This window comes from Danio rerio, chromosome 14 (genome assembly GCF_049306965.1).
Source record: "Danio rerio strain Tuebingen ecotype United States chromosome 14, GRCz12tu, whole genome shotgun sequence".
Classification (NCBI taxonomy): domain Eukaryota; kingdom Metazoa; phylum Chordata; class Actinopteri; order Cypriniformes; family Danionidae; genus Danio; species Danio rerio.
This window is the reverse complement of record NC_133189.1, coordinates 51,515,030-51,587,118: the sequence shown is the minus strand read 5'-3', so window position 1 is coordinate 51,587,118 and position 72,089 is coordinate 51,515,030. Positions and strand designations below refer to the sequence as shown.

At 35.5% G+C, this 72,089-nt stretch overlaps 1 protein-coding gene and 1 long non-coding RNA gene across 2 annotated transcripts; both read left to right on the top strand.

Annotated features, from left to right (window-relative positions):
* Positions 1–2,448: 2,448 nt before the first annotated feature.
* Positions 2,449–24,383, top strand: LOC137487503 (uncharacterized). The gene is made up of 3 exons (XR_011006105.2): positions 2,449–2,595; positions 24,017–24,181; positions 24,276–24,383. It is a non-coding gene; the product is annotated as an uncharacterized lncRNA (long non-coding RNA).
* A 21,091-nt stretch (positions 24,384–45,474) lies between these two features.
* On the top strand, positions 45,475–66,163 carry qdpra (quinoid dihydropteridine reductase a). The gene is made up of 7 exons (NM_001110469.1): positions 45,475–45,599; positions 45,748–45,840; positions 48,182–48,278; positions 50,036–50,176; positions 60,727–60,835; positions 64,359–64,442; positions 65,311–66,163. Exons 1-7 carry the CDS (start codon positions 45,513–45,515, stop codon positions 65,411–65,413), a joined length of 714 nt encoding a protein of 237 aa, NP_001103939.1. The 5' UTR covers positions 45,475–45,512; the 3' UTR covers positions 65,414–66,163.
* Positions 66,164–72,089: the final 5,926 nt, after the last annotated feature.

Sequence of the window (72,089 nt, the reverse complement as noted above, 5' to 3'; positions counted from 1 at the left end):
TCTCAGGAGCGCTAATAATTTTGACTTCAACTGATAATCGTTTTGAATAATCATGATTACAATTATGACCAAAATAATCGTGATTATGATTTTTTCCAAAATCGAGCAGCCCTAACCTGAAATGCCCACATTGTATATATTGGCGCTATATTGTATATCAGCACCGCCAACCTGATTTCAGCAAGTAGGACATGTTACTGGATTAACATTGATGCTGGAACATCATTCCAATAGGAATTAAGAGATATGTTTACTGTTTATGTTTAGTCTTACGGTTAGGTTTATACACTTCTACATGATTGTTATTCAACTATTATACCAAAAATAATGTTTCAGGATCAACATGATGTTAATCTAGGATCGCATCTTACTTGGCAAAGTCATGACATACATATCAGCACTATATATTGGCGCTACATACTGTGGCATGAACTGCCCTGTGTTGTTGATTTGTGTTTATAATAAAAATGCAATGATTACCTCTTTTTATAGAGATTTATAGTTAAATCTAAATATCTATAATTTATCTAGAAAGTGTATTTTATCAAATAAAAAAGCACATAATAAAAAAACAGCTATTATTGATTAGTAGAGCAAATAAAATTGGCTTTCATAAAAACGTATTTGATTTTATTTAATAAGATTTTAGTTTGGTAAAGTGTTTCCATTTGTTCTTTAGTTGTCACAACTCACAACAATTCATTATATTAATTAATGCACACTTGTTTGTACTTGAGATCATTGAGTTTGTGTGATTAAGTCCCGCAATTAGATCAATTTATTGTTTGTACAATGCACATAAACATTTTGTTCAGTTTAACTCCTTTGTAAAGCTGCGCGGTTAATTGAAAAAAAGATCACAATCTTGATGCAACTTTACACTCGATCTTCAATTATATTTTCACGGTCAGTAGAGAAGCGTAAAGGGGGTCACACAAGTCTTCACATTGTTTTATATATGTTGCTCAGCAACATGGACACCTGCAAATGGTGTTAAAAGTGTCACCTATATTTATAAGGTATAATTCACCCAAAAGAGTATTTTTTGTCATCATGTAATGAAGTATTCTCGGCCGCGAAATCACACATGAGCTGACGCACTGTTTGTTTACTATCAAATGGACGTGCATGTGCCTGCAAATAATGTCTACTTTAGTTGACAGAAACTGCGCAGACTGTGAATAACAGGTAATTAAGTTGTAAATAACGTTCAGTGACATGAACCACACTCAGCAGTAAAAAGTGAATCCGAAAGCGCACACATCATTTTAATGATCATTTCCCATTTTAGAAGTATATTTACATGTTTTTTTTTCCTTCATAGTGTTGAGCATGAAAATAAATGTTTACTGGGTGAGTATAACCACTCTAGATTATATAATGTTGAATTTAATGCAAGAGGGAATCTGATTATGACAAATGTTTCATTTTACCAGAAAAAAATGGTCTAATAATGTTGTCAATGACAAGTGAAAAAATTATATTTTGATGTCGTCACTTTACTGTGAATTAACAACCAGGAAATATTTAAAGTCATTCCATGTTTATACACAATGTATTATTTTAACCAACAGTAGACCCACACATAAGCCGAATAGTATTTTAGCTGTTTTACCATACGTTTGAGATACAGAATCCTGAGAAAATCGTGATCTTGATTTTAAGCAAAAAAAATTGTGATTCTCAATTTAAGCCAGAATTGTGCAGCTCTACTCTTTTGGATATCTTTATTATTTTAGTTTATTAACTAAACCAAGTTGTTATTGAAACACATTTTCCCAAATTTTAGATTTTACATATAACAGTATTTTTACCAATGTTTTTATACATTTAATGTGTAAATTAATGGGTAAATTACAATTAATAGATAGTTTCATAAATAACATGAGTAATACTGTATATAATTTACATTACTGTGAGGGTTGGGGTAGGGCTAGATGTTAATAAAAAACAATTCATGGATATTTTAATAAATAACTCTCATTAACTTCCGGCCGCAGCTGTGTCTTCTAGTAACCATCGTCTATAGTAGTTTAATTTCACCCAGGCTCATTCTGATTACATACCTCTAAATAAATTTCTGGAGAACACCAAATAAGCCCCAGGAGGTTTTTGTTTTTGCGAATTCACCAGAGGCCGCTGTGTATGCTTTTTCAGATCTCAAATTTCTCTTGGGAGTGCCATTTGTGCCTGCTGTTCTTGCGTAAATCCACCAGAGGTTGCTGTCAACTGACAGACTAACCGACCGATCCCCCACCCTCTCCCTTTCCTAAACCCAACCAATATTGTTTTAAAAAGCACAGATTGACCCACCCACCCACTTTCCTAAACCCAACCGCAGTGTTTTCTAAAGCAATCCAGAAAAAGAAAAGCCGCCTGATTTTTACCACATTTTAAGATTTTACCACATTTTCACTCTGTTATTTACTTGTTTATTTTATTTTCCAGCTTTTGTCTTACCTGCTTTCTGGAACGGATCTTTGCCAGACTTGAACGCTGTTGTCGCAGTCATCTTCGCTCTGCGTCTCAAGTCCGCCAACGTATGCGTCGAGCTACCGGACAAACTGGTAATAGCGGGCCGTTTTCTACATGGAGGTAAGTGGTCAGCTGATAAGCGAGAAAAGAAAATGATCCTACCGCCTCATAGCATTCGTTTTGAAGGCAAAATGCAGCCATACATAGCTCTGGTAACATAATTTGCGATCTCCAGAAACGTCTGGGCCACGTTTTCAGATTTCATGTTGGTTTAATTGTGTGAAATGCATTGTCTTCTTAATATGAAACATCCGACACCATTTAATGCAATTAGCACAAATCCACACTGAGGATTGGCCATCTGAGAGGGACATCAGCTAAAGCCAAGAGCCAGAAGAAGCTCTGACCAATGGCAAAAATCCCAGGGTCTGAGCTCTGTTTAGACGATGGGAAAAAGCCAGACAGAAGAGTGGCGAGGAAGAAGAGATTTACTGAACAGATGGTGGTGTGAAGAGCGTTTAGCCCTCAGTGTCTAATCACAGAAACAGCCAGTGCTCGGCGAGAGCTTGTGTTTGAAAAGTTAAAATGTTCAAGATGCCTTCTCAACGCTTGTCACATCTAATAATGAGGGCAGTGTTGATTTAGACAGGGAAATATTGATGGAAATATTTGTTGATTAGGGGTTTTGTTTACTTGTTTTCCCAATGCTTGCCAGTGGATTAAGCTTACTCAAACACGTCCTATTTACATGATATTAATTGCATATATCCACAAAGTTTAATGTTTGATATGCTCATGTTAATTCAAAACTTTAAATATTCATAATCGTAAATCAATTTATAGGTGCTATATAATTAAATCTGGATATACCTAGACATACCTGAATAATACAATGCAAAAATGAATCAAGATGCATGTTCTAGACAAGCAAAACAGTCAAAATGATTGTCTTGATTTGAGAAAAAATAAATATTTAAGCAAAATAATGCCTTGTCAAAGGGAAAAACAAGATTATTCTGTTTACCCCATTGGCAGATTATTTTGCTTGTTTTAAGGGAAAAAATATGCCATTCTTTTTTTAAGAAATATTCCAAAACAAAGTGTGTGTGTGTGTGTGTGTATATATTTTTCCCTTAAAACAATAGTATATATAAATATATCAATTTATATATATATATATATATATATATATATATATATATATATATATATATATATATATATATATTATACCTGTCAACCCTCCCATTTTTATCGGGATTCTCCCGTATTTTACAGTTCTATCCCACTATCATCCTGTAAAGATATATTTCCGTATTTCTCCCGTATTTTCAGTCTTTCTCTGAAGGGTGGCAATAAATATTAAAGAGCCAGTCCTCCCTATACACAACTCATACCGCCGAACCACCAGGGGACGCCCCTTGCTCTTAAATGTGAGTCTGTTCTGTGTTTTTGTTTTATCGATGCATGAAAACACATTGAAATAAATTTAAAACGGCGCAATTCCCTTTCCTTTTCATTACAGGTGCCATAGCCCCTCCTATGCAATCCTCAAATCAATCACTGTCAGCTGACGTGCTCCATAATAAATAGACGCTGAGCAGAGCGAAAGTCTGGTTTTTGGGTTCGTGTCTGAACTGACATAATAAATAATAATAATGTCTAAAGATGTCGATTTTGGTGTTTTTTTTTTTTTTTTTCAAACAACTCATTTCGTCATAAATGAGCATAAACAGTTTGGAAAGCAGTCGAATGCTTTCATTATAATGTTAGATGTGTGCATTTTTAAAATGATGAATTATTTAATGTAATTAAACGAAAAAATCTAAATAAATGAGATTCATCCGTTGCTCTTAATCAGAATGTGTAAGTTATACAGTGAAGAAAAGGTTGATGAGATTTAGTAACTAGATTCTATTTCTTTTTAATAGCTATTAATTTTAATAAGCTGAACTGTTTGCTAATTTATTTGCTGCTGCTATCTATTTTTTATTTTGTAAATAGTAATAATAAAACATATTACAGTTTAACTGTTTATTTACAATGAGGAACAGCTCCAGAGGAACATATTTAGTAATTTGGGGATTTTTTTTAGGGGTTTGGGGTTCGGAGTAGTCCCTTATTATGATAGGCATATCCCTTATTTTCACATCCTAATGTTGATGGATATATATATATATATATATATATATATATATATATATATATATATATATATATATATATATATATATATATATATATTTTTTTTTTTTTTTTTTTTTTATTTATTTTTTTTTTTATCATTATTATTTTTATTTTATTTTTTTTTTGAGGGGAGTCTATTCTTCCTTCTTTTTTGTCCCCAGCTGATCACATACCATTCGGCTTTTACTCATTTGTCAGCAAAAAGTTTGTATTCAATTAAAGGGAAGTGAAGCACTGTCAAGTTTACCTTATTTTGTACACTAGATTCCACTTTAATGACAATATATTTAAACAAACTCGATTAATGGAACCATTTAGAAGAAAACGGCACTAATATCACCGCGGCTTTTCTCATGGCAGGTTTTTACATCCTTCATAACATGTTGAGAGATCGACTTGAAGAGGGAATATGTCACAGACGTGACTTAATAAAGTGTGAAGTCATGTATGATTTTAATCGTTGCATTAGTTTGAATGTAAATCCCCTCGTCAGGCAGTGCTGGAGCAGTGTAAGAGATTGGATCAAAGCGCATCAAACGAAAGGTATTAACAAAGACAAATACGCAACTGAAGGCTCTTAAATGCTTATATTTGTTGTATTTGCAGCAGCTCTGTAATGCTCGTCCACAACTTTATGCATTGAGTTCAATTGGGCTGTCCAGTCTCTGTGTTCACTCTGTTACAATCATGGTTGAAACCTAAACAGGCAGCGTAAAACAGAGAGTGAATCCAAGCTCATCAAATGATTGGTAATAAAAAAAAGAGAAAATATATATATATATACTTTTATATTAGACACACATCTGATGCTTGTATTTGCAACAGCTTCACGTCTACAACTTCACGAATGGAGGTGAATTAGGCAATAAAGACTCCTTTACTTCCATTGTTTCTGTTCAGCGGAGGGAACGAAACCATCCCCGTGACGTCAGACACAGCGACATACCAAGATGGCAGCACCCTAGGTCTAAAATCTATTATAAAGCACAGCGTTTTCTTCTAATTGGTTACATTAATCGAGTTTGTTTAATATATTTTCATTAAAGTGGAGTCCAATGTACAAAATGAGGTAAACTTGACTGAGTGCTTAATTTCCCCTTTAAATTGTTACAAAATCTACTACGATAAATTCATATTTTAATATATTTAAATATAAACATATCAGAATAATGGTTTAATTTTTACATTAATAAATCAAATTTCTTCTGCTTAATGTTTGTATTTGATCGTTACAATGTAAATTTAATCTCACCTGGACATCAAATATATCTAAATATATGATTTAAAATGACAAAACAAATATAGAGGGCGATGTAGTGGCGCAGGATGTAGTGCTGTCGCCTCTCAGCAAGAAGGTCGCTGGTTCGAGTCTCAGCTGGGTCAATTGGTGTTTCTGTATGAAGTTTGCATGTTCTCCGGTTTTTCCCCCACAGTCCAAAGACATGCGGTATAGGTGAGTTGGGTAGGCTAAATTGTCAGTAGTGTATGAGTGTGAGTGAGTGTGTAGAGATCGGTTGTGACTGAAAGGGCATCCGCTGCGTAAAACATGTGTTGGATAAGTTGGCGGTTCATTCAGCTGTGGCGACCCCCGGATCAATAAAGGGACTAAGCTGAAAAGAAAGTGAAAGAATAAATGAAAAAAAATATAGAGAACTTCTCAGCAAACATTTTATATGCAGACTAAATAAGATCATTTGCCTAAATGCAAAGTTTTTGGTTTTTTTGTAGGGCGTGGGTGTCTTAATTGTCATGACCCACTTCACTAGGCTACAGTGTATATAACATAATGATATTGTGTTGTCCTATAATGTGTCGAAGCTGCAAAATTTTTGCTTAAAATTACAAAATAACAAATATAGAGAACGTTCTCAGCAAACATTTTATATGAACACTAAGAGTGCTTTCACACCTGTCAATCGATTCAGTTGTTCCGAAACAGGGATTAAAATTGTTACAATGTTGCTCTTTGATCTTAGTGCGGCTCGCTTTCACACGGCAAAGTTTCTAATCGGACGAAAATAGCTATAACAAGTCATGTGCGAGTAAACTCTCCTCACATTGGTCAGTTTTATTTTACAGAGTCCTGCTCAGCTGTCAGGGGGTGGTGGTGGTTTGGTGGTGTTTGACAGGGTGCGCTCGACATGTCTGAAGAGTGAGGAGGGATGCTGTGGGGAGGGGTGAGAAGGGTACGCAACGTATTTGAGGACCGGGAGGGACACGAGCAATTTTAGCAGCCTGATCTCACGAGAAAACGTAAGTATTTTACGTTTTGCCAGTTTAGTGGCTAATTTGTGCAAATTTGTACAAGTTCAGTCGTACGAAATTGTAAGATTTTTTTAAAAGGAGGCGTGGCACCTAACCCCACCCCTATCGTACGAAATCATACGAATTAGCCACTAAATCAAAAAGTTACGGACTGCTGTGAGATTTCGTTGGATTTTCGGGAAATTATCACTCGTTTGTGGGTGCCCGGGAGTCTCTGTGCATTTGCGGGAGACTAACGAAACTTCCGGGAAACTTGAGATGTCTGGAATGACATGCCCTGCTCATAATTTTCTCTTCATATAGCCATATGCCTTTTACATATCCATAATACACTGTGACATAACCGGGCTCGGATCGTATCGCTTTCTCACTACAATCGATCCGCTCCAGAGTTCGTTTCAATCGAGCCGAGACCACCTCATTCAAGCGATCTTATAGCGATTGTTTTGCTGCGGATCCGAGCGCGATTGGTGGTTTCACATATGCCAAACGAACCGCGCTAACTGGACAAACGAGACAGGTTCCGAAACAAAAGTCCAGGTGTGAAAGAACCCTTAATAAGACGTGCAGAACAAAAGGTTTTTCACTTTTATATTGTTCTCACCTCAGAGATGCCTTTGAAAACAGGCACAAGAAGCTTTTTTTTATAATTTTTTTTTATACACGTGCTGTGATAGTCATTGTTGGACTATCACGAAGGAACATCAGGGAGCTGTTATTTATGGTGTAATAAGCGCACACTGTGTGTGGAGACACAAGGAGTACACAGTGTGTCTTGTAAACATCAGAACATCAAAAATATGTCATTAACATTTTATTCCTTACAACCCCGAACACAGGGAGAAAAGTACAAGTCCCTTTTTATTCGAAATGCAATATGGCAGATGGAACATCGTATTTGGATAATGGTGTGCATTACTGACATTGAGTGCTTCTATAAAGACTTTTTATTTCTGGAGACCTTTTCGCGGTTGTCTTTATCCGATTCTCCTGTCATATAAAGGTAACACATGCTGTAGATTAGCGCTGAACAGGCCTGCAGGAAGCATATGTCGGCTCTCATCTAAACAGCAATACCTAGAGACAATGGGCAAACCCTCTGGTCACAGCACTGATAATTACTGCACTGGAGTCAGTAATGCATCTGGACAGTGCTGCACGATGGACACTTCCATAAACATACTGATGAGATCAAGCAGACCCTTATCAGATCTCATTATCTCTGCATTGATCAATAATGCATTTAAAGTTGCTTTGAGAAGATATACAGTGCAAATTCAGTTGTGGGATTTTGAACAACTCAGGGTGGCACAGTGGCTCAGTGGTTTGCACTGTCGCCTCAAAGTGCGAAGATCGCTGGTTCAAGTCCTGGCTGGGCCAATTGGGGTTTCTGTTTGGAGTCTGCATGCTCTCCCCATGTTCGCATGGATTTCCTCTGGGTGCTCCGGTTTCCCCCACAGTCCAAAGACATGCACTAAAGGTGAACTGACTGAATGAATGAAATTGATCGTAGTGTATGAGTGTGTGTGAATAAGTGTGCATGGGTGTTTCCCAATACTGGGTTGCAGCTGGAAGTGCATCTGCTGGGTAAAACATATGCTGGAATCGTTGGTGGTTCCTTCTGCTGGGGCAACCTCTGAAAAAGAGAATAATAATTGAAAAAGAGAATATTAAAGGGATGAACAACTCTGGAAAACATGATATCTTTGAAAAATCTGATTTCATTGGTAATTCATTGGTAATGTTTGAACTGACATTGTTGCAAGTCTTGCATAACCATATCAATGTACATTAAATAATCCAATACTGTTCTTTTTGTATATCTATTATCAATTCATTTATCTATAATTTGTTTATTCTGTTCATTCATCCATTCATACATCATACATCCATCCATCTGTTCATTAGTTATTTTAGTCATTTTTCCATCCATCCATCCAATTATTTTTTGTTAATTATCCATTTATTTATCCGTCAACCAATATTCAACTATTAAATTTTTTATTCCATCCCTTGTTTGTTCACTTGTTCTATTCATCCATCTGTCTGTCCATTAATTATTTTAGTAATTTGTCCATTTATCCATCCATTTATCTACTCTGTTAAAACAGCTGGGTTGAAAATACCGAACACAATCTCACAGCAATCCGTAGATTTTTGATTTAGGGGCTAATTCGTATGATTTCGTACTATCTAATTTGTACAATTTAGTACGACTTGCTCATCGCCCAATGACGGTTGGGTTTAGGTGCCATGCCTCTTTTTTAAAATCGTACAATTTTGTACGACTGAACTCAACTGTACGACTGAACTGACGAATTAGCCACTAAACTGGCAAAACGTAACATACTTGCGTTTCCTCGTGAGATCAGGCTGAAATACTCCAATATGCAACCCAACCATAGGTTATTATAGCACCTTTCCAACTATGGGTTATTTTAACCCAATGCATTGGGTTATTTTGATTTAACGTTATTTTTTCAATTCTGGTATTACTATTGAAGTACTTTTATTTTGGAATTATGGCTGTGTAAATTAATAAATGTCTTCGCTGGGTCCTAGAGGCGAGAATGAGAGCCTTATATCCCAAATATGTGTATCACCCCCCACCCCCCGGAAGAGAAAGCATTTTATCGGCTATTAAGTGCACGTTTGTATCATCAATATTTAAGAGTGCTGATGAAATTATCCATCCATCCATCGTTCGTTTATTTGTTCTTTTCATTTCATTCATTCATTCATCCATCCATCAACCATTATTCAATTATTTGATTCTGTCTATCTATCCCTTGTTTGTTCATTTGTCTCTTCATTCATCCATCTGTCCATCATTTATTTTAGTAATTTGTCCCTCCATTCATCCATCCATCCATGTTTTGTTCATTTTATTCATGCATCCATCCATTTATCAGTTATTTGATTAATCTGACCTTCCTTTCATCCATCCATTGTTTTATTCATCTTTTTTCCATCTACCACCCCATCCATCCATTCATTTGCCCATCAAATATTTTAGTTGTTTGTCCATCCATCAGTCATTTCATTCATCTGACCTTCCATCCATCCGTCTATTGTTTTATTCATCTGTTTTTCCATCAACCACCTCATCCATCCATTCATCTGCCCGTTAAATATTTTAGCCATTTATTCATCCATTCATCCATCTATCTATTAAGCATTATGCAAGTCTGTTATCTATTCATTGTTTGTTTGTTTTTTCTCTTCATTCCATTCATCCATGCCTCTGTCCATTAGTTATTTTAGTCATTTGTTTTTCTATCTATCCATTCATGACTTGTTAATTCTGTTTATCCATTCATCCATCCATCCATCAACCATTATTCAGTTATTTGATTCTGTCCATCCATCCCTTGTTTGTTCATTTGTTTTCTTCATCCATCCATCCATCCATCAGTAACTTTAGTAATTTATCCATTTATCCATCTATTCATGTTCATTTTATTCATCCATCAATCCCTCCATCCATTCATCAGTTATTTTTTTCATCTGACCTTCCATCCATTATTTTATTCATCTGTCTTTCCATCTACCACCCCATCCATCCATTCATTTGCCCATCAAATATTTTAGTTGTTTGTCCATCCATCAGTCATTTCATTCATCTGACCTTCCATCCATCCGTCCATTGTTTTATTTATCTGTTTTTCCATCAACCACCTCATCCATCCATTCATCTGCCCGTTAAATATTTTAGCCATTTATTTATCCATTCATCCATCTATCTATTAAGCATTATGCAAGTCTGTTATCTATTCATTGTTTGTTTGTTTTTTCTCTTCATTCCATTCATCCATCCCTCTGTCCATTAGTTATTTTAGTCATTTGTTTTTCTATCTATCTATCCATTCATGATTTGTTTATCCATTCATCCATCCATCCATCAACCATTATTCAGTTATATGATTCTGTCCATCCATCCCTTGTTTGTTCATTTGTTTTCTTCATCCAACCATCCATCCATCCATCCATCCATCCATCCATCCATCAAAAGTTTTAGCAATTTATCCATTTATCCATCTATTCATGTTCATTTTATTCATCCATCAATCCCTCCATCCATTAATCCATTATTTTATTCATCTGTCTTTCCATCTACCACCCCATTCATCTGCCCATCAAATATTTTAATCATTTGTCCAACCAACCATCCATTCATCCATCTATCAGCCCTAACTCAAGTCTTGCCATCCATCCATTGCTTGTTCATTTGTTTTCTTCATTTCTTTCATCCATCCATCTGTCCATTAGTTATTTTAGTCAGTTGTCTAACTATCTATCCATGACTTATTATTTCTGTTCATCCATCCATCCATCATCAGCCATTATTTAATCAGTCAGTTCTGTTCATCCATCTATTGTTTGTTCATTTGTTCACTTCATCCATCCATCTATCCATAATTTGTTCATTCTGTTCCTCTAGCTATTGTTCATTTGTTCTATCAATCCATCTACTATTCATTTATTTCATCATTCGTTCTATTAATCCATACATAATTATACTTCATTTGTTCACTTTATTCATCCATGCATCAATTTATCAATTATTTTTTATCTGTCCATCCATTCATCCATCCATCCATCCATCTAGCCATGACTTGTTAATTCTGTTCCTACATCCATCATTCATTTGTTTTATTGTTCTAGTTATTTCATTCATCCATCTATTGTTTGTTTATTATATATTATATATTATTGTTTCACGCCCCAGTTTTTTGTTCTTTCATTTTATTTCATGTTTATTCCATCCATCCATTTATACCTGCATCATTCATTGTTCATTTGCTGTCAATCCATGCATCAATTATTGATTGTTTATTCTTTATTTTCATTCATCATCCATTTTGTTTGTTCATTAAAGCAGTCAATCCATCATTAGTTTGTTCATCCAGCTCTTTTCTTGCTCCTTCATTCTATTCATCCATCCATCTGTCCATCCATCCATCCATGCACTGTTTCTTCAGTCCATCCGTTAATTCATACCAGCTTCATTCATTCACTCTGTTCTTTCATCTATTCATTGTTTGTTTATTCTGTCCATGCATCAAACATTCATCCATCTTGTTTATCTATCCATCCGTCTATCTATACAGTATATCATTATAAAGTATAGAAATATATAAGCAAAAAATCCAGCCCAGAGAGCCTGGAGTTGAGCCTGGAGCTCTGTTTTTTGAGCAGACTCATTTCTCACTGATCTCCCTGCGTTTCTACACCACACCACATCCTATTGCCAATCGTGAATGCGAATGAACGGATGGTAGCCATTTCTTTCAGAAATGCAATTTTAGCACTGAGAGGCCTTAAAAGGTTCAGGTAAATGAGACAGGGCAGGATGCATATGAAGAATCTGGCTTGGCGGAAATCAATAAAAACACGTGTAGGAAAAGGAATTACATTGCAGAGCTCAAGGTTACCCCGAGCCACATGGATACGGGGAGCAGCGAACATTTATAAGCACTTCTTTGTCTCTCTCTCAGCACTAAACGGAGAGCTGGAAATTTATTGGGAAATAGAGAAAGGATCTTAAAGGCGGTGAATATGACAGCAATGTTGGTTTCAGGGGATGTTTTATAAGGCTGTTATGCCAGAAGTTGTGTGGTAAACAAGTCACTTTCAGACGTCGGTTTCTGCGTAGCATTATTCACTGGTCAGATGATCCACCTTCAAATCATGATATCAGCTTTCATTTGTGTGATTAGATGGTAGCATCATAGTAAAATTTATCAGATCACACAAATATGTCATGAATGATTTCGTTGACGTAGGGTGTCGTGGGGATTTGTAAATGACAAATGGGCGTTGTGACACAAGATTCAATCGTTTCTTCTTGTGTAATGTGGCATAGTTCACGACAACCGATACCATGCCTACGCCACACCATCACAGAAAGTCTCGCATGTTTAATTTTTTTCTCGTTTTTCATGACGAGTTCCATCACTTGGGTGACATTGTGCAATTGGAGCACATACTTTCTCGGTTATCTCAGCTGGTGTCTCAGCTGATATTATGCTGTAAAAAGTAATTTTCCAATTACATGCAGTTTGTGCAGGGATGTGTAAACATAACATTCAGTGGTGCATTTAGTGATCTTCCTATATTTGCTTGTTCCTTCCAACCTTTCTTCCATTGTTTGTTTGTTCTGTCCTTCCTTCATTCCTTCATTTGTTCGTTCCTTCCTTCATTCATTTGGTCCTTCCTTCGTTCCTCATTTTGTTTGCTTATTCATATTCATTTATTCAAATCTTCCTTGAATCCTTACTTTATTCATTTGGTCCTTCGTTTGTTCGTTCGTTTATATTTTTGTTCCTTTCTTTATTAGGTCCTTTGTTCTGTCCTTCCTTTTCATTTGTTCATTCCTTCCTTCATTCCTTTGTTCCTCCCTTCATTTGTTCACTCATTCATTCATTCTTCCATTCATAATTTTTGTTCCTTCCCTCATTAGATTCTTTGTTCATTCATTCATTCGTTTGTTCGTTCCTTCCTTCCTTAGTTTGAACAGTCCTACCTTGAATCCTTCCTTCCTTCGTTCGGCCCTTCCTTCCATTTTTCATTCGTTTCATTTGATTGTTTAAGGCTGTTTGGTGATTTCAGTCATCATACAGTCGACATCCTTTTTTTTTTTTTTTTACAGTCGACATCTATTTTCTCATCAGTGACAGTCTATTAAAAGTCTGTGCGTCGATGTGTGTAAATATTTTGAACATCTTGGACATTGTTAATGCTTCCAAAAGGTTTGCTGCATTTATAAATTTATTTATTAAGTGCACAATTATTAAGTGCCCATGTGTTGATGTTGTTTAGTATCATGTGATTTCTATGTACGATTTGATTGGACGGGTATCACAGGACTGATTTTTCTACTTTTTATCACCGTAGACAATAAAGAAATAAAGTAGTGACTGAAGGTTAAAGGAAAGTAGTGAAGTAAAAGTACAGATACTGCACTTAAAATGTACTCAAGGGAAAGTACAAGTACACATTTTTAAAACAACTTACTAAATTACAATTTTAGTATGCTGTTGTATTTTGCACTGTCGTTGCATTTGCACTGTATGTATGTTGCACTGTCTGTATTTTGCACTGTCATTATATTTGCACTGTCTGTATTTTGCACCAGGGGCGTTGCTATGGTCGAAAGGGATAAAGGGCTTAGCCCAAAGAACCCCTCTTGCCCCCAACCCATAATTGTTTCATTCAACTACAGCAATAGCATCCAGCTATTGCTGTAGTTGAATGAAAATAAGATCTGAATAAAAGGCTTTACCGGATCATTTACACGACTGCAACAATAAATGGTTTCTATGTGTTCTTCCAGACATCTTAGGTATTTTCATAAGAAAGTCGATTTATAATCTGATGCTAACTGACAGCATGTTACTGTAGAATATTGCTGTGAAATAATATGCTAGATGCATCATGAACTCAGTGATTTAACTATTACAAAAACAGATGTGACTGACCATATATATATATATATATATATATATATATATATATATATATATATATATATATATATGTGTGTGTATGTATGTGTGTGTATGTTTAGATATCTATATCATATTTAGAAATTAGGCATGGGCGGGTATACGATTCTGACAGTATGATAACCTTGGATAAAAACATCACGGTTTTATGTTATTATAGTATTGTGATTACTGCTTTAAAATATGTTCTTTTTTGAATGTCTGGGTAAAAAACAAAACCTTTTCCTCTTTGTACACAATATATTTTAATTTTTGAAAGATTTTTAATATTTTGGACAGTAAACATGTCAGGCTAAATAATGAAAAGGAATCATTCACTTTTGCTGTCTTCGTTAGTTACAAAAACACAGATTTTTTACAATTTAAAATGACATCTTTGGAGATATTTTCTGCGGGAGATACTTTTGTCCTAAAAAACAAAAAAAAATTGTTACACATACCTTAGGGACGGTATTACAGAATATTTTGGCGGTTTTAAAACTTTGACTTTTCTAAACCACGATATATCTTAAAAACGGGTTATCGTTCCATGCCTACTAGAAAGCTAATACAATTTACGTTTTTTGACTAATTCGCATGTATTTGCATTGATATGATGCACATTTTATTGATTACAGTTATTTTATTTCACAAAAACTATGCACATTTTATACAGTGAAAACAAATATTAAGCTTCATCAGTAGTTAGAACTATTCAGTTTGGTGAAACAGTTGTGTTATTACCTCAGCAGCTTCAGCTCCTTAAAATAATTACTGAATGAAGACGGGATTTTTTTTAACACCATGTGACAACAGCGCCACTCCCATCTGCCGGTAGAAACGGGTACTGCTGAACAGCTGACCATTTATTCACCTGATACAAATGCTGTTAACTGAAATGTGCGTGATGTATGTGGTAATTTGAAGTACTTAGATAACAAAATAAATTTTATACAACCAATTTTTATTTAAGTGCAACATATTCCAAAAGATCAGGTGCTTTTGATAATACATCAGGGGCTTAAGCCCCCAAAGCCCCCCACCCCCCAAAACAAAATACAGATTGTGTACACAATCTGTATTTTGTACTGTCTGGAACCAGCACCTAAGCTTTTCACTCATCATAGCACTTGTGCTCCTTATGATGTGACAATAAAAGTAACTTGATTGTGACTGCTTTAGGAAATACCGCTCATTGTAGACATCACAGGATGACTGATCATGAAGGAATGTATAGTCTGGCACATTTGTTAGCCACAACAAATCAACATTTGTCAAGAAAAAGATAACAGACAATACAAATCGTTTGATCTTGCCGATGCTTAACTTTATATGTCATTCTTCCAGCCTAGTATCTGCCCATCCATCCAACTGTCCATCCATCCATCATTGTAGATGCGTTCATTAAGTAGCATTCATTCCCCTTGGACTTTAATTCTGAAAGCACATAAATAAAGGCTCTTAAATTCTATGAATAATTTTCACAGGGGCCCGTTTTTCTTTTATTATTCATTAGTTAGTAGTGTCAGAACTGTCACGGTGGTGCCAGCAGCCTGCTTAAAGCTGTCCCGATACTGGCTAATTTACTTATTATTGAATGGCTTTCTCTAATTGTGTGGTTAATCACTTATAATCACATTTCTCTGAGAGCTATAGCGGAATTAATCAGCATGGCTTGTAGAGACTAAAGAGAGGTTGATCAATACAAAAGCATGGAATATACTGGAAATCAACATACTGGCAAATCAATACATTGCAGTAGGACAGCAGATATATTTCCCAGAATATCCAGCGAGTCTTTAATTATGAAAACAATAGCTTATAATCTTCAAGGAGTCGGTTCTTTGAGCTCCAAAATAATTATTTTGATTATCTTTTGTCCTTCTAATCATGTTCGTTTTTTAAGATGATTAATTGCTGACAGGTAATAAGACCAGGAAAAATCCGCCTTTCACTTCTAAACATGTAGGAGCATAAACTCGCCCCAGTGTTGAACAATCACAACCAAACAGGGCTTTCAACTCGTGTCACATCCCACAGTTCTGCATTCAAAAGAGAACGGGCGAGAAGATGAAGGAGGAAGAACAGAGGATTGATTGAGACGTCTCCATTAATTAAAGACGCCCAAACAGTCTTGGTGCGATGGGCCTTTTGAAAAACCTCACAAGTCGGGCTTCAAAGAGCTGTGCTGGGAGGAAGGACGGGGCATCATGCTATATAGATCTGTCTTTAGAGCTCATTCAAAATCATGAGGAGGAAAACATCTTCAAAGTGCAGAGAGAGAGACGCCTAGACGGGACTGCACTCCTCTGGAAAAACAAAGGTTGAATTTCTCAGTCCAAGGGCAATGATGGACACCATCTAGAATCTGCTGTGCCCCAGTAAAAAAAAGAGTGATTTCTATTGTTCATTTGGTTACACTTTACAATAAGGTTTCATTAGGTAATGTATTTACTAACATGCAGTGCATCAGGAAAGTATTCACAGCGCTTCACTTTTTCCACATTTTTTATGTTAGAGCCTTATTCCAAACTGGATTAAATTAATTTTTTTCAAAATTCTACACGCAATACATTTACATTTACATTTAGTCATTTAGCAGACGCTTTTATCCAAAGCGACTTACAAATGAGGACAAGGAAGCAATTTACACAACCAAGAGCAACAATGAATAAGTGCTATAAGCAAGTTTCAGGTCTGTAAAGTCGAAGAAGGGAAGTATTAGTAGTATTAGTATTTTTTTTTTTTTTTTTTTTTGTACAGTTAGTGTGATATTCAGTGAGGCGATTACAGATTAGGAAGTGTAGTGGAGACTAAATAGTTGAGTTTTTAGTCGTTTCTTGAAAGTAGCGAGTGACTCTGCTGTTCTGATGCAGTTAGGGAGTTCATTCCACCAACTGGGCAGATTGAGCATGAGCGTTCGCGAAAGTGATTTCTTCCCCCTTTGGGATGGAACCACGAGGCGACGTTCATTCACAGAACGCAAGTTTCTGGAGGGCACATAGATCTGCAGAAGCGAGAGCAGATAAGAAGGAGCAAGGCCAGAAGTCACTTTATAGGCAAACATCAGAGCTTTGAATTTGATGCGAGCAGCAACTGGCAGCCAGTGCAAACGGAGTAGCAGCGGAGTGACATGTGCTCGTTTAGGTTCATTGAAGACCACTCGTGCTGCTGCATTCTGGAGCAGTTGAAGAGGCTTGATAGAGTTAGCTGGAAGCCCAGCTAGTAGAGAGTTACCCAATAACGATAATGTGAAAAAAGAGTTTTTGAAATTGTTGTAAATTTATTAAATAAAAAAGCTGAAAAGTCACCTGTACATCAGTATTCACAGCCTTTGCTCAATACTTTGTTGATACACCTTTGGCATCAATTACAACCTCAAGTCTTTTTGAATATGATCCCACAAGCTTGGCACTCCTGTCTTTGGCAGTTTTTGCCCATTTAACTTTGCAGTACCTCTCAAGCTCTATCAAGCTGGATGGGAAGCGACGGTGTACAGCCATTTTCAGATCTCTCCAGAGATTTTCAATAGGATTTAAGTCTGGGCTTTGGCTGGGCCACTCAGTAACATTCACTAAGTTGTTGTGAAGCCACTTCATTGATATTTTGGCGGTGTGCTTTGTCATTGTCCTGCTAGAAGATGAACCGTCGCCCCAGTCTGAGGTCAAGAGCACTCTGTAGCAGGTTTTCAATCAGGATGTCTCTGTACATTGCTGCATTCATCTTTCCCTCTATCCTGACTGTTCTTCCAGTTCCTGCTGCTGAAAAACATCCCCACAGCATGATGTTGCCACCACCATGCTTCACTGTAGGGATGGTATTAGCCTGGTGATTAGTGGTGCTTGGGTTTCTCCAAATGTATGCCTGGCATTCACTCCAAAGAGTTCAATTTTAGTCTCATCAGACCAGAGAATTTAGTTTCTTATGGTCTGAGAGTCCTTCAGATGCATTTTGGCAAATTCCAGGCAGGGAGTGGCTTGCGTCTGCCCACTCTACCATACAGGCCTGATTGGTGGATTGCTGCACAGATGGTTGTCCTTCTGTAAGGTTCTCCTCTCTCCACAGAAGAACGCTGGAGTTCAGATGGAGTGACCATCAGGTTATTGATCACCTTCCTGACTAGACCCTGATCACTGAGCTTAGATGGCCGGCCAGCTCTAGGAAGAGTGCTGAGGAAGGAAATTAGGAAAAAAGCCCTTGGTTAATCTTATGTGTTGTATTGAATTATTGAAAACATGTGTCTTTAAATTAATTACATTTACAAAAGTTGACTAATTGTCAGCTCTGATTCTGTATGGATGAAATTCAACCTCAACATTAACCCAACTGTTGTCTCAGAATTCTGTATACACCAATCGTCCTTTCACAAAACCTCTAAAATAAAGCAGCTAAATTGAATTTCAATCCTCAAATCTATTTTGCACGAAGAAACAACCTCATCCTCATCAACAAACTCTGTGAATATAAAGGTTTTTCCTTACCAGTGTGGAGTAGTTCATCAATGTTTAATCAGTGGGCAACACATTTTGACTGAATTAAAGGGTATATTTTCTAATGCTAAAAGTACCGTTTTTAGCAAGACGGTATTTATAAAGGTTAAAATAGTAGATTCTTATTGTGTCTGTGTGTGTTTGGGAGGTTTTGGAGTGTACATATGTGTGCCTGTAAAATTGGCTTTATAGCTGGTGGGTCAAAATGGACAACCATGATACCCTAAATGTGCACATCCTTTATGAAAATAGAAAATGAGTCAGTTTTTTTCTAATGTTGGGGTCATTTTTAGAAAAACTTCAAGGTTTTTTTTTTCTGTTTAAAATGCCGCTTTGTCGTTGATTTGACCCAGATGTCAAAAGGAGGGTTAAAAGCTAACCAGAATAAAGGAAATATAGTTTTAAATATTGTTTATTTGGCAACCCTGGTTTAAAATGTGCACACGTCCTCCCTGAAAACAAAATGCACTACAAAATAAAGCCACCTGAAAAAGCTTTACATAATTTCTGAGTATTAAATGTCGTTGGCTGTCATGTGTGTCATGATTGAGTGCATCATGCTATTGCTCAGATTTATCTTTTGAATGAGACATTATTGTGTTAGCGCAGTGGGAACATGTTGGTTTCAGCTAATTTCACATTCAAATGGAAGCATTTTGGTTATACAATAGCTTTATTTTCAGAAAGGTATGAATAGGCAGACAGATGTGCCAGGATCTCTACGTGGATGGAGGAGTAAATTGGAGGAGGCCTATTAAAATAGAATAAGAGCATATTTCTACGCTTCAGGGGTTACAGAAGAAGTAGCAAATAAATTGCTGGGAACATTTGGGAACAAATAAATTGCTCAGAAAGAGTGTTTTAATCATTATTGAAAGTTTTATTTTGCTGGAACTGCGTGTGCCATAGTGTGCTGAGTAACAGAAGATCAGTCATGCATGTTGGCAACAGATGCTAATTAGAAAATATACAAGATTTGCTTTCACAGACACATTACCAATTTATTATGGGATTAGCTGTAGGAATGGCAAGTACACATTTTATAAAACCAGATACCATGCTACAGCCAAAGTTAATACCAAAAAATAAACTTAATTTGTGTGTGTGCCTTGTATTTGCTTAAATTCAAATGTCCCCACAAGTTAGCTACACCAGCATATTTTGACCTCGCAGGGACCTTTTTTAGGTCCCCATGAGGAACATGTCTTGTAAATCACAGTAAATTAAGTATTTTGAAAATAAATGTGTGTGTGTGTGTGTGTGTGTGTGTGTGTGTGTGTGTGTGTGTGTGTGTGTGTGTGTGTGTGTGTGTGTGTGTGTGTGTGTGTGTGTCTGTCTATCTGTGTCCCTTGTATTCCTTAAATTGTTCACAAATGTCCCCACAAGTTAGCAATACCAGCATATTTTGACCTCACAGGGACTTTTTTTAGGTCCCCATGAGGAACATGTCTTGTAAATCACAGTAAATTGAGTATTTTGAAAATAAACAGTGTGTGTGTGTGTGTGTGTCTGTCTGTCTGTCTGTGTCCCTTGTACACCTTAAATTGTTTACAAATGTCCCCACAAGTTTAGCAATACCTGTCTATATTGACCTTGTAGGGACTTTTTTGGCCCCCATGAGAAACATGTCTCGTAAATCACATTAAATGAAGTATTTTGAAAATAAAAAGTGTGTTGTGTTTATGCGTGTGTGTCTGTTTGTGTGCCTCGCGTTCCTTAAATTGTTCACAAATGTCCCCACAAGTATAGCAATACCAGTATATTTTAACCTCGTGGGCACCTTTTTTTGGTCCCCATGACAAACATGTCTCATAAATCACAGTCAATGAACTATTAAAAAAAAAAAAATTGTGTGTGTGTGTGTCTATATGTGTGCCTTGTATTCCTTAAATTGTTCACAATTGTCCCCACAAGTTTAGCAATACCAGTATATTTTGACCTTGTAGGGACTTTTTTTTGGTCCCCATGAGAAACATGTCTGGTAAATCATAGGTAATGAAGTATTTTGAAAATAAAAAGTCTGTGTGTGTCCGTGCGTGTGTGTGTGCGTCTGTGAGCCTTGTGTTCCTTAAATTGTTCAAAATGTCCCCACAAGTATAGCAATACTAGTAAATTTTGGACATTTAATTTGGTCCCCATGAGGAAAATGACTCATAAATAACACATAAATAAATATTTTGAAATTGTAAAAACCTGTGTGTGTATTTGTGTGTGAACACCTTGTATTCCTTGAAATGTTCACAAATGTCCCCACAAGCATAGCAACACCATTCCATTTTGACCTTGTTGGGACTTTTTTGTGCTCATGAGTAAAATGTCTTATAAATAACACAGGATTAAATATTTTGAAAATGTAAAAATGTGTGCGTGAGTGTATGTGTGTGCGTTTTGAAGAGCAGTGTAAAACTCTGCACTTCATTTTTGGTCCAGGCATCTTGGCATGTTGTCCTCCTGACCTTCACAGATCCGCTTTTAAATGGATTTCCTTCACTGTTTCCTGCTAAATGATATAGGATACGTCTCTAAGCACTGACAGAGGAAATCTAAGTGTAATTAAAGAATAGATCTTCTCAGTATAAGCACTGCTGGATCAGATGTTGGTTTCCACATATTTATTTTGCATAAAAATAGATGTGGAGCATTCAAATTGGAAAAAATGTACCCTGTTAGCAAATAGCTGAGTAGAAGCTGTCACACAGACAGATGTCATTTCTCAGAGCACTTATTTCAATGATATCCATCAGGCCGAAGGGACAATTTATGCAGGGCAGGCTATTCTGGGGAAATATATATGCACCTTTAAAACCGAAAAGGTCAAACGATAGGTTGAAAACATTTTAATGTTGAATATTTTAAAAGATAATTGCCTCTTTTTTGTATTATTACTATTAATTATTATGATCTGTACATTGATAGTTGTTGACTTGGACAATAAAAACAAAAAATAAAAAATAAATAAAATTAAAAATAAAATTCTTCATCATATTTTTCACATCATGATGTAAACAATGGCAGAATTTTCTGAAAGCTTTAATCACTCACTCACTCACTTAGATAGAGATGGGTTTTAAGGATAATTATATAACTATAATCTGGTAAAAGCTGGGATCTCTGGGCATTTACAATGTCCCCTGCAACAGAAAAAAACCCTCTCATTTGGGACTAAGGTTTCTGGGACAGAGATATGACTTGGCCCAGGTTGACAGCAGTGGGTAACGTTGTGCATTGTCTTTCCCCCACTTGAGAGGACAAGCCATGAGTGAGATACAGGTCTCTTTGCGGTACAAGTCAATGTCTGCATCAATCTGAACAGTGTGCTGTGTTCTGCAGTCCCCATGACTGTTATTAGTCGTATTCCCCAACTTGCAGGCAAGTGCACACATAGGGCTCAACCTGTGCAGTGCACATGCCCTTTTTAGTCTTGGATAGAAAGTACCCTTCCAAAATGATCAGAAGTGTCCCCGCGTGGCGACACACCCTCCGTCTTGCCCGACGTGACAACACCGCTATTCAGTACGCGCGCGGCGTCAACAACAACACCCCCAACCGAAATGCTTCCACACATCCGATTTAAAACCCGCTTTAGGTTCGATCATTTCCAGCTCTTTTTCATCCCCGCTACTAGCAGCACACTCCATTTCCGCATTACTGGATCTGTAGCAACAACAGAACGCAAAGGATGATGGCCACGCCTGGGCTGATGGGAATTGTAGTTTCCGCTACCTCCCGTTCGCTTCATTCGCCTGAGCAAATTTTCTCAGAAGACCTATAGTTTTACCGAGTCATGCGACTACGGTAATATTGAAAAAAATTGCTATTGTAACATTTACAATACCGTTACATCCCTATTTAATATTAATCTGTTAACGATTAATATTCCGTTAACAAGCTGCAGTTGTTGTTTGATAAGATTCACTAATAATAGTAATTATAGTAATTACGCACTCTTAGATACATAGCAGCATATTAAGCTAAAAGATAACACATTTCCACATTTTGTATTGTGTTGCTATATATACTACCTGTCCAAAGTTTGGGGTCTTTTTTTTTTTTTTTAAGAAAGTTATTCTGTTCATCAAGGTGGCATTCATTAGATGTAAAGCAAAATTGTTGAATATTTATTCATATTTTAAAAACTGCTTTCTTAGGGCGTACTCATGTACAGTTGCCTGGAATTGTCCCCTCCACCGAGCCAGTGCATCAATGACATAGAAGAGAAGCTCTCGCTCAGCACAGTGGACATTGCATTAGTTATTTATCGTTTTGTGTTATTTTTAGTCTTTTAGGATGCAGTGACACGCAGTCAAATATTTTGCAGAACAGATTTAACACTTTTAGCACTCATAAATTATAAAATTTCTCGTGCCGTATGTATTAGGAGGTTTGCTGAAGATGCAGCAAGGGGTTTGCGTCTTTAATAAACTGACAATTTGCGTTCATTGAAAAGTAAGAATGTTTAATAAATCCATATGAAATGGTCACTTAAAATTGATGTTGCGTCTGCAATTTCGGGCTCATGTGCAATTTGCACTCACACTACAAATGTATCACACCTAAGCCCAAGCGAACAGCGCTCTGGCACAAATGTGCAGAATCAGTGTGTGCGATTACATGAATTAATATCTTTGCATTCAGCTAAAACACGTTACCTGAAAACATGTAATAGATTCAAAACGTCAGGAAAACTGACGTTGGATAAAAAGGAAGATGAATTTAATATCACGTTTACAAATATTGCAAATATAGTGAGAATACATCCAGTGGTGAATCCTTGATGAACGGTCTGACATGCACAGCTCTCTTCTGGGTAGATGACTGGCTGGAGCTCAGACGTGCACATATGCTGCATCACATGCCAGAGACAGAGTGTGTGTGTGTGGTCACATGATGTGCGTTTTCAGCGATGTAGTGTGGACGGAGAGTTGTTCAGAAACGCTAGGTGATACCCCTTGGCTTATTCAATTCACCTATAGTGCATGTCTTTGAACTGTGGGGGAAACTGGAGCACCCGGTGGAAATCCACGCCAAAACACGTTTACCCAGCTATATTTTTCAGAACAAAATTATAAAAACCGCAATGCAATTTTCATCCAACTGTTACTTGCTTTCCAGAAAATACTGAAATCTACAGCTGTGAAATTCAACCACGTGAACAAACAGGCTCACAGTGGTTTTCATCCCATGCTGAATAAAAAAATCCACAGGTGCCGCAAAAAAGTGCTTCTACTGGTTGCAGCTGAATTTTCAAGGCATATAAGAGTCTTTGAGAGAAGTGAGGTTGGTTTCCTTCATCTGTCCATCACAGCCTGTTCAAAGCTCTATATTTAGTTCAGGAGAGAGCTGAAAGAAAGAGATGTTTCTGTCTTTTCAGGATGAAAGAAGTGGAGGGAGTCTGGATTCGAAGCCCTTGATCTGGACAGTGCAGCTTCACAAACCAACAACGGCTCGACGTGTCTGATGAAGAGAAAGATTTGATCCGGTAATTACGCTTGATCAAATATCACTCCGATTGATCCCAATGAAAGGCAATGGAGAAGTAATAAACACTGGCTGAGCTCTCTGACATGTTCATCATCGAGGTCAGCAGCATCCTCCACAGCAAATAATACAGTTGAAGTCAAAATTATTAGAGCAATGAGTTTTTCACAGAATTTCCTATAATATTTTATCTTCTGGAAAAAAGTCTTGTTTGTTTTATTTAGGCTATAAGAAAAGCAGATTTAATTTAATTTTAATTATAATTTTATTTTAAGGGCAATACTATTAGCCTCCTGTTAGCCTATTAGCCTTGATGCCTACTATTAGCATTTTTTGTCTACAAAACAAACAATTAGGCAAGTCTTGCCTAATTACCTTCTCTAATTAACCTAGTTAAGTCATGGACGGTAAAAAACAATCCAGGCTCATTCTAAAAATGTAACGCTATATACATTTCTGGAGAGCATCAAAAAAGTCCCAGGAGCTATGTTTTTTTTGTGTAAATACACTAGAGGTTGCTGTCGACAGACTGACTGATCGACTGACCCACATGTCTCCTTTCCTAAACCCAACCAATAGTGTTTTCAAAAGCTTTGGTTGACCCGATCACCCACTTCCCTAAACCCAACCACCAGTTTAACAAAGCAATCCAGAACAAGAAAAGCCCTCGCCTGATTTTTACCATATTTTCAGATTTTACCACATTCTCACCCTGTTATTTACTTTTTTTGGCTTCTGTTTTTGTCTTTCCTGCTTTCTGGAACCGTTCTTCACCAGACTCGAAACCTGTCATTGTGATCAAATCCTCTCAGCATCTCAAGTCCGCCAAAGTACAAAGAAAGTCCGCCAAAGTCCGCCAAAGCTCTCCAGAAATGTATATAGCGTTACATTTTTAGAATGAGCCTGGATTGTTTTTTACAGTCCATGACTTAACTAGGTTAAACACTAAAAACTGAACTACACTGTTCCAGTTACTATGACCATTTATGTGAAGCTGCTTTGACACAATCTACATTGTAAAAGCGCTATACAAATAAAGCTGAATTGAATTGAAGTACATGGCAAGCTAACCGGACAAATGTAACTGCAGGAAAGCTATCCATATGGAGGTAAGCGATCAGCTGGTAATCACGAAAAGGAACGGCATCAAACCGCCTGGTAGCGTTCACTTTAATGACAAAATGCAGCCATATATACTTCTACATAATTCACGACCTCCAGAAATGTATATAGGTCTACGTTTTCAGAATGAGCCTATGTTAGTAAAAGATATGGATGTAGTATCCATGACGTCACCCATAGGTTTTTGAAGAGCGCAAATTAAACTAAAAGTGGGCGTGGCAAACTGTTGCCATTTTGTTTATGCAAGTAGCCTTGACTGCAGGTAGCCAAAAATGGGCAAAGAGCATTGTCCAAGCGGAGCTACGGATGGCTGCTAGTATTTTGCTTAGATGGGCTTTTCTTTGGGAGAAATGCTTAACACGTCATTACCTACGATTCATTTGTGTTCTGACCACAAGTGCTTAGTTGTATACCATATCAATAAAGGGTTTATTGTGTTTGGTCGTTTAAAACATTGTTATATTACATTGAGCCACTAGGCATTGTTCTTATGACCTTTCTCTATAGCAGGGGTCACCAATCCTGGTCCTGGAGGGCCGGTGTCCCTGCAGGGTTTAGCTCCATCTTGCCTCAACACACCTGCCTGGATGTTTAAAGTATACCCAGTAAGACCTTGATTAGCTTGTTCAGGTGTGTTTGATTAGGGTTGGAGCTAAAATCTGCAGGACACTGGCCCTCCAGGAACAAGTTTGGTGATCACTGCTCTATAGGAAGAAGACGCTAATTACTTCCAAATACTTCAAATATACATTAGTATAGTACGGGACTCCCTTTTGCATTCAGAACTGCGTTAATCCTTCGTGGCATAGATTCAAAAAGGTACTGGAAATACTCCTCAGAGATCTTGGTCTATATTGACAAGATAGCATCACGCAGTTACTGCAGGTTTGTCGGATTCACATCCATGAAGCGAATCTCCCATTCCACCATATCCCGAAGGTGCCCTATTGGAATTAGATCTGGTGACCGTGGAGGCCATTTGAGTACAGTGAGCTCATTGTTATGTTCAGGAAACCAGTCTGAGATGATTCGCGCTTTATGACATGGTGTGTTGTCCTGCTGGAAGTAGCCATCAGATGATGGGGGCACTGTGGTCACAAAGGAATGGACATGGTCAGCAACAATACTCGGGTAGGCTGTGGAGTTGATGCTTAATTAATACTTATGGCTCCAAAGTGTGCCTAGAAAATATCCCCCACACCATTACACCACCACCACCAGCCTGAACCGTTGATACAAGGCAGGATGGATCCATGCTTTTATGTTGTTCATGCTAAATTCTGACACTACCATCTCAATGTCGCAGCAGAAATCGAGACCCATTAGATCAGGCAACGTTTTTTCAATATTCTATTGTCCAGTTTGATGAGCCTGTGTGAATTGTAGCCTCAGTTTCATGTTCTGAGCTAACAAGACTGGCACTCGATGTACTGCTGTAACCCATCTGCCTCAAGGTAGATGTGTTGTGCATTCAGAGTTGATCTTCTGCATATTCTCTATAAACCCTAGATATAGTTGTGCATGAAAATCTCAGTAGATCATCAGTTTCTGAACTGTTTCTGAATACTCAGACTAGCCTGTCTGGCACCAACAACTATGCCACATTCAAAGTCATTAAATCACCTTTCCTCCCTGTTCTAATGCTCGGTTTGAACTGCAGCAGATCATCTTGACGATGTCTACATGCCTTAATGCATTGAGTTGCTGCCATTTGATTGGCTAATTAGAAACTTGTGCTAACGAGCAGTTGGACAGATATACCTAATAAAGTGGTGGTGAGAGTAGTCTAAGTTAGTAATTGCAATTATTTATGAAATACTATTATTTATGAATATACTGATTTATGAATACTATTTATGAAATACAGGCATAACACTGTATGACAACATTTCAGATGACTGTATTTTCAAAAATAATGTTAAGAATTTCAATCACCTGGGAAAAAGGAGGGGATTTGAATGGTTTGTGAGCACAACTAAGTGCACACAGCATGCCATGTTATCTGACAATTGTAAGATATAATCCCAGAATTGACTGTGTAAAGCCACATAAAACAAAAACAATATACGATGTATATGCCGAATTCAGCAGCTAATCAGCCGGAATCAGCTGAGGTGATATGATGGCCAATTTAACATAGCAGTCAATGGACATCTGGAGTTCCTGGAGCCAGCACCCAAAGGCCAGTTGATGAACTGCAGTTTCAGTAACTTCCCTTCTAGCTTCACAAAGAGAGAGCAGGGTGTTGCTGCTTGGTTAAGCCTTTAAACTGCACTTTAAGCTAAATACTAGTATCTTGTTAAATATCAAGTAAATATGCCCTGTCATCATGGCAAAAATAAAATAAATCAGCTATTAGAAATGAATTATTAAAATTATTGTGTTTATAAATGTTCAAATAATCTCTCTGTTAAATAGAAATCGGGGGAAAATATACAGGGGTCTAATAATTCTGACTTTAACTGTGTGTGTAAGAGGTGATGGAGTAAGTTGGAGCTGCTTTCTAACCTTTCTCCAGGGAAGAGCCACCTTCAGAGATGTTCACCAAGCAAACATCAGAGAATGTCATCCATAATTGCCTCCCAGATTCATCGGGCTCAGCGCTGAACTGGCTGGCCGGTGTGGATGGAGCTGCTGAAGGCTAAAGCCAGTTTCAGAGAAATGTCAGAACTGCCTCTTGTTAGAGCTGCATGCTGGAGCCGTCATCAACTGCTCGGCCAAAGTCACATTACTGTGCCTCATGCAGTGTAGAAAGTAGCAGACTCGAGCGTAATTCACACCACATCTATTGTAATGTGAACATGAGTGAGATGAGGCTTATTTTCACCGCCTTTGATACTTTCTACATGTTCAACAGTACATATTCTGAGCAAAAATGGCTTGCTGAGATTTACAGAAGATGCCCATTAAAATGTCATTCAATGCAATAGTAGTACATGTACTGAAAAATCATCTCAGGCATATTTAGAACAAGAATTGTTGGATCACAGATCAAATTGTTTATTAATTGTAAATTGTAAATCTCGAAATATTATCCTTCAAATTCTAGGTGTTACTCATTTGTCAGATTTAAAATATAATTGCACCTTACTAGAACACCAAACTAGTACCGGGTTGGACCCCTTTTGCCTTCAGAACTGCCTTAATCTTTGGAGATTTTGCTCCATATTGACATGATAGCATCACGCAGTTTGCTGCAGATTTGCCGGCTGCACATTCATGAAGCGAATCTCCCATTCCACCTCATCCCAAAGGTGCCTGGTGACTGTGGAGGCCATTTAAGTACGGTGAACTCATTAGCTATGTTTCCATCTAAAAATGCGACTGAACTTTAAGCGCATGCCTTTAAGCTGCACTTTAATAAAATTGAATTATCGCATAGAAGACGTGCGAGTAAAGCAGCGTTTCCATCCAACGAGTTGTAGGGAGTCAACTGATCGTTCCAGAACCGAACAAGTCACAGAACATATTACAGACACCCCAAGTTGGGAAAAGTCATTTCCGGGGGATACAGAATTGATTTGCTGGAGGTACCAACCCCCCCCCCCCCCCCCCCCCCCCAAATTATTAGCACCCCTGTTTATTTTTTCCTTAACTTCTGTTTAATGGAGAGAATATTTCATCAACACATTTCTAAACATAACAGTTTTAATATTTTCTAATAACTGATTTATTTTATCTTTGACAGTAAATAATTTTTGTCTAGATATTTTTTAAGACACTTCTATACAGTTTTAAGTGACATTTAAAGGCTTAACTAGGTTAATTAGGTTAACTAGGCAGGTTAGGGTAATTAGGCAAGTTATTGTATAATGATGATCTGATCTATTGACTATCGGGGGAAACAATAGCTTAAAGGGGCTAATAATTTTGACCTTAAAATGGGGTTTAAAAAATTATAAAACAAATAAGACTTTCTCCAGAAGAAAATAAAATTATCAGATATACTGTGAATACATTCTTGCTCTGTTCAACGATCATGTTTGAAATATTTAAATTGTGTGTGTGTGTGTGTGTGTGTTTAAATGCAGCGTTTTGATTGTATTTAAAACAATTAGTAATTTTGTGGTTAATCATGTGGTTAATGATTTTAAAAGAAAATTACATTTGAAAATGTAACCTATTTATAGTTATCAAATTAACCTATTATTTAAGTAAAAATAACCAATTATTGGGTAGAAAAACAAGCCATTTGTGGGGTTAAAATTATTACCCAATTACTTGGGTTAATTTAACCCCTGATGTGTTCTGTCCTTTACTTACCAAGCAGTTAAGTTAAAAACAACCCAATTTGTGTAGTTTTTAGCCCTGTGTTTTTGGAGTGTACTTCAGGCAACATTTGTCATATTCAAGAAAACTGTGTGCACAGTTATATATAATGTAACTTCATGTCATTTGCATTTGAAATGTATATTTTAAAAAATGTTAGCTTTTTTTTTTTTTTTGTAAATTTTGCTTTTAATAACATTATTATTACCCCTGCCGTGTTTGGCATGCTGCGAGAAGGAGAAAAAGATCATAAATAACAGCTTTCACACTGTGATGCCTATTGTCTGTCAGTCTAATTTAATTTCCCATTAAAATGAGTGACGGTGGGCGCTAAATGAATCGGCTCAGGTTCAGACTCTGTGTAACTCATCTCAGCGTTCGCCAGCAGACTCATTAAATCAGTCAAACCTCCGGCCTCGTCTGACCAACCTCTTCCATGACACTTATGAATTTAATGAACACTCTGCCGGCCTGAGATAAAGGAAGGTGTTCAGCAAGGACAATGGCAGAGAGGGGGATGTAATGTTCTGGCACTTTCAGTCATATGGACCATTTAAAAATCATCAGTTTGGAAATCATCATTGAAAATCGTGAATTTAACCATATGCCATGTTTAATAATTCTTGTCTTTTAATAACTGAGTTATCAGCTATTTTATTATCAGTTATGGTAATCCTTTATTGTACACTTAAGGATCACTAACAGAAAGCTTAGTATATTATATTACTCCATATTAGACCTCCATATGACGCTGTTTAAATTAGATGTAGTTAAGATTTTAATACTAAGGTGCATTCACATCATGTTGAATTTGCTGTAATTAAGAGTTAATGCCCATGCAGAACTTGCAGATAATTATACAACTTGAGATTAATACTACACTTTCAGTGCAAAGCAATTGCTGTGTGGACTTTGGTCAAATAATGAGGCTATGTAATAAAGTTATTTGTAGCATTTTATAATAAGCACTGGTAAAAATAATCTTTTAATTAACTGTTTCCATAATTTGTGATTAACTTTACGTTTGAATACAGGACCCTGTTAATTTATGGATATATTTTTAATCGCTGACTGCATTTGTCATGTAAACATTTGAATTAGAAGTCTTTCTTGTCCACACATGGACATTTATCTTTTTAATAAGCAACCCAGCAACCACATATAAAGGATTGTCACATATAAATCAAATGCTGAGGTAGAGAATCGCAAATATTTTACATTTTGTCAGTTTAGTGGTTAATTTGAACAAATTCAGTCATACAAAAATGACCGCTTTTAAAAGAAGGTGTGGCACCAAATCCAACCTTTAAATCTAATTGCCATTGAGTGGATGAGCATAACATACTGTACACTACCTGACAAAAGTCTTGTCCTATCCAAGTTTTAGGAACAACTACTAATAACTTAATAACTAATAATAAAATAATAACTTGACCTAATTGATCCTTTGGTATCAGAAGTGGCTTTTATGAAAGGCAAAGGCTTGTAGATTACTCTGGTTTTTACCAAAATAAAATATGATCATGTCTTGATTTTTAATTATTTAATTAGGACAGTAAATAACAGAAATAATGTCCAGTGTAGAATATAAATTCGTGCTGAAGTGGAAAAAGAATGAATATTGTGTCTGACTCCATCATGAGCTTGGAGGACTGCATCCATACATCTCTGCAATGACTCAAATAATTATTAATAAAGTCTTCTGGAATGGCAAAGAAAGCGTTCTTGCAGGACTCCCAGAGTTCATCAAGAGTCTTTGGATTCATCTTCAATGCCTCCTCCATCTTACCCAAGACATGCTCAATAATGTTCATATCTGGTGACTGGGCTGGTCAATTCTGGAGCACCTTTACCTTCTCTGCTTTCAGGAACTTTGATGTGGAGCTTAAGTGTTAGGAGGAGCGCTATCCTGCTGAAGAATTTGCCCTTTCCTGTGGTTTGTAATGTAATAGGCAGCACTAATGTCTGGATACCTCAGGCTGTTGATGTTGCCATCTACTCTGCAGATCTCTTGCATGCCCCCATACTGAATGTAACACCAAACCATGATGTTTTTCTTCACCAAACTTGACTGATTTCTGTGAGAATCTTGGGTCCATGCGGGTTCCAATAGGTCTTCTGCAGTATTTGTGACGATCGGGATGCAGCTCAACAGATGATACATCTGAAAAATTGACCTTCTGCCACTTTTCCAAATGATCTTCGCCGGTGTGGCCGTCGAGGAGAGTAGAAATCAAGTCAACTTTATGGTAATAAGCTATGACGCAGTTCAGCAGCAAGCAATCAGAATGAAGAAGTCCACCGCTTGAGAGGAGTTCAGAGAACACAGACCTGTGAACTTTGGTTCTGACCACAGTAGTTCCCAATGGTTTGATTATTGCGGTCGCCGGATTTTTAATTATTTACTATGTTTTCTTACAGGAACATGCTTTAAATAAGTTACTGGCGAGTTACTGATGTGCATTAATGTTATATATATTTATCTTTAAAAAAGCGGGAATCTCACACAACAGTACAAAACAGTATTGCTGCTTCAGGATATTTCAGACATATGGACACATTGGATAATTAAGTGGAGCAAAGCCACACCACATGCAACTTGATCTTCCATTGTTTAATGAATTTGATAAAAAGTGCACAACATTTTCACGCTAGAAAGCATGTTTTATGCAGGAATGTAACTGATATGCTGCAACGGCTCCTTTAAATATGAGATCATTGTAGCGAATATTGACACTCTCGCCGCCGGAGCTGAAGGCAGACAGCATTGTCGCCAGGGCGGCTAGAGCGGCCTTGGATGCTCTCACCGCTTTCAGTGTGAACGCACAGTTAATCTCCTCACTCGGCTGCCTCAGACAACAGACAGACATAAAGCAAGCAGATCTCACGTTGCGTTTATTGGAAATACAACATTAAGAACTTTATCATTGAGTATTGACGCATTTGTTGTGGAGTTGCAACGATGAGTCACACACAAAGTCATTACAAAGTTCACAGACAGCGCACGCGTTTAGCTTTGCACTCTTTTTGCACGCAAATGTGACAGGATACAGGTTAATCTCTACTGCTGTTTGGATATCCGTTTTGTTAATGTAGAAAATAAACCTGATTTAACATCCACAAACCAGGATTGAAGCGTCTTCTTTTATAACTGTTCTGACATGCGGCTGTGCTGATGAAGTAAAGCTGAAGTAAATTACTGTAATTCATTACACACATGCACTGTTTTAAAACATTTTAAACTTGTAAAACTTACTCACTCATCACATTTGATGATGATTGATAATCCTAGCAAACCGAACAGACCTTTTATTCCCGGTTGCTTTGCGCACGTCCTGTCTTGTTGATATGATTATACACATGACTACCGGTACAGCTGTCAATCAATTCGGTGGGGGCGGTGGCGCACTCCTATCTCAAGTTGCGGTCGGTCTCAAAACCGCTCCAATTGGTCCACCGTTTTTATGTTGTTAAATTGAAAAAAAAATAAAAGGATTGGGTGTGTTTCTATCACCCCAATATGACTACCTATAGATTATATCTACAAATATGTCTGTCCAAACAGCTTGAACAGTAGATTTTTTACCATAGATGCATTTTAAAGTACCCTACTGTAGAAAATGACAGTACTGGGCTATTGATTCATTCATTTTCTTTTTAGTCCCTTTATTTATCAGGGGTCCCCACAGCAGGATGAATCGCCAAGTTATCCAGCATGTTTTACAAAGCAGATACCCTTCACCCATCATTGGGAAACACCCATATACTCTAATTCACACACATACACTATGGCCAATTTAGCTTACCAAATTCACCTTTAGCGCATGTCTTTGGACTAGTGGGGGAAACCCACGCCAACACAGGAAGAACATGCCAACTCCACACAGAAATGCTAACTGACCCAGCTGGGGCTCGAACCAATGACTGTAAAAAATATGGACGACGCGACAGCCCCTTTTCCCATTGAACGCCTTGAGGGCAAAACGCCTGCTTGACGGGCACAAACTGTCGCAAAAGACTGCTGAAATTGGAGCCTTGACATGCGCAGAAGGACTGTCTGATGGAGCCAGAGGAGGAGCCGCGAAAATGAGCGGAGTCAAGCTTCCAACCAAACGCTTTATGTAAAATCAACCATGCCCCCCGAACTTCTCAGCATGCGTTTGCTGTCATATCAACACAAATGGATGTAATAACAGTAACAAATATGAGGGTTTTATATATTTAATCGCGCCAGCTCCGGGCCGCAGCGCATAACCTACTCGCGGCGTCGCGGGCTGATTCCGGCTCGCATGCGGCAGCGCCGGCTCGCTCGGCCGCCGCATCTGGCTCGATTGACTCGGGCTGGAATCGGGCAGTTAGTCCAGGCATCCGGAGTAGGTCCAGCAGAGGTAGTCAGTCTGAGCTCTGAGGGGTAAGTCTCCGGCAGGCGAGAATCTAGCCGGAACTGGCCCGAGTGTATTTTGCTATCTGGGTGGTTAGGTGTGTATCAGCAAACTAATAAAGCCTGAAAAAAGCCCTGACCTTAGCGAATAAACAGTGTTCCACCAGGATCATGTATGTCAGAAACTATAGTTTACTGCTGAACTCATTTTGTCATGGTAAAATAACACAGAAATCGAATAATAACACTTCAGTCTTCTGTCGAAGCTCAGACGCGATGCTTTGAGAAACTGTCAATCACAGCTGTCAATCACGATGACACGCCCAGCATTAAATTACTGCTAAAAACAAACTGTTTACAAAAATGAAGATCTGCACCTATTTCAGCACAATAACCAGTGCCTTAATCGACCAGAACCATCTTTCGGGATATTTTATTGCAAGTGTAATAATTTTTTTTATTTGGGCTCAAGTCTCCTTCATTAACACGGAGGAGGCGGGCTTTATGACTTGTACTGCAGCCAGCCCCCAGGGGGCGATCTAACGGCCGAGACCTTCACTCAAACGCAGGCTTGCGGCACACTTGGCTCGAACCAGTGACCTTCTTGCTGTGAGGTGACAGCGCACCACTAGTATTGGGTCAATTGTTTGTATTTTTACCATAGTTGTTGTGCTACCATGGTAACTGTAAAAACACTTCAAGTCCTTCACAACATGGGTCAAAAACACTTTAGTATTTACAGTCGATGAATGACTATAGTCTTTATGTTGGTAAATCTCTGATCTCTGTACAGCAGGTGTGCAGTAGGCCAGTGTTTCTCTTATGATGCTGCAGATGACAAAGAACTTGTTTTTTTTTTTTTTTTTTTAATCAAAACCGTCTATCTTTTCTTTCATGCCCCATTAAGGTTGTGCGCACAGCGAGAGATTTCCGGTCTTCAAGTCAGTGAGTTCATTGTGATCAACTATAGAGCGCTTTTCTCAGATATAGGCTGTCGATTAGACCCGCAGCATGAAAGACTGGAGAAATGTTTTGCTTGTTAAGGTCTGTTTTGCTCCAGTGTCACGGAGTGTCAATTAAAGGTTGGAGGGGAAAGAGAGGAGGAGTAAGATTGTGGCCATGATGTGATTTCTTTCCTGACTTCACTCATTAAAGTTATTTTTGCAAGTGCGCTTCTGAAGAAATCCATTTACTGTAAGTCTGTGGAAGAAAAAACTCTCAGGGCCAGTCTCTTGCTAAACCTCACTCACATATAGAAAAGATAAGAAGATAGGAAAGATAGGAATCACACAACACAATGTGCACTATGAAGTGTTTGACCACTGGCCTGTTTTTTTTCTCCTTCATGGACATCCTTTGTCGCCAAAGAAACTTTCTTTTACAGTTTTCAAGGTCAAATAAAATCTTGATTCTAAAATTAATTTATTTTTATGTGATGTATAATAGTTGTGTATCAAAAAAGAGAAAGTGTTTTCAAGCATCATAACATACTGTACACTCACCGGCCACTTTATTAGGTACACCTTAATAATACCGGGTTGGACCCCCTTTGGCCTTCAGAACTGCCTTAATCCTTCATGACATAGATTTAAAATATTCCACAGAGATTTTGGTCTATATTGACATGATAGCACTGACATGGAAGTAGCCATTAGAAGATGGGTACACTGTGGTCATAAAGGGATGGACATGGTCAGCAACAATACTCAGGTAAGCTGTGGCGTTGACCCGATGCTTAATTGGTACTAATGGGCCCAAAGTGTGCCAAGAAAATATCCCCACACCATTACACCACCACCACCAGCCTGAACTGTTGATACAAGGCAGAATAGATCCATGCTTTCATGTTGTTGATGCCAAATTCTGACCCTACCATCTGAATGTTGCAGCAGAAATCGAGACTCATCAGACCAGGCAATGTTTTTCCAATCTACTGTCCAATTTTGGTGAGCCTGTGCGAATTGTAGCCTCAGTTTCCTGTTCTTAGCTGACAGGTGTGGTCTTCTGCTGCTGTAGCCCATCTGCGTCAAGGTTGGATATGTTGTGTGTTCAGAGATGCTCTCTTCTGCATACCTCAGTAGTAACGAGTGCTTATTTCAGTTACTGCTGCTTTTCTATCAGCTGGAACCAGTCTGGCCATTCTCCTCTGACCTCTGGCAACAACAAGGCATTTGTGCCCACAGAACTGCCTCTCACTAGATATTTTCTCTTTTTGGGACTATTCTCTGGAAACCCTAGAGATGGTTGTGCGTGAAAATTCCAGTAGATCAGCAGTTTCTGAAATACTCAGACCAGCCCGTCTGACACCAACAAACATGACACTTTCAAAGTCACTTTAATCACCTTTCTTCTCCATTTTGACGCTCAGTTTGAACTGCAGATCATCTTGACCATGTCTACATGCCTAAATGCATTGAGTTGCTGCTATGTCACTGACCAATTAGAAACTAGCATTTACGAGCAGTTGGACAGGTGTACCTAATATAGTGGTGGTGAGTGTTGATGTTACATGCTTTTCTTTGACATGCATTAGTACGTGTCCACTTTTTTTCTGCAACTATGTTACAGTTTTGACATGATTTGCTTATTATGTCTTTCAGTTGAACAATAGATCATATACAAAAGCCTTACTTACGACAAAATTTCCATGAACATAATAAAAACACTAAGACGTCATTAAAGTTGTAAAAAAAATGCTGGGTTAAACTCAATTCCATCATGTCCTAACACAAAACATCACATTGGGAAATTATTTTTAAAAATTAAAACACAAAAAAAAAAAGAAATATTAAACAATGTGCATTTCTTAATACTTACTGAATGAATGTCATTCATTCATTTATTTTCTGTCGCTTTTCTTGGGCCGAGTCGCGGGTGCAGCAGTCATAGGAGAGAAGCCCAGACTTCCCTCTCCCCAGACACTTCTTCCAGCTCCTCTGGGGGGGATCCCGAGGCGTTCCCAGGCCAGCCGAGAAACATAGTCCCTTTAGCGTGTCCTGGGTCTTCCCCGAGGCCTCCTCTCGGTGGGACATGCCTGGAACACCTCCCTAGGTAGGCATCCAGGAGGCATCCGAAACAGATTCCAGAGCCACCTCAGCTGACTTCTCTCGATGTGGTGAAGCAGCGGCTCTACTCCGAGCTCCTCCTGGGTGACAGAGCTCCTCACCCTATCCAGAAGAGTGCACCCGGCTACCCTTCAAAGGAAACTTATTTCGGCCGCTTGTATCCGAGATCTTGTCCTTTCAGTCATGACCCAAAGCTCAATGAATGTATGTGTTTTCATAAACACCAGGTGATTTCACACACTGTATAAAATTTGATAAGTAGAATGGCTAAAAATCCATCAGCACTGCCTTTGATTAGCAAACATGGATTTTCGGTGGACATCCAGGCTAGATTGAATTCATCAAATTTCATAATCACGAGGCCCACAGTGGCATGACTGTCAGCCGTGACATCTTATTATCAGCCGTGACAGCAAGCAATGAGCCCGTTAATGCAATAAGACAAATGAAGACGGCCACAGATATGACAAAGACAAGCAAATCCAATCTCATGGCTTCTCTTCATAACATTCTCTCGGCCCAGGAGCTCAAATGAAGGAAAGCACTAATCATTTAGAAACCTATTATTTATAAACTACAGTGTTGATTTCACACTACAGTGAAGAAGATCATGCTCTTGATTATATACAGTACTGACAACTTAATTATACCTCACAATCTCTATCTCATTTACATTTGACATGCTTCAGATATCACTAAATGCAGCGTTAATTTATTTTTATTTTATTTGCAAATCTCTTAGTGTTTTCAACCCTGTTGTTGTTGTTGTCAAAAACACAATGCATTCAGTTAATGCATTCATCCTTCGCTCAGGGGACCTGCAGAGCCTGAAGAAACTCTTATTCTGAATATTGAATATAAATAGAGCAAAGGTTCAAACACAGAGGCTTTCCTTTTGGTTTAATAAATGGCTTGGTGCTGCCTGTTGAGACCTCAGTGATCGAACATAACACTCAAAAGCCATCAGTAGAACTGTGCTTGAGATGTATAATATAGACAACATGTGCATCTGTTGAAGTGTATACAATTATACAATGTATAGTGCTTACTGTATAGTATGCATAATTAATGAAATGCTATAGAAATGGCATGTTTCTTAATCTCTTCTCTGTCAATGTTTGTGTTTAAAGGGATAGTTCATTCAAACATTACAATTCTGCCATCATTTACTCACTCTTTACTTGTTTCAAACCTTTATTAGTTTCTTTATTCTGTTGAACACTAAAGAAGATATTTTGAAGAACGCTGAAAACCTGTAACCATTGACTTCTATTTGTTTTTCCTTTAGACCATCTGCTTGTTGTCACGCGAAGCGGCTTCCGGGTCCAAGCGCTCTATCTAACTGTATAGGGGAGACTCATCAAATGGTAATAAAAAACAACTACAAAGTGATGTAATACTTTTAAGAATCACAATCGTGGAACGGAAGCCAGCCAGTAGGTGCTGTGCAGGTAAACCTCACTCCTCTGATCTCTTAAGGTGTATATATATATATATATATATAGTGTGTGTGTGTGTGTGTATATGTATGTATATATATATATATATATATATATATATATATATATATATATATATATATATATATATATATATATATATATATATATATATATGTGTGTGTGTGTGTATATGTGTGTGTGTGTATGTATATATGTATTTATACATATATATCTCCATGCCTAATATCCGATGGCCAGAAAGTGATTAATTTTTATAAATTGTTAAAATGTTGGTATTTGTGTAGCAGTAAATCTAAAGACTGTTGTGTACACTATGATTTTATATAAAATTAACTTTAAAGTGTGATACAACAAAAAAGTGTCCATAAACAAATATTTTCTTAATTCAAATGAGTAGTGGTTTGGACCCGGAAACAGTATTCCATACGTCACAGATATGTCACGACTTAAGCGGATTTTGAGGGTTGTAAACAAAAACACGGGTCCCAACGTAATTCCTGATTTACATTTTTAATTTCTACAGCTTCCGAGAATCCAAAAAGAGCCACATATTGATGAATAATGCTGTGACAGCTGTTTAAACATTAAGTTATGATCGAATTGCTTCTTGTTAAGCATGGTTTATATGCGACCTGTCTGTTAGTTCGCTTGAGTGCGCGCAGCAAATATGACGTAATGGCAGCATTTGCGGATGTTCGCTTTGGGTGCGCATGACATGATTTCGGCTGGTGGAGCGCACTTTTTTTTTTTTTTTGAGACTCGAGCATATTGTTCACGCGGCTCTGCGTTTGATTTGAGTTTGAAACACTTTGAAGAGATTTTGAAACAGGTACGACTGTACAGACATCTTTATTTCTGTCCATGCGTGATCATAAGAAGAACCAGATGACCAATAATTCTTGGCCAAAAATTGCAACAGCAGTGAGAAAGGAGGAAAGATTTTGTTAAAAAGTTTGTAAAAACCTGAGGGTTGAGTTTGTTAAAGCTAGGGTTTAATGAAGGGGATTTCCATCACAGGTTTTACTCTGATGCATATATTACAATTTTGAATTTAAAACAATTTAATACTTACAAAACTAAAATGAAGTCACATATAATTTTTTTGATAACTGGAAAGGAATATTTGAACTTATCGTTTTACAACATACTGATGGTTTATTGGTGATAATGGTCAGGAATACTGGACCATTATTGCCGTTTTAGCATATGTATAGGACAGAAACTAGCCAGACAGAAATGTGTGAATGGAATGGGCTAAAACTTAAAAAAAAAAAAAACACCTGTATTTTTATTAAGTGTACTTTTTTGCTTTTATTCTTGCCATTCTTACCTATGTTCTGTAGTCATTAATATTTTTATAAACTTTAATAGGTAAAACTGTTCGAGATATGAACAAAAGCAAGTGATGCATCAACGTTTGATTAAAAAAAATCTTGAATGGTTATAAAAATCCTTATAATTATAAAAATAATTTATAAAAATAAATAGTTTAAAAATATTGAGTGATATTAATGAACATATTTCCGGAAACTTTCTACTTCTCCGTTTATCCGTCACACTTTACAGTCAGTTTCTATTGACCGTCCCCTGTCATTAAAGAATATCACAACGGTGAACTCGGCAAGTATAAAAGCCTCGTCCATTTCGTGAGGGAGTATAAATCCAGCTTTACAGTTATGAACTAGTTTTATAGCAAGCAGGAAATGTACATGGGCCAATGACATGAGCACATTGAAATAGTCTATACAGAAATCAATAGTTACCAGGTATCTTAGCAGGTTCAAAATATCTTCTTTTGCACTCAGTACAAATAAAGAATCGTATAAACGTTTGGAAAACTTGAGAAAATATTCATTTTTGGGTGAACCATCCCTTTATGAGTGAATGGGAAGTGCTTCACGTCATGTCTGATTGTTCATGGTAGTTTGCTGCCCTCTTGTGGTTTAAACGGGCATTTTTCTTGTTTAACAATGGGTATATGGTCTTGATAACATAATGTTCACTCTAAAATGTTAATTCTGTCATCATTTGCTGACCCTCCACTTGTTTTGGATTTTTTTTTTCCTCATAAATGGAAAAGAAAATATTTGGGGGCAAAAAAAAAAAGCTGGAAACCGATGACTTCTACAATTGACTTCTATTGTATTTTTTTTCCTTTAATGGAATTCAATGTCCACCAGTATCCAACATTCTTCAGAATACCTTCTTTTATGTTCAATGAAAAAAACGTTGTAACTACATGAGGGAGTAAATTAAAATGTTTGGGTGAACTATGCCTTTAAGACTTCATCAGCTATGCAAACAATCAAAGTGCCATGGAGATTTGTGACCTGTTATATAATTTAGATAGGAAAATAGCTTGTGAAAAAAATTTTATTAGAAACAATGTGATCGTATTACTTAAACAGGTCATGTGATGCTAAAAATAAAGCTCAGTATGATTAGACTACAAATTAAGATTTTTGAATACCGCTTTAACTGATATTTCTGATATTTTGAATTGTGATATGTAAAACATAAATGTTGATGGAAGTTTTACAGTGTATGGATATTTTAGTCAGATCTGAATCGCTGTTTTCTGTAAGACAGACTAAATCTTTTTGTAATTGCAGAAATGATACTGTATATATGATCAGACATAATAAAATACTATGAAAAGTGAAAAGAAAAAAATCCTTAGTGTAAAGATTATTTAAATTCTAATTACTGCCAAATCAATTAATCTTAGCTTATAATATTACAGTTTTTGACAATTGCTACGACAGAGTTTCAATACATTTAACAAGTTTTCTAAACTCTTAACACAGTTAGCACAACATCCGTCTTTGTAGGCTACACAATTTACACATTTCTTGTTGCTTTGACACAAAAAGCATCCGGTTAACCCCGATTTAAAATGCTTGAACTTCTTTTACACACAAACTCAACCAAGACCAAAATAATGTAATACGTCCGGGTAAGATTATGCAATACAGTCATTACTGTACTATACATAGTTAATTTGTAAACTACTCTATAAACCTGGAGTTCATTACTACATACAGTAGAAATACAGTACAGTACAGCATTTACATACACTGAGTCTAATTACTTTCAGAGTCATGGAGTTGGAGGCCAAACAAGTCCCACATAAAATAGCCTTTGTAAAAAAAACTTTAATCTTTTGATATTATTTACAAAATTACATTTACAAATAAATCCTTTTGATCTGATAGACTTATTAGAATTAGAACATTATATGAACACCATTAAAGACCAAACTACTAAAAGAAAGCCTTAAAAACTGTTTTTTTATTATTATTATTGAAACCTTTAATATTTTGTAATTCTACAAGGCCCTTACATAGTTTTATTAAGTATATATACTTTTGTTTTTTGTTTTTTATTATTTGTTTTTCTGTACACTCGTTACTATTTTTTCTTTTCTCTTTGGATTGTTCTGTATTCTGTTCTTTAAGCATTAATAAAAACAATAAAAATCAGATAAACAATATATCATTACATTGTAATAAAGTTTACAGCTTTACAGAGATAAGCAAACAATAAGAGACAGCTCATATCTGAAGTTTCATTTTGAAATCATTCATTGTGTAGCTTGGTTAAACTAAGCGTTTTCCTCATCCTTATTGTACTCTCCTCTCCTGGTTTTAATTTAGCTCTGCTGCTAGCCTTGAGGCTTTGCTGAAGTTGCATCACCATGACTTGGCAAAATATATCAGAGAACTTTGTACTTTATTATCTACAAGTTTATTGGTATTAGTGTTAGTTTCAGTTTGGAAATTATGTTGTGATGAAAATGTGGTCATTACCACACTGCAAAAAATGCTTTTCTTACTTATATTTTTTGTCCTGTTTCTATTCCAAATATCTACAAATTCTTAATTCAAGAAGCATTTTCTAGACAAGCAAAACATATTGCCTTGTTTTAAAAAATAATATGCCAAAATAAAGTGAGTTTTTCCTCAAATCAAGCAAAATAATCTGCCAATGGGGTAAGCATAATGATCTTGTTTTCGATTTGTGATAAGATTTTTTAGCTTACCCCATTGGAAGATTATTTAGCTTGATTCAAGAAAAAAAACTCACTTCATTTTGGCATATTATTTCTTAAAACAAGACAATATACTTGTCTAGAAAATTATTCTTGATTTAAGAACATTTAGATTTTTGGACTACAAACAAGACAAAAAAATCTAAGTAAGAAAAGCAGTTTTTGCAGTGTATATATATTTTTATATATACACTGCTATATATTTTTATTATATATATATATATATATATATATATATATATATATATATATATATATATATATATATATATATATATATATATATATATATACATACATGTTGAAGTCAGAATTATTAGCCCCCCTGACTTATTAGCGCCCCTGTTTTTGTTTCCCCAAATTTCTGTTTAATGGAGGGAAGATTGTTTCAGCACATTTCTAAGCATAATAGTTTTAGAAACCTATTTCTAATAGCTAATTTATTTTTTCGTTGCCATGATGACAGTAAATAATATTTTACTTGGTATTTTTCAAGACACTTCTGTACAGTTTAAAGTGACATTTAAAGGCTTAACTAGGTTAATAAGGTGAACTAGGCAGGTTAGGGTAATTAGGCAAGTTATTGTATAACGATGGTTTGTTCTGTGTAGACTATCGGAAAAAAATTAGCTTAAAGGGGCTAATAATTTTGTCCCAAAATAGTTTTTAAAAAAATGTAAAACTGCTTTTATTCTAGCCGAAATAAAACAAATAAGACTTTCTCCCGAAGAAAAAAATATTATCAGACACACTGTGAAAATTTTATTGCTCTGTTAAACATAATTTGGGAAATATTTAAAAAGAAAAAAAATCAAAAGGGGCCTAATAATTCTGACTTCAACTGTATATATATATATATATATATATATATATATATATATATATATATATATATATATATATAAATATATTGACCTTATTCTCCGCGGACGAGTGGGCGCTGCCATTTGAATCTTTTTGGCACGAGACTTCCGGTCTCATTCACTTCCATTCATTTTTAAACATTAAAAACTGCTCGTTTCGCTGTTTGATGTTGCAAACTGATATTTCCTTGTTATATTATTCTACTTGGTCTGTATAGTCATGCAAACATTTGTTTGTAGAGCAAGTAGTTTGACAATTTTTTGCCGTTTATTATTCCTTGTCATTTCTCCCATAGGCGACTGAAACGGAAGTTCTGAGACAATCGCAAAAACAGGCGCACTTCCACATTTTAGAATAAGGTCAATATATATATATATATATATATATATATATATATATATATATATATATATATATATATATATATATATATATATATATAGTTAATCTAACTAAGAGTTGACTAATGAACAGTTGATCCCTGTGTCTGTGATTGGTTTAAGCCTTTTGTAAGTTTGAGGCTGTCTGTAAAAATCAGAAGTAACAGGACAGTACAGTCGCATTATTAGCATGATTCTAACAAATTAGCATGAATTAGCATGTTGTTAGCGTTTTTTAGCATAAATTAGTATGATTCTAATAAATTAGCATGCTATTAGCATGAATCTATAATAAATTAGCATGTTGTCAGCTTTTTTCTAGCATAAATTTGTATATTGATTGCATGTTTGTAGCATGAATTAGCATGATACCAACATGAATTAGCATGTTTCTAACATAAAATAGCATGTTGTTAGCATGAATCTAGTATGAATTAGCATGTAAGCATGAATTAGTATGTTATTTACATGTTTCTAAAACTGATTAGCATGTTTACTTAAATATGAATTTACATGTAATTTCCCAAAAATGTAAGTTTCTCACTATTCACCCTCAATTGGTTCCAACAATATGAGTTTCTTTATAATGTTAAAAACAAAACAAGATATTTTGAAGAAAGCTGAAAACTGTTATCATTGACCTCCATGTTATAGGAAAAACAACTAAGAAAACCATCTTTAGAACTGACTAAAAATTCTGGCGTAAATAAAGTTAATCAGGCCTAGCCAAATAACTTTTGTTAATTAAAGTGATATTTTCTCAACAACAAAAAAAAGGCTTCTTTTATTGTTAACTCATCCTTCACTTGTTACAAACTCCATGACTTTCTCACTCTTTCCTGCAGCCTAGTACCTGATTTATCATGGGTCGCCACAGCAGAATAAACCACCAATTAGCTACTTTGGCACAGCCTATTTGTTCACCGGCCAGAACTAGCAAATGTTCCTTTCCGCTGATATTTTCATATTTCTGATATTTTGAAAAAAGCTGGAAACGCATTGATTTTCATAGTTTGATTTTTGTATAACATGGAAGTCAATTGTTCACAGGTTTACAGCTTTAGTCAAAATATCAGAAGAAAGTCAAACATTTCCCAGTTTTGGCCAATTGCGAACATATCTTTCAGAGTAATTGGCAGTTCATTACGCTGTGGTAACCCCTGTTAAATTAGGCATTAAGCCGAAGGAAAAGTGGGTGAGAAAGTCAAACAGGTTTGTAACAAGTGAAGGATGAGAAAATAATGAATAATGAATCTTCATTTTTGTACATACATTCGCTTTAATTTGTAAAAAGCTATTTAGCTAGGCCTGTTTAACTCTTTATTCACGCCAGAAATGTTAAGACCGAGTTGCAACTTTATCATTTTTAAAGATGGTTTTCATTTAGTGTGGAGTTTAGGGCGGAAAACCGGCTTAAGCCAATCATTAACCGCTACACGAGCGCGTGTGTTGCCCTCCCTCTCTCTCTTTCAGTGTGTGTGTGGATACATACTCATCATCATCTTTGCTGAAGCGTCTCACAGCGGAGAAAAGCCATGGCAGCTGCGAACCGTGTCCTTGTTTACGGAGGGAAAGGAGCTCTTGGCTCGGCGTGTGTGCATTATTTTAAATCCAAAGGCTGGGTGAGTGGAAATAACTCTTTATTTTCATTCTGAAGGAGTCAAGTCACGTGAGCTGCTGCGTGCGCTCAGAGTGAGTGACACCTGTTGATGCGACCCAATAACACGCCATAGTTACTACAGTATAAACGTGTTGTTTTTAATGTTAAAGTGGGTTGCCAGTATTGACATCGGAGCCAATGAAGAGGCGAACGCAAACGTCCTGGTGAAGCTCTCCGAGTCATTCACCGATCAAGCCGCTCAGGTGGGTGGAGCCAGTTTCTTGACGTCACATGCCATCAGCACTTAGGGCTTATGAATATTTGTCTCTTTTTTATATTTATGTATTTTTTATTGCTTTATTTCTCTTAACTTTTTAATATACATTTTATTTTGGTTTTGCTCTTTATCATGTGTATCTGATGTGATTATTGTGTAAAAGAACTGTTATCTTTTCCTGTATTCTAAGTTGTATTATACCGTTTCTTGAAATTAATACAAAAAATTAGTTGATATTACTAGAATTTTTCTTTTTTTTTTAATTGCGTTATTCTTTTTTTAAAAAACTTTTTTTTTTGGTTTTGCTTTTTATCCTGTTTATCTAATGTGAATATTGCATAAAAGAACTGTTCTCGTTTACTGTAAAACATACACAACATGTAAACATATAGCAACAAACGTCTCTCTGGGCCATGCAAAAATATGGTCTTGTTTTCCAGCAGACTGTGAGGAGGTCCCTGTAAACATTTAAATTGTAAGATCATATTATAATTATGCACGCAAATAAAAAAAAAAATTATATTTATTTTATTTTTATTTATTTATTTTTGTATTAATTTTTCTTTTCTTCTTCTTCTTCTTTTATTATTATTATTATATTCTTTTGTTGTTGTTTGCACATTCCTGTTAATTCTGTAATAATAATACAATTTAATGATATTTTATTTATTTACTTTTCACTCCTTCCATGTTTCATTATTTTATATGCATTTATATTATTATTTAACTTGTTTTGTTACTTTGTTATAGTTTTTTTATACAGGGAAATACAGAGTTATAAGTTATATACAGTTGAAGTCAGAATTATACCCCCTGTTTATTTTAATTAAATTTATTTTAGTTCAATTTCTGTTTGAAGGAAAGCAGACTTTTTTTAACACATATCTAAACATAATAGTTTTAATAACTCAATTACTGATTTATTTTATCTTTGCTATGATGGCAGTGAATAATTTTTGACTATATTTTTCAAGACACTTCTATACAGCTTAAAGTGACATTTAAAGGCTTAACTAGGTTAATTAGGTAAAATGGGTAGGTTAGGGTATATAGGCAAGTTATTGTATAATGATGGTTTGTTCTGTAGACTATCGATAAACAAATTAGCTGAAAGGGGCTAATCATTTTGTCCTTAAAATGTTTTTTTTTTTTTTATTAAAAACTTATTTTATTCTAGCCGAAATAAAACAAATAATACAGTCTCCCGAAGAAAAAATATTATCGGACATACTGCGAAAATGTCCTTGCTCTGTTAAACATAATTTAGGAAATATTTATTAAAAGAAAAAAAATCGAACTTCAACTGTTTAAAACAGTTTACAATAAAACTAACAACAAAAATTATCAAATTTATTTAACTCAGCCTTGTGAGTATTAATACATTACATATTGTTTCAGATGTCTTAAGAGCCTAAGGATTACTCTGTATTGAAATCAGGGGAAAAGAGTTTACAGCAGGAGTCACCAGACTTGTTCCTGGAGGGCCGGTGTCCTGCAGATTTTAGCTCTAACCCTTATCAAACACACATGAACAAGCAAATCAAGGTCTTACTAGAAATACTTGAAACATCCAGGCAGGTGTGTTGGAGGCAAGTTGGAGCTAAACCCTGCAGGGACACCAGCCCTCCAGGACCAAGATTGGTGATCCCTGGTTTACAGTTTAGTAGGCAGCATACATTTTGTGTTGTGAATGTGGTACTTTCCAAATAACATAAGGATTTTAGTTATTTGGTGCATTTCTGATAATTACTATTATTGTTATTACTATTATCACTTTCCTGTGGAGGATCTGTTTCTTTAATTATTAATAAAACAATAATAAAATAATAAAAAAGGCTTATTAAATTGTCTGTCATGCTGCCATTTACTTTCCATTTAGACTGCAGAAGTAATTTCCTGGCTTGCCGTGACATCCCTGGTGCTCTTGACAAGCAATCTTTTCTCGTTATTGGCCTTATTGTGACTGCCATTGACTTCAGATGCTGTTAATAATAGTCTCAGTTACATGTCACAGCTGGAGATGGACTCTCATTTTGAGTTCTTCTAACATTAATGTGCATTCACACTTAAAACTGTTAACCCCCATTATAAAGCTTTCGGTTTATGTTTTTGCTTGCAATTTATTGCATTTTATTTTGTTGACACTTTGGCTGTATAAAGCTCATGAATATTTAATGCGAACTTTACTGAGGCTAATTACAGTTTTTTGCTTTAACATTCTCTCGCCTCATTGGTTATCTCTGGATCAAAACATAAGGTTGATTTTACTAAATTGTAACGAATTACTGTTGAACCGGAGCTTAGCAGAGTAATGTGATCTGGTGCAGGTGACATCGGATGTATCCAAACTGCTGGGAGAACACAAGGTTGAAGCCATTGTTTGTGTGGCTGGAGGATGGGCTGGAGGAAACTGCAGCTCGAAAGGTTAGGACACCTAAGTTGTTGTCACAGTGTTAATTTGCATTTCTTCTCTGTTATTCATTGATTTACTTTATTCATGCTTTAAAGGGGACCAATTATGCCCAGTTTTACAAGATGTAAAATAGGTCTCTGATGTCCTTAGAGTGTGTATGTAAAGTTTCAGGTCAAAATTCCACACAAATAATGCTTTTTAACTCTATGAAACTGATCCGTTTTGGATTTTTGGTGACTGTCGCTTTAATTTCGAATGAGATTGGGCTCTTTTCAAAAGTGGGCAGAGCTACAAACGCCTGTGTGTCAGCATAGTGGCAGATTCAAAAGCAAGCCTAACATCCTATGCTAATGAGGGAGAGATGGTCACCAGTGGGCGGGGCTTTCCCGCTCTGACATGTACAAAGGGAGAATGTCAATCAAAGACTTTCTGCAGACTTTTTAATGTGATTATAAAACGTAAAATTAATGAATTTTTACCATTAGGAGCAGCTTAAATTCACAGACTGCTGACACATAACTGTGTTTAAACCCCTTATAAATGAGATTTTTGCATAACAGATCCCCTTTTATAAATGTAGACATAAAAAATGTATTAAAGGGATTGTTCACCCAAATTCTGCCATCGTTTAACCATCCTTCACTTGTTCCAAGCGTTTGAGTTTTCTTCCTCTGTTACACACAAAGGAAGATATTTTGAAAGAAGCTGCAAACCTGTAACTACTGACTTCCATATTTGTTTTTCCTGCTTACAGTTTTTCAGCTTTCATCAAAGTATGTTCTTTTGTGTTCAGCAGAAGAAAGAATCTCAGGAACACTTTATTTTGATGGTCCATTTGAGTATTTATAGACTGTCTGCTTAATATCTGTTAAAACTGCTCCTTCAGCAGACATTTAACTGTCATCTACCTATCAAGTAGATGTCAACTTACACTAACCCTAACCCCAACCTAACAGTCTACTTATAATCTAATGAGAATTAGTTGCCATATAGATGCAATGTAATTTAATTCAACAAAATGTTGAACAACTGAATTCAACAAGTGTGACCAGAATCTCATAAAGGTTTGGAACCACTTGAGGAAGACTAAATAGTGAGTAAATTGTAATTTTGGGGGTGAACTATCCTTTTAAATCAGAACTAAAAGTATGAAATTCATGACATGCACTAAATAAAAATGAAATAAATATCTTGTTTACCACCAATGTATATAAATATTCTTAAAATCAGGAAACATTTACTTGAGATCCACATTTTATATTTTAGTGTTTGTAAGCAAAGATTTTGTGCTTTTTAAATTCAAGTTCTATTTAATTATTTTGTAAAATTAGTTAAAGTAAGATTAAAGTTGTATTGTAAACTTTAAAACTTCACAAACTATAGATAGCTAACTATATAGCTAACTATAACTAACTATAGATAGCTTACTATAACTATATATAACTATATACTAACTATATAGAGACCGTAATGGGTATTAGTCCCAAAAAGGAATTTACCCTCATTTGAAGCACTTTTCTTATGATTTAAAAGTTTGTTGCATTTTCTGTTGAGAAGTTTAAACTACACTCTTACTGGTAGCTAAATAAATTATTAATACTATTAAATTATCAAGATCAAAAAAGCTAATCAATAAATAAGAATGAAATATTAGGGAATTTTATCAATGACCATTAGCAAATGCCTAATGGTATAAGGTCGTGAGTTCCAGAGTTTTGGAGCAGCATGCTGGAGAAATTTATTTAGTTTTCTTTCTCATTTCTATTAGACTTGTATAAGAACTCTGATATGATGTGGAAACAGAGTGTCTGGACCTCCACCATCTCCAGTCATCTTGCATCCCTCCATCTGAAGCCAGGAGGTCTGCTGACCCTCGCTGGAGCAAAGGCTTCACTGGACGCCACTCCAGGTACAGCAGAAACATCCATCCTTACAAAAAAAGCGCATCTTGTAATTGTGTTTCTACTAACCTGAGGACAAAATTGGATGTTTATCGTGTGAAGGTGAATTTATTCCCTCAGAGTGGCTATATAATATAGTTTATGTTAGAAAACACTTCAGTCTCCATGAGGCTTTTCCCTTAGGTGGGTAATTGATTCATTTATAGCAGCAAGGCTTTGAAAGTGTATACAGTTGTGAACCGGTTGTCACTTCTATTGTACTTGATTAGTTTCACCTATTACCTCACATCCCAAACCTGTTCATAAGCCCTATTCAGACAGTAATTGTATCTAAAGGGGGTGTAAATGATTTTCAGCATGTACAGGGGGTAGTTGGTGATTTTATTGGTAGAGAGAACGTCAGTGTGTTTTCTCTTACCACCCATGTACAAATCCCCAGCCGATTAGATTTTTTTTAGACAAACACCAAGGTTTTCATTGACGTCTGAATTCACATTATTGATTTTGGTAAAGGAGATCAATCCATCAAATTCATCGTATTGTTACCAGGCCTGTAGCCAGGAAGGGTTCGGGAGGTTAAATGAATTTGTCCCATACATGAGCTCATTCGTCCTATTTTGACTGCTATGCCATCATAAATCGTAAAAAAAAAAACACAGTGAAAAAGGCTTTAAGACCAAGACCAAGTCACATCAGTGTGACTTCAGCTTATCAGTTTTTGCCTATGCCATAGATATATACATTAGATGTCGCCTGGCCTATTGTTGTCTATTAGATGGAATGCATCAGTAGCGCCGCCATCTTGCTACAGGGTAGTGCTCCTTTGAAATTAATGCGGGACCAAGGTACAGTGGAGGACTGTGGCCATCCAAAGCCAGAGATATACACATATAGACATATATCTATGATCGGGAGTTTTCCTGGATGTTAGTATGTAATTTTTTTTTTCTAATTATGAAAATTATAATTTTACATCACTTTTCTACATTGATGGATTAGTGACCGCACGGACATTCCTGACAAAAAGCTTGTGTTTGTGTGTACAGAAATGTACTATTCACCCTCCCTGTTAAATTTGATCTAATCATGTCCTGAAACACACCTGCTCTCCTGCTTTCACTTCTCATACTGACGGAGGAAGCGATTCGTTTGTGAATGAATCCCCTGAACGACTCTTTCACTAACGTTAGCTGACAATAATACAAGTTTCTGGCAGCGCAGCATCTCGTTGTCATATTTATTTTGCATTGTTTGCTGATTTTATTCAACAAGTGTTTAGTTATTTTATTTGAGTGTTTAGTGCGAGTTGTAGCTGCTTTGCCGTATGGTGAATGCAGTAAGTGACTGTTATCATCAATAACGTTACCGGATTAGCACAAAAGTTCAGAACATACAAAAAGAGAAAAAACTTAATATTACCTATGAAATGTTCTGCCTTTGTGCTTTGTTTTCTTTGTTTGCTTGTTACTACACCCGTAGACAGCGCTAAAGTCCTGCATCTTCACGTAATAACACTGTCTTGATTAGTGCGGTTGAATGACATTTGTCCTGGGAGCACTGTACCAATGTGGCGGCGCTATTGACGCATGCTCAGGGTCCCTATGATATATCTAGTGTATATATCGATGGGCCTATGCAAGCTATTTTTTCAACCTCTAGGTGTAAATGAAGCCATCTTTTACTACTGTATTGTTTTTAATAAATAAAACATTTTACAAGTAAATTTTATTCTAAATCCTGGACCTAATTCTTGAAACAAATGACTGTTTAAAAAAGTGTGAAGCAAAAATTCAAAAAATAATTTAATACTAATTTGGCTATTGTTGTTATACATGATTTTTCAATCAAATAAATTTTTTTACAAGAGAGACCAGACAAATCATGACGCTCTTTTATTATTATTGTTATTATTATGTTTTAATTATAAGTGGGCATAGAGTATTATTTTTTTATTGGTAATGTTAGTGGATTCAAAGTTATTTTAGGAGTTTATTATTGTGAAATCCCGATTGCAGAGAAATACTGTAGACTGTAACACTGTAAGAAGATATCTGTAGATGGATGGCATTTCATGTCACGTTCTGCCTTATAATCTTAAAGTGTGAGCAAAATCAGCTGTGTTGTCATCACCTTAGACAGAGTCATTCAAACACTAGCTCTAAAGTGACGTTGGTGAATTAGTAACGGCTTCTGCTGTTTTGACGTCAGCTGTGGATGTGAATGAATGGCGGATATATATATATAAATATATATATATATATATATACACACATACACATATGTGTGTGTATATGTATATATATATATATACAGTTGAAGTCAGATTTATTAGCCCCCCTGAATTATTAGCGCCCCTGTTTTTTTACCCATTTTTTTTTACCCAATTTCTGTTTAATGGAGGGAAGATTTCAGCACATTTCTAAGCATAATAGTTTTAAAAACTCATTCCTAATAACCGATTTATTTTATCTTTGCCATGATGACAGTAAAATAATATTTTACTTGATATTTTTCAAGACAATTCTATACAGCTTAAAGTGACATTTGAAGCCCTAACTAGGTTAATAAGGTATTATATTATATTATATTATATTATATTATATTATATTATATTATATTATATTATATTATATTATATTATATTATATTATATTATATTATAGTATATTATTTCATTCATTCATTTTCATTTCGGTTTAGTCTGAAAATATTTTATATTTAATAAATAGTTCATTTAACAAATAGCCACAACCCAGTATTGGGAAACACCCATACACACTCATTCTTACAGACACACACAATCATACACCACAGCCAATTTAGTTTATTCAGTTCACCTATAGCGCATGTGGTGTAAACCGGAGCACTCGGAAAAACACACACAGACATAGGGAGAACATGCAAACTCCACACAGAAATGCCAACTGGTCCAGCAGATACTCGAACCAGTGACCTTCTTGCTGTGGGATGACAGTGCTAACCACTGAGCCACCCTGCCACCCTAAAAAATCAAACATATATTTAAAAGATAATAATTGATTAAAACCTAAACATTTAAATAAATGCTTTACTAATTTAAGACAGAATAAAAACACAAATGTATGTTTATCTTTATCCAGTTTAATCACAGGGCAGCTAAATATAATTTTACAGACATCTCCATGAGAAACAATTGCCGATATAGTCCTTAAATGTGAAAATGCTCAGTTCTTTTAGTGACAGAACTCAATACAACGCACACACAGAATCCACTGAAAAGCTAAAGTGTCAGCAGACTGCTCTGATTGGCTGAGGGGCCGGGGAGGGGAATGAGTCAGCAGGTTTTTGGGAGAATAGAACACATGTGGTCTGTGTTTAGGAGTTTGTATTGCCTCCCCACACAGAAGTGATTTAGACAGGAAATGCCCTGCAGCGACGAACAGCGCTTTGATATGATATGAAGGGAAACTCTAGTTGGATGTGCGTTTGATGTGTCTCGTTCAAAGAAGCAGGAGCAAGCTCTGCTGAACATTTCTGATGGGTCTGTCGGCTTTTACAACCCAACAAGATCAGAGTCATGTGCTAGTCACAACACAAAGATGAAACACAGCTAGCCTGATGATAATTTGAAAGAAAATCAGGCTACATTTACATTAGCATTACAGCAACATTAGCATGTTTTGTTCAATTTAAAAATGCACCACAATTTCAATGATAAAACAAATTTAAAACACTACAGTAAAAATGTGTGATCTGTGTAACAGTACAGTTGAAGTCTAGAATTATTAGACCTCATTAGATTTATTTATTTTTTTATATATAACCCAAATGATGTTTAACAGAGCAAGGAAATTTTCACAGTATGTCTGATAATATTTTTTCTTCTGGAGAAAGTTTTATTTGTTTTATTTCGGCTAGAGTAAAAGCAGTTTTTAATTTTTTTAAACACCATTATGAGGTCAAAATTTTTAGCCCTTTTGAGCTAATTGAACAAACCACAGTAGTCTACAGAACAAACCATCATTATACAATAACTTGCCTAATTACCCTACCTAGTTAACCTAATTAACCTAGTTAAGCTTTTAAATATCATTTTAAGCTGTATAGAAGTGTCTTGAAAAATATCAGTCAAATATCATTTACTGTCATCATGGCAACGATAAAATAAATCAGTGATTAGAGATGAGTTATTAAAACTATTATGTTAAGAAATGTGTTGAAAAAAATCTGCTCTCCACTAAACAGAAATTGGGGGAAAAATAAACAGGGGGGGCTAATAATTAAGGGGGTCTAATAATTCTGACTGTAACTGTATGTTTCCTTGTAACAAAGGTACGATGTGTAGATGTCCGTACATCAAAATACTAGTATATAATACTATAAATGAATGAATGAAGTACAGTATAGTAGAACATCCAGCATCTAAAAAATCCAATTTATGGTAAAAAAAAAGAAGCTGGGATTTTTATCATTAAAAATATGGTAGGAATCGTGAAAGTTTTATGGTCTCATATATATATATTTTAACAGTAAACGCCACAGCTGCATATTTTACCATTAATTTTACTCCTGTTTTACCATATTTTTTGTAAAAAGTTTTGTTTCCTACCATAAAAAACCACAGCTGCTGTTTTTAAAGTAAATCTTACTGCTTTTATACCATATTTTACCATTTTTTACAGTTCTTACAATTTTAACAGTAAAAAGGAAAGCTGCCTCTTTTTTTTTGCTGTAAATTGTACTGCTTTTATACCATATTTTTTCTGTAAAAACTTTTTAGATTCTTTATCTTATTTTTCACGGTAAAAACCACAGCTGCTATTGTTTTACCTTAAATTTTATTGCTTTTATATCAGATTTTTCCTTAAAATCAGTTTTACAGTTTCTACCATATTTTTTAAGGTAAAAAGCACAGCTGCTGTTTTTTGCCATACATTTTCCTGCTTTTTTACCATATTTTTACTTAAAATCTACTTTTACGGTTTCTACAGTTTTTTTTTTTTTTTTTTTTTTTTTGAGAAAAAACACAGCTACCATTTTTTTGTTGTAAATTGTTCAACTTTTTAACCATGTGTTTCTGTAAAAACTTATGGTTAAAAACTTATGGTAAAAAACCACAGCTGCTGTTTTTTTACCCTAAATTTTACTAAAATGTTTTTTTTTTTTACTGTATTTTTCCTTAATCTTCTTTTACATTTCCTACTGTTTTTTATTGAAAAAAGCACAGCTGCCATTTTTGCCGTAAATTTTACAGCTTTTTTACCATATGTTTCAGAAAAAAACTTGTTTTACATTTCCTACCCTATTCTTTTACAGTAAAAACCACAGCTGCTGTTTTTTTATGATAAATTTTACTTCTTTTTTACCGTACTTTTTCTGTAAAAACTTTTTGTACAGTTTGTACCATATTTGTTTAACAGTGGAAAACACTGCTGCTTTTTTTCTGTAAATTTTACAGATTTTTTTACAGCGTATAGTTATGTCAGGCAACCACACTACACTACACACAGACTGTTTTGTCCATCAAAAACTGAGAGTTTTGTAAATGCAGTAGACACTCTTTGAGTTGTGTTTCAGCGTGGATGGACTAAAAACACACTAAATGATGTTTCTGTGAATATAAAGTATATATAGTATATGCACTGCATCACATGACTAAACATGCATAATTTGTGTCAAAACTTTCCACAGTAGTCGACAGTACAATGCAAAAAAAGTGATTTCAAATTTACCCATACTTTAAACAAATATGAGTTAATCAACAGGTTCTGTATTTCACGATTCACAGGAGGGTTTTTTTTTCCAGTTTATTTACGGTTATTATTTGTGCTACTGGAACCTTGATCTTTGCTCTGTTGACTTTTGTTGATGAAAATTCAACTGTACAGTTTAACAATGTAAATTTTAAGTTGAAACAATATATTGTATTAAAAATAACAAAGAAGGAATTAACTCTGTAAAATAACATGTATATATATACTGACAGTTTATTGGCAGGTTTTGTGCATAACACAGCCAATATATCACTGTAAACTAATAAAAATGTCAATAAAGTTCACTATCAAACTTTATAACATTAAAAGTTGTTGGAGGAAAGATCATGGTTCCATAATGTAATTCAGAAGCATAAAAAACATTGCAAAACGAATTGCGAAATATGTTAAAATTACATGTTTTTTTATTTTTTATTTTTTATTGCACGTTGTAGAATGTAAAAATAATTTTCAGACAAAATGTTTTTAAATGTATCCAGATTAATGAAATTAAGAGTGAAAACAATAACAGTAAAGTCCAACCTTTATTAGAATAGGAAATTAAAACAAACAAATGAAAACACAATGACATATGTTTAGGTGATTTAATAATTAATTTTGTTACTATAACTGTTTTTTTTAATCATGCCGTTAACTTTGAATGTTTATTATGATGCATCAAATCTCTTCTCATATGACATGGGTTTGTGGGATCAACTGAGATCAAAGCTAAAGTTTAGTCTGGATCACAAACATACCAAAGGGAATTTAAGCTAAATCCGGGAGACAGAACATGTGATCAAACTGCTGCGATGTTCATTCAGTCATGAGGGGTCATGTGTGGCTCAAAGGGTCAAACACTCCTATCACATTTTTTCAGAGTACATTGAAAAGAGTTTCTTTGTCTTTTTGGCACTGTGGATTTAAAGGATTTTTTTGCAAACAGAATGCATTTGGGGTTTGAGGGTGGAAAAACTTAATTCTTGAAAAAAAGTAGTATTTACTTCCTTAAAACCACAAGTATGCTAGTTATTAATTCCAGATGACAGGCCAACAAACATCTACTCTGCAAAAAATGCTCTGTTTTGTCTTGTTTCTAGTCCAGATATCTAAAATAAAATGAACAAAAATAAACATTTAAGGTTAACAAATATAGCAAGTAAAATAATTAGTGAGAGACCAACACCTCTTACTGATTCATTTATTGCAGCGACAAAAAAAAAAAGTTACTTTCATCTGGAAGACGGTACACTCTCTGTTACTGGGGCGGTACCTTTTCAAAAGGTACACTTTTATACCTGTCAGGTCCACATTTATACATCAAAGGTACATATTTATACCTAAAAAGTACAATTGTGCACTTCATACTACCTTAAACAACACAGGCTCGTTCTGAAAACGTCCCCCTATGTACATTTCTGGAGATTGCGAAGTATGTAGCCAGAAGTAGGTATGGCTGCATTTTGTCTTTAAAACGAACGCTATGGGGCGGTATGATGCCATTCATTTTTTTTACTTACCTCTATATGGACAGCTTTACCGCTGTTACCAGTTTGTCCGGTAGCTTGCCGTGTAAGTCGACAGACTTGAGACGTAGAGAGGAATTGACCATGACGATAGGGTTCGAGTCTGGCAAAGAACGGTTCCAGAAAGCAGGCAAGACAAAAACAGAAGTCAAAAAATAATATAGACAAGTAAATAAAAGGGCGAGGAGTGGTGTAGTCGGTAGCACTGTCACCTCACAGCAAGAAGGTCATTGGTTCGAGCCTCGGCTAGGGCAGTTGCCATTTCTGTGTGGAGTTTGCATGATCTCTCCATGTTGGTTTCCTCCAGGCAGGGCCGGCGCATCCATAGAGGCGACCTAGGCGGCCGCCTAGGGCGGCAGAATAGAGAGGGCGGCGTCACCGAAACTACCCTCACCACCCGCACCCACAGTTATATCCACGTCTAGGGTGGCAGAATAGAGAGGGTGGCATCCCCTAAACTACCCTCGCCACCCGCGCTTCGGGTGGCGTCCCCTAAACTACTCTCGCCACCCGCGCCTCAGTTTTATCCGCGTCTGGGGCAGCAGAATAGAGAGAGCTGCGTCCGCGACATGATGTTTCCCTGTGATGGGTTGCAGCTGGAAGGGCATCCGCTGTGTAAAACATATGCTGGATAAGTTGGTGGTTTATTCTGCTGTGGCGACACCTGATTAATGAAGGGACTAATCCGAAAAGAAAATGAAAGAATGAATAACACTGTCATTTAGATTTAGGAAATTGGGGGCTGGACAATCGGTGCTTATTAAAACACTGTCGGTTGGGTTTTAGGGAAGGCGGTGGTTGGAGGGATCGGTCGGTTGGTTAGTCAGTCAGTCGACAGCGGCCTCGGGTAGATTTACAGCAGGCGTGGATGGCACTCGCGAGAGAAATTTGAGATCTGAAAAAGCATACGCAGCACCCTCTGGTGGATTCATGAAAGCAAAAACAGACAAAAAAAGTAGCTCCTGAAACGCATTTGGCACTCTCCAGAAATGTATATAAAGGTATGTTTTCAGAATGGGTTGACTTTGAAGGTACAAAAATGTTCCTTTAAGGTACCAATGTGCAACTGTAAGGTACCAAATGTACTTTTTGAAAAAGTACCACCCCAGTGACAGCTTTTGTACCTTTTTTCTTAGTGTGTACAAAGTTCCCGTAGCGATAAAGGCCAAGCACAAGACATTTATTCCTAAAGCTATTGGCTTTTTAAGTAGGATTTCAGAATTGAATTTTAAATTACGAATGTGTTTGTGCTTCTATATTTGTATTTATATTGTTGTGTGTGAGGCTGTCTAAAAAAATGTCTAACTCCTTTTGGGGACAGACATTAAATTTTTTTATTAATTGAAAATTGTTAAATAAAAAAAAAATAACAATGTTTTGTTTTCAGAAATAATAAGTCAAAATTAAGTGAGTTTTTCCTTAAAACAAGCAAAATAATCATCCAATGTGGAAGGTAAAATAACCTAATTCCAAAGAAAGTTTATTTTGCTCACACCATTGTCTGATTAGTTTACTTGTTTTAACGAAAAACTCACTTGATTATGACCTCTTTCTCAAAACAAGACAATAATTTTATTTGTTTAGAACATACTTCTTAATTAAAGAATTGTTTAGACATCTGGACTAGAATCAAAACATGGTGTTAGTGAGACCAGCAGCACCCATATCGTAATTGGCTTCGTCACTCTGTCTCCTCTCCACCAATCAGCTGGTGTGTGGTGTACATTCTGGTGAGGTATGGCTGCCATCACGTCATCCAGGTGGATGCTGCACAATGGTGGTGGAAGAGGAGATTCCCCCTAAAAAGTGCTTTAAGTGTCCTGGAAAGCGCTATATAAATGTATTGTAAGGCATTATGATTATTATTAGGTTGTTGTTGTTGTTGGTAATAATATTTATTTATTTAATTATTTTTTTATTTTTTTATTATTATTATTAAAGCAAAATTCAGATTTATGGATTGTACTTATGCCTTTACACGGTGTAATCTGATTTCTATATGTATTTGTTAATGTGACCTTTAAGGAAATATGTGACCAGTCAACTGTTCTTTTAAATTCCTATGTAATATCGGAATTTTTTTATTTATTATTCATTATTTGTATTTTTCCCCTTATGTCTTCCTTAAAAAGAGAAATAAAAATAAAGTTAAAAAAATAATAATTGATGTTTACTGCAAAAAAAAAAAGCTTTTCAAACAATTTTTTTGTCTTTTTTTGTCCTAATATCAAAAAAAATCTTAAATCAAGAAGTACTTTATAGACAAGCAACAATATTGTTTTAAGAAATAAAATGCCAAAATTAAGTGAGTTTTTTTTTAAACAAGCTAAATAATCTACCAAACAGGATAAGCAAAATAATCTTGTTTTTCCTTTTGACATGAGAATATTGTGCTTGTTTTAAGCAAAAACTCACTTAATTTTGACTTATGTTCTCTTATCTATATACTGCTTATTGATTTAAGAATTTTTAGACATTTTGACTGGATACAAGACAAAAAAAAATCTAAGTAATAAAAGCTTTTTTGCAGTGTAGGAAGCTGGAAACACAAGCAGACATTAAACAAGCATTAATGCAATGCCAGTAATACTCAGTATGTCTATTAAAGGAAGAAAGAAAGAATTTATTGTTTAATTCGATCGATCTGTCTCCTGAGGTCTGCTTAAAATGCAGTACAATATTATTTTGCAGCTTCGTTTCAAAAGGATCCAAAATACATTGGAAAATCGAATTGAATTCCCTGTGATGTTTTCTCTTTAAATATGCTGGTAACATCCCGCACGTAGATCTTCAAGAATAGTCTGAGTGTGTGGGAGGAATCAAATTCAATTAGCTTATTTTGTAATCGCAAAATCCATTTTATTCTCCGCTTCAGGCATCCAACCAAACGATTATTGACCAAAGCTCAAAGCAACAGCTGCTGCCTGTGAGAGATTCTTAAGCAGTTTGTGTATATCTGCTGTTCTGTCAGTGTGTGTGTGTGTCTGTGTGCGTGTTCTTGTGTTTTCTTTGTTTTATTTATAATTGTCTCATTAAATGAGACAATTATATGTCTTAAGTACTTAGTTTTTTATGTATTTGTTTATTTGACATGGACATCACAATTACACTGGACAAACCAAATGCATTTGTTTAAGTGTTTTAGCAGACTTGCTAATTCTCAACACCTATCCGGGGGGAGGCTTGACATTTCAAAAAAATAAAATGAAAATAAAATACCTATTTGCAGGTGAAGTCAAAATTATTAGCCCTCCTCAATGTTAAATGTCCTTCAGTACTTGTGCTTGTCTGTGGGTGCAGGTATGGTTGGTTATGGCATGGCCAAGGCTGCAGTCCATCAGCTGTGCAAGAGTCTGGCTGGAGAGAACAGCGGTCTTCCTTCTGGAGCTGTAGCTGTGGCCATTCTTCCGTAAGAGACTCTGTCAATCATCCTGTCTGTCTTCATACACTCATCTGTCTGTCTTAGTTATGCTTCTGTCCAAGATCAGGGTGTCAACAGGATCTTAAAACGTATTTAAAGTTGATAAGATAATTTAGAGAAATATAAGGCCCTTAAAAAGTATTTAAGATATTCGATTTTGTATACTAAATTTTGCCTTTACTATGCTAAATTTCAAACATTTTTCTTTTAGAAAATAACAAATTTTCACAATAACAAATGGTTTCCTTTGAAAAGCAGAGTTATTCCACCAAATAGTCCTAACAAATAAAATTAATGTGTACATGTAAGAAAACATGGCAATTTTTTGTCATTTTATGCACCATTAAAAAAAAGACACAATTTTAATTGTAAATCTAAAATAAATATCAGTAGTTTACGAAATAAAAATAAATAAATAAATATATGCTGTTATAACTCAGGCTTACTATGTCCAGTCTGCCCCAAATTCCTTATATACTCCTTTGATTATAGTACTATACTGAAGTTATTTACACGTGAATATTTATTCACAGTCATAGCGCTACCTGCAGACAGAAGTATGAATGACACAAATAGCTAACATTGTCTGTTTTTTTTATATTAATCAGCTTAAATTATTATTGTCTATTGTGCTTTGTCATGCTAAGGCTTGACTGCGGCTTACAGTTTTAATATTATAGCATTTATTCATCATTATTACATACAGTTGAAGTCACAGTTATTAGCCCTCCTGTGAATTCATAATAATGAATAACATTATTCCCAAATGATGTTTAACAGATCAAAGAAAATGTTTACAATATCTACATTATTTTTTTCTTCTGTAGAATGTCCTATTTGTTTTATTTTGGCTAGAATAAAAGTAAAAAAAAAAAAACACTTTAAGGTCAGTATTATTAATATTAAGCAATGTATAACGGAGAGAAGATTTTTTTTAACACATTTCTAAACATAACAGTTTTAATAACGTATTTCTAATAACTGATTCATTTAATCTTTGTCATGATGACAGTAAATAATATTTGACTAGATATTTTTCAAGACAGTTATATACAGCTTAAAGTGACATTTAAAGGCTTAACTAGGTTAATTAGGTTAACTAGCAGGTTAGGGTAATTATGCAAGTTATTGTATAACGATGGTTTGTTCTGTAGACAATAAGGGGGGAAATACCTCAAAGGGGCTAATAATTTTGACCCTAAAATGATTTTTTTAAAATTAAATGCTGCTTCTATTCTAGCCAAAATAAAACAAATAAGACTTTTTCTTAAAGAAAAATATATTATTAGACATAATGTGAAAATTTCCTGAATCTGTTAAACATCATTTAGCAAATATTTAAAAAAAGAAAGAAAAAAATATCTAAGGTGGTGCTAATAATTCTGACTTTTACTGTGTGTGTTAATTTTTACAGTATGTCTGATAATATTTTTTTCTTCTGGAGAAAGTCTTTGTTTTATTTCGGCTAGAATATAAGCAATTTTGAAATTTTTTTATAACCCATTTTATGGGCAAAATTATTAGCCCCTTTAAGCTATATTTTTTCTCGATAATCTACAGAACAAACCACTGTTATACAATAACTTGCCTAATTACCCTAACCTGCCTAGTTAACCTAATTAACCTAGTTAAGCCTTTAAATGTCACTTTAAGCTGTATAGAAGTGTCTTGAAAAATATCTAGTCAAATATTATTTAAAGTCATCGTGGTAAAGATAAAATAAATTAGTTATTAGAGATGAGTTATTAAAACTATTATGTTTAGAAATGTGTTGAAAAAAATCTGCTCTCCGTCAAACAGAAATCGGAGAAAAAATAAACATGCGGTCTAATAATTTAGGGAAACTAATAATTCTGGCTTCAACTGTGTGTTTGTGTGTGTGTGTGTGTGTGTGTGTGTGTGTGTGTGTGTGTGTGTGTGTGTGTGTGTGTGTGTGTGTGTGTGTGTGTGTGTGTGTGTGTGTGTGTGTGTGTGTGTGTGTGTGTGTGTGTGTGTGTGTGTGTGTATGTGTATATATATCTATATATATGTATGTATGTATGTATGTATGTATGTATGTATGTTTTTTTTCCTACAGAACAAGCAACTTGTGTCTAACTTTTCTAATTAACCTAGTTAAGCCTTGAAATGTTACTGTCACTTTAGTGACATACTTGCAGTGGTAGCCAGATTGAAACACACCATTTAGCCGAATAATATAACATATAATAGTTCTATAATCTATTCATCTATTTTCGACAAACACAACATAATTTCATTTTAAATAATAATTGTATTTATTATGACACTTTTCTTTTTAATGGGTTAAAGTAAAAAAAAAGACTGTTGTAATATATATTTATACTGAAATAAAAAAGAAATCCTTTTATGCTATTCAGGAGCAATGCGCACCTACTGTTAGGTCAAATCTGCTTCTCTCTCTTTCAAGTTCAAAGCAAATTTAAATGGCATTATAGAAATGTATATAAAATAGCCTATGTAATATATTAACATCATCAGATTAATAAAATTATCAACAAATGAAAAATAAATGACAGAAAAGTTAATAAAAACAGACAATATTTCTGAAAACTTTCATAATTGCAAAATTAAAACAAGTAGATTATTTTAAATAAGGCAAATGGGATGATTAACCATTACTAATGGTGTACATATATTTTGCAGCCAGTTTAGATGTCTTTTCATTCTCTTCGAGTATATAGTAAAGTTTTTCTGATTCCTGAAAGACAAGCAAAGTCCCTTTCATCGCTGCTTGGAGTTTTTAATATTATAGTATTCACTCATCAATATTACATCCAGCTGAAGTCACAATTATTCGCCTTCCTGTGAATTATTTTTCTTTTTAAATATTTCCCAAATGATGTTTAAAAGAGCAAGGACTTTTTTACAGTATTTCCTATAATATTTTTTTCTTCTGGAGAAAGTCTTATTTGTTTAATTTTGGCTAGAATAAAATCAGTTTTTAAATTTTTAAAAAACTATTTTAAGGTCAAAATTATTATCCCTCTTAAGCAATGTTTGTTTTCGATTTTTGTCCACAGAACAAACAATCGTTATCGTTATAAGTTCAATAACTTGAAAAATTACCCTAACTTGCCTACTTAACCTAGTTTATCCTTTAAATGTCACTTCAAGCTGAACACTAGTATCTTGGAAAACGTATGTTGTAAATATTATTTACTGCATCATGGCAAAGATAAAATAAATCAGTTATTAGAAATGAGTTATTAAAACTATCATGTTTAAAAATGTGCTGAAAAAATCTTTCCGCTTAACAGAAATTAAAAATACACAGGGGGGCTAATAATTCTGACTTTAACTGTGCATATGCATGAGCATCTGCCGTTACTGTATGTACATTCTTCCGTTATGTGACCTGTGTGGCTCATTTGAGTTCTGTCTGTTTGCATTAATCTGACTCTATGGCGTGTGGTGAGTGTGTTCAAAAGGCCAGTCTTTCAGCCAGTCTCCTCTTCCACCAAGATAACAACATTATGACATCATTCCCCAGGGTTACCTTGGATACACCAATGAACAGGAAATTCATGCCTGACGCAGATTTCGGCAGCTGGACACCACTGGAGTACATCGCAGAGTGAGTGCACACATCCCACGTCCACAATTTACTGATAATGTCATACAGCGCACATTTAGGCTGTTTGGAAATAAGAAAAAAAGCAAGCGGATGAAATAAGAAAGCTGCCAGAAGAGGGCAGTAATGTTCTTCCAATAAAAAAAACCTGAAGTCATGCTGTTTGGGGATGATCTCAATATTATGAAATACACATTAATAGTCTGTAACCCACTGTTATGAATTATTAACATCTCATGTTACTCACCTATGAGTGTTATGATAGATTTGCGTAAGTCTTGCTTTAGGAAAATATTGAAAAAATGTATACCGTTTGATTTGATTCAGTAATATCAACACATTTAAGCCACAAAGATTGTAAAAGTCTCTTAGAAGCAAACACACCCTTGATGAATGATTGAATTAAATCAGAATTCGAAGGAATATAGTCAAGCATCGATAGAGAATTGCGCCACACACACACAAGAAAACATCATTCTACCAGGCTTGAGGTTTAGCACTGCACACGATTGTACTTTTTTAGCGTATATCTCAGTGCCTCCAAATCTCTCCTGCCAGTCAGCGCAGATTAGGATGAGGATTTGATGCAACTCCATAATCCCAAAGGAGCCGCGGCAAAACCCGGCTGGATTAGAGGAGCACATGAGAGATAGAGGAGTATAAATAGTCTTTGTGTAAGAGGTAATTAATGTGTAGTCTCACTTCAGTTGCTACAGTTTTGCACCGCAGTTTCTCCTGAATGTTCCAGAGCCGTTTCGGTTTTTATTTTTCCGCTCTCCGTCGCCCTCCTCCCATCTCTGTTCTCATTATCTCACTCTCTCTATATTCATCCCTCAGCACTGTGCACCTGTCTCTCAATCTCTCTTTCCAGAACCTTCCACAGCTGGGCCACTGGGTCAGGCCGTCCAGCCTCAGGCAGCCTCATACAGCTGGAGACCACTGGGGGGAAAACCGAGGCCACGGCGGTCCAGTAAAGGAGGAACAGAGGGGAAAAAAGAAAAATATGAAGAGTGGAGGAGAGCAATGTTTACCAATATACTGTGCAGCAGAGGAGAGTGAAATAATGTGGCATTTCTATTCAGTCTCATTGGAAACACATTGTACAGTATCTCTGAATGACCAAAGTATTAACTAACTTAAAGGGTTAGTTCACCCAAAAAATTTAACTGACCATTTATTCTCCCTCATGTTTTTTTTTTAAGCATTATGAGTTTCTTTCTTGTGTTGAGCACAAAATAAGATATTACTGGTTGAGAAAACTTACTATGGAGGTGAATTGGTGCCAACTATACCAGAATGTTGTGTTCAACAGAAGAAAGAAACTCAAATAAGGCTTGAACAAGTGGATTTTCACTTTTGGGTTAACTGTTCCATTTAATATTGAAGTAATAGATATCTAATGTCAGCCCATTTGAAAAAGCAAATCGTTTCAAACTTTTTTCCTCAGAAAATAACAATTGATCTTAATAGCAAACAATTTCATTTGAAAATCAGGATTATTCCACCAAATACTGCCTTCTTAACTCATTAGAAATTGAAATTGGTGTTGTGTTGTTGAAAAAATTATATAATCACACTAAAACAAGGTTTTTTTTTGTCCTTTTATGCACAAAAAAATGCTCTTAAGTTCATTTTTATTTTAAATTTGAGTTTCTTCTGTTGGACCTCAAATAGGTTTTGAAGTGTAGTAAATTATGCCAGAATAAACATTTTAAAATAAACAATCCCTTGATGTAATATCTTATGTATGGCCATGTGAAAAGGCAAATTATTTCACTTTATGATGTGACACAGAAATTTTACATTTGATCTGAAAAGTATTTTTAGAATTCATGCCATTTCATTTTGAACAAATTTCAAAGTTTTTTTTTCAGAAATGACAATTAATCACTACAACAAATGTTTTCATTTAAAAATCAGGATTATTTTTTACCAAATATTGCAGCCTTAACTAATAAATTGAAATTGGTGTTGTGTTGTTAAAAAAATCAATATAAACACGCCAAAACAAGGTCTTTTTGTCATTTTATGCCTAAAAAATGCTCTTTAAGTTCATTTTTATTTTAAATTTAGAGTTTCTTTCTTCTGTTGAACACAAAATAAGATATTTGGTTGAAAAACATTACTATGGAATTCAATTGGTGCCAACTATATCAGATTTTTTCAAAACATCTTATTTTGTGTTCAACAGAAGAACGAAACTCAATTAGGTTTTAATGAAGTGAAGATTAAATTAAGCCAGAATTTATTGAGGTAAACAATCCCTTGATGTAATAGTTATCTTATATATAGCCTTGTGAAAAGGCAAATCATTTCACTTTATAATGTGACACATTAGAAATTTTACATTTGATCTGAAAAGTGTTTTTAGAATTCATGGCGTTTAATTTTGAACAAATTTCAAAGTTTTTTTCTTCAGAAATGACAGTTGATCACTACAACAAATGTTTTCATTTAAAAATCAGCATTATTTTTACCAAACATCATTATAAATATCATTATAAATTGAAATTGGTGTTTTGTTGTCAAAAAATCAACATAAACATGCCAAAACAAGGTGCTTTTTTGTCATTTTATGCATAAAAAATGTTCTAAAGCTCATTTCCATTTTAAATGTAAGTTTCTTTCTTCTGTTGAACACAAAATAGTATAGTTGGTTGAAACACATTTCTATGGAAGTCAATTGGTGCCAACTATATATGATTTAAAAATATATATATATATATATATATATATATATATATATATATATATATATATATATATATATATATATCTTCTTATGTGTTCAAATGAAGAACGAAACTCACATAAGTTTTGAAGTGGAGTAAATTATGCAAGAATTAAAATTTTAAAATAAGCAATTCCTTGATGTAATAGTTATCTTATGTATGGCCATGTGAAAAGGCAAATCCTTTCACTTTAAAATGCGACACATTAGAAATTTTACATTTGATCTGAAAAGTGTTTTTAGAATTCATGCCGTTAAATTTGAAACAAATTTATTAAAAAAATGTTCCTCAGAAAATAACAATTAGTCACAATAGCAAATGTTTTCATTTGAAAATCAAGATTAAATTATTAAAACTCATTAAAAGTTGAAATTGGTGTTTTGTCAAACAAAAACAATATAAACACGCCAAAACAAGGTGCTTTTTTGTCATTCTTTGCACAAAAAATGCTCTTAAGCTCTTTTTTATTTTAAATATGAGCTTCTTTCTTCTGTTGAACACAAATAGAATATTTGGTTGAAAAACATTACTATGGAGGTTAATTGGTGCCAACTATATCTGAATTTTAAAAATATCTTCTTTTGTGTTTAACAGAAGAAACAAACTCAAATGGGGCTTGAACAAGTGAATTTCCACTTTTGGGTGAATCATTTCACCTTTTATTTCAAATTTTGCATCTGATCTGGAAAGTGAACAAATTTTAAACCCTTTTTTCAGAACATGACAATTGGTCATAATAGCAAATGATTTCATTTGAAAATCAGGATTATTCCACCAAACACTGCCTTCTTAACTCATTAGAAGTTGAAATTGGTTCAGTTTTGTGAAAAAATCAACATAATCACACCAAAACAAGGTGCTTGTCATTTGTCATTTTATGCACAAAAATGCTCTTAAGCTCATTTTTATTTTATTTTGAGTTTCTTTTGTTGAACACAAAATAGGATATTTGGTTGAAAACATTATTATGAAAGTCAATTGGTGCCAACTATTTTTACTATATTTTTTCTATATATATATATATATATATATATATTTTTTTTTTTTTTTTTTTTTTTTTTTTTTTTTTTTTTTTGTGTTCGACAGAAGAAACTTCATAGGTCTTGAACAAGTAAAGGGTGAGTAAATATATGGCAGAATTATAATTTTGGGTGAACTATCCCTTTAAAACTTTATCAGACTATTTGTATTTGTGTGCTTTCAGACACCCATGCAAATGATAAAATCTCCTTTTATTAAATTTTAATTTAACAACCCACAAATCACATTGGTTCTAAATTGTGGTGTCTGGTCAGTTATAATCTCTTTTTAACATCACACATCCAGCAATGTGACAATTGTTGATTATTGCAGCGTTGATGCTCAAACAATCTATTGTGCAGCTTTAGATTTCGAAAGAACAAGAAAAACGATATAAAGAAACAACAGGTTTTGACCACTTATGACTCACGTTGTGTAGTATTTCAATAACTAAATTGCGTTTGAATGAATTGAAGACAGTGATATTAAAAATATTAAATGTAATTGACAGCACAATACATCTTACAGATAAACCATACAATATACATGCAAGCAGATGGATCACAATATAAATGTTAGAGTAGATCTCAATTCATTGGGCCATTTAAAGCATTTTCATATTGTTTTCTATAGGGAAAGTTTAACATGCAGTTTAACCAACTGCATTCATATTCCAGGGAAATCTCTTTGGCTGTAGATAGATTGCATCATGTGTGAGATATGCACCAAATATGGTCTTTTCTGCCTTGCTACATTAGAACATAGTATAAAATCATGGTAAAAATGAACGGTGGTTAATGGAGGACAGCCTTGTTAACATTCCTATACGGGTGTGACCTCACATGAAAACTGTTAATACAGCCTAGATGATGATAAGTGTACTCTTGTGACTGGACAACAAATGTGTGCCGCTGTCGTATGTGAAACGTACAGTCTTCTGTTCAGAAAAGTGGCCTTAGTTTGTGTAATAGTGTGTTTGAGTGATTGATTATCAATTCCCATGAAGTCATGTTTGGATGCTTAAAGTAGTTTGTCCTCTCCAATGTGTTGTGTAGCTGCTGAATGTGTACCATTCTGGCATAATAAAGAAAACACAATATTGAGTGTCAGCATTGTCATTATTATTATTAAAATTATATTACTATTAATGTATTTTAAAATAATTTTTACTTTAAAATATTTCTTAGTAATAATTTTTTTATTTACTGCATGCAAATTTGGACCAAATAACTATCAATTATGCATCCCTCATATCTGACATCTATGCACATAAAGATGCCTCATTAGCAGCAGTTTCCACAGGTTGCTATATGAAGTTCCCACATAGCAAATCTTTACTCGGCCAGCTCAGGGTCACACAATAACATTTCCCTCGGCCCAAGTACCGCAAAGAATGACGGTCCTGAAGTGGCCCATAACTGGATTAAAGACAGGGCCACACATGGGCCATTACTGGCCCGAATCTCAATTTATCACCCTTAACTGGTCCTGAACTGGGCCAAAACAGGTTTATTATTGGGACCGTTTCTCAGCTATAAGTTTATACTTTAACCAAAACCCCTAAAACCTTCGCTACACTGATCTGGGCCACACACCAATCATACACAACTGGCCAAAATGCAGTTTGCCGTCATGCATGCAGGGCCATCATTGCCATGCATGGCCCACATTCGTCTGACATTATGCATGCCAGTGCCGGCAACACGCCCACAGTGTCATAATGAGGCCACATTTGAGCCAAGTTCGTTTACTATGTGGGTTGCCTGCCATATTGAAACAAGCTAATCCATGAACATTGTAGAGCAAGTTGACTAGTCTAGTATGTGCCTATCCGCTTGTTAAGTGTGATGTCTTGCGAAGCGGCTTCCGGGTTCAAGCGCTCTATTCAACTGAATGGGGAGATTCATGAAATGGTAATAATAAACGTTTACAAAGCGATTTAATACTTTCGAAATCACGATCGCAATATATATGTCCATGTAAATAAATGTCCATTAAATTTCCATTAAGAAAAAAATGAGCTGGTCTGGTTTGGCGATCCTAACCCTTTGCATTTATTAGGTTTTGGTGAGCTTTCCACTTATCAAAAAGGTTGTTAGAAACCTAGGATTTCATTTCGATAATGATTTAAAATTTAACAAACAAGCAAATACAGTTGTTAAATCCATTTTTTTTTTCTATTTACGACTTGTGGCAAAAGTAAAGTCGTTTCTCTCTTTTAATGACCTTGAGAAGGTGATCCATGCTTTTATTTTGGGAAGACTTGACTATTGCAATTTCCTGTATGTGGGTATTAGTCAAAATGCCCTAAATAGATTGCAATTAGTACAAAATGCGGCTGCGAGACTTCTGACAGGGACTCGAAAGTACAAGCACATATCCCCAGTTCTTTCCTCTCTGCTGGCTGCCTCTTGGGTCACGGAATGATTTTAAACTATTAATCTTTGTTTTTAAATCGTTAAACAATCTGGCACCTCCTTACTTATCAGACGTGCTACATGTATATAATCCTGGTAGGTCACTGAGGTCTTCTGATGAATTTATTCTTTCTATACCAAGGTCCTGGTTTAAGTGAAGTGGGGATCACGCTTTTGCTGTTATTGCCGCAAAACTCTGGAACGGGCTTCCACCCCACATCAGACATGCTCAAACCCTATCTGTTTTTAAAAAGCGTTTGAAACGCCATCTTTGTTCCTTAGTATTTGAGCCTTTTTAATGTTGAGGGGTTTGCCTTATGTTTTAAATTGTTATGTATGTGATGTAGATTTTATTTTTAGTATTGATTGTGTTCAGCACTTTGGCCAACGTTGTGTTGTAATGTGCTATATAAATAAACTAAACTAACATGCCTGATATCCAATGGCCAGAAAGTGATTCATTTTTTAATAAATTGTTAAAATTTTGGTATTTGTTGTGTACTACTATGACTTTATATAAAATTAACTTTAATGTATGATATAAATAAAAAGGGATCATGAACGGATAATTTCTCAACTCAAATGAGTGGCGGCTTGGACCCGGAAACAGTATTACATACGTCACCACTTAACAAGTGGATTAAAAGTGTACAAAGACTTCAGCAGATGATTTTGCTGAATAAAATACCACAGCAAATTCAAAGCTAATTAGCTAACACCTTAAAATGTAATCCTAAAAACACAAACCTATACATTCCCACCTGTGAAAGTTAATCCCATTTTTTTTTACATCTTTTTACAATCATAGGATGCATTACATTTTAAGGCATCTTGCTTTTTATGGTCCCATTTACAGTTAGTTCAAAATGCTGATGGAAGGTTTTGCTGTACCATGTCACCCTGCAGCCCAAGACCGGTTACTCACTGAAGCTAAGCAGGGCTGAGCCTGGAGAGTACCTGGATGGGAGATCACTAGGGAACACTAGGTTGCTGTTGGAAGTGGTGTTAGTGAGGCCAGCAGGGGGCGCTCAACCTGTGGTCTGTGTGAGTCCTAATGCCCCAGTAAAAGTGAAGGGGACACTACACTGTCAGTGGGCGCCGTCTTTCGGATGAGATGTTAAACCGAGGTCCTGACTCTCTGTGGTCATTAAAAATCCCATGGCACTTCTCGTGAAAGAGCAGGGGTGTAACCCCGATGTCCTGGCCAAAATCCCTCTATCGGCCCTTACGATCATGGCCTCCCAATCATCCCCTTCCACCGAATTGGCTCTATCACTGTCTCTCCAATCCACCAATAGCTGGTGTGTGATGAGCGCACTGGCGCCGTTCTCCTGTGGCAGCCGTCGCATCATCCAAGTGGATGCTGCACACACTGGTGGTGGTGTGGAGAGACCCCCCATCATGATTGTGAAGCGCTTTGGGTGTACGGCCATACACAATAAATGCGCTATATAAATACACATTACATTACATTACATTAC

Coding starts and splice junctions, on each gene's coding strand:
- qdpra (NM_001110469.1), top strand. CDS start 45,513: ATGGCAGCTGCGAACCGTGTCCTTGTTTACGGAGGGAAAGGAGCTCTT. Junction 45,841..48,181: donor TCACCGATCAAGCCGCTCAG/GTGGGTGGAGCC, acceptor GATCTGGTGCAG/GTGACATCGGATGTATCCAA. Junction 50,177..60,726: donor TTCACTGGACGCCACTCCAG/GTACAGCAGAAA, acceptor CTGTGGGTGCAG/GTATGGTTGGTTATGGCATG.